The sequence below is a fragment of the Mytilus edulis genome, chromosome 5 (genome assembly GCF_963676685.1).
Source record: "Mytilus edulis chromosome 5, xbMytEdul2.2, whole genome shotgun sequence".
Classification (NCBI taxonomy): Eukaryota; Metazoa; Mollusca; class Bivalvia; order Mytilida; family Mytilidae; genus Mytilus; species Mytilus edulis.
In genome coordinates, this window is record NC_092348.1 from 37,223,475 (window position 1) to 37,295,563 (window position 72,089).

General features: G+C 31.4%; 2 protein-coding genes across 2 annotated transcripts; both read left to right on the forward strand.

Moving 5' to 3' along the window:
• The first annotated feature begins 4,719 nt into the window (after positions 1-4,719).
• On the forward strand, positions 4,720-54,921 carry LOC139523587 (enhancer of mRNA-decapping protein 4-like). Its single transcript, XM_071317716.1, has 28 exons — positions 4,720-5,062; positions 14,379-14,424; positions 15,622-15,720; positions 17,049-17,169; positions 17,357-17,462; positions 18,889-19,075; positions 19,736-19,901; positions 20,528-20,632; positions 22,411-22,520; positions 22,859-22,942; positions 27,872-27,967; positions 28,637-28,745; positions 29,591-29,762; positions 32,482-32,575; positions 32,848-32,942; positions 37,069-37,180; positions 38,600-39,274; positions 39,584-39,766; positions 40,711-40,761; positions 41,338-41,410; positions 42,764-43,013; positions 43,580-43,735; positions 44,764-44,879; positions 49,624-49,789; positions 50,446-50,632; positions 51,113-51,329; positions 52,225-52,388; positions 53,037-54,921. Exons 1-28 carry the CDS (start codon positions 4,963-4,965, stop codon positions 53,215-53,217), a joined length of 4,221 nt encoding a protein of 1,406 aa, XP_071173817.1. The 5' UTR covers positions 4,720-4,962; the 3' UTR covers positions 53,218-54,921.
• On the forward strand, positions 8,073-10,153 carry LOC139523588 (uncharacterized). Its single transcript, XM_071317717.1, has 2 exons — positions 8,073-8,321; positions 8,799-10,153. Exons 1-2 carry the CDS (start codon positions 8,208-8,210, stop codon positions 10,068-10,070), a joined length of 1,386 nt encoding a protein of 461 aa, XP_071173818.1. The 5' UTR covers positions 8,073-8,207; the 3' UTR covers positions 10,071-10,153.
• Positions 54,922-72,089: the final 17,168 nt, after the last annotated feature.

Here is a 72,089-nt window from a genome sequence, read left to right on the forward strand (position 1 = left end):
CACTGATTTAGGGTTCTTAGTGGAGAGTTTTCTCATTTTAAATCATACCACATCTTCTTATATTAGTGATCGACACATTGTTGTTCATAGTATTTGTGACATTTGTTGTTAATATAACACATTGTATTTATGTGAGATTAATTAAACACTTCTGCTATTAGAAACGTTTATAGTTTTTTTAATTGGAAAGATGCTTTTGTGCTTTTGTGTAAAATTGCTTGTTTTAAGATTGTAACATAGTGATGACTGCTGTACCCATATTCTGACTATTTTATTTATTATGTCTGTTTTGATCACGCATCGAGGTAAAAATAACGGAATTTTATGAGACTGTCGTACAAGTGAGAGGCTTAGCGCTATAAAACCAGGTTCAATCCACCGTTTTCTTGAAAATACCGGTACCAAGTCAGGAATATGACAGTTGTTGTCCATTCGTTTGATGTGTTTTGTCATTTGATTTTTGCCATGTGATTAGGGACTTTCCGATTTAACTTTTTTCAGAGTTGAGTATTTTTGTGATTTTCTTATTTTTTTCTTATAAAAACCCAAACTATGATGAACCTAGTATCAAGATTAAATAATGAAAATCTAAACCCACTTCTTAACGAAGCCTTTAAACTAACTAAAAATGTAGATATTAAAGGAACATACTCTTGGTTTACTTTTGGCAAAAATTTGTCACAAGAAATAAATATTGACATTAAACTTATTGAAGAAACTAAGACTTTACAACAGACTAAAAATTCAAAACCCCAATATTAAAAAAAGGTTACTATACTATTATCAAACTAAAATTGGTTATAAAATAAATGACTTGAATGATAATAGTAAAATATATCTATATAAATTTTTAATTTTGAAGTTACAAAACGATATTAACTTGTCTAAGGACATCAAGATAATGTTACAAGGGAAGGAATTAAAATACAATCCAAACCCCAAAAATTTAGGCCTTACTTTAGATGAAAAATGTAATTTCAATAAACACATAGACACTGTTGAGCAAAAAGCACAAAAAAATCCTTAGGGATAATCAGAAACATCAAGGGAATAGCAAAGGTATCTACAAAAATTTTAATACAAATGTATCAAAGTATAGTGCTGTGTGCAATGTTTTATGCTAGCAAATCAACAACAACACGCATATAAATAAATTAAATGCTATTCAAAGAAAAGGACTAGCCTTATGTCTCGACCAAACAACTACAGCTAATATAGAAACCTTAGAAGAAGTAGCAGGAATACTTCCACTGGACCTCAAAAGAGAACATGCCGGTATAAGACAAATTGCAAAAATAAAATATAAAGTCACTATCCCTATCCCTATTAAAGAAATTTTTGAAGATTGGAAAAATATAAATGAACCTGAAAAAATGATCTCACCAATTGGAAGAATGGTATTAGTCTGAAGACATGAAGAGGTCAACAGAGATTGATTCTGATTGTATAGAGTCTCAATTTGAATTCCGAGGGTAAGCAGCCTCAAAATCACCACCAGAGTATTGGAAAAATCTCGGAAGTTCAAAGTCTAGATTAGAGGAACAAGCATTTCAGGGAAAGACTATTAGTTTGGAAAAATACATCAACTAAAAAAATTCAACAATAGCTTTCACTGATGGCTCCTGCAAAGGAAACCCAGGTCCATGCGGGGCTGGGGCAGCTATTTCAATACCAAACAACACAGAACATGTGGAGTTAACATAGCCAGTTTCCAATAGAGGATCTATTTTATTAGGGGAATTAGTAGCTATCAAGCTGGTAATAGATTTTCTTATAAATCCAAACAACAAAAAAAAACACAGAATCCATCAAAATTTTCTCAGACAGCCAATCAGCAATTAGAATTCTAACTTTAAATTGGAAATTGAATAATTACGGCAAAACTATTCGTGATATTAAAATCGGTAAAATCGGTATTTTGGCACTAAAATCTGAAGGAATCATTGTTTCCATTAAATGGACCCCTGGCCACGCTGATATACAAGGTAAGGAACTAGCAGACCAACTAGCTAAAAAAGAAGCATAGGAGGCAGAAAAAATAGAAAGCATTCCAATATTTACAAAATAAGATATACAAAAAGGAGCAAAAGACAGTGTAACGTTAAAATGGCAAAACCGATCGGACACCAGTGATAAAGGAAGAAGATATTATTCCTTTCATCAAAATGTAAAAAATACACTTCCAAAAGACAAACCGTCAACTGAAATATATCGGATATCAACTAGTTTAAGAACAGGTTGTAGGTATCCCCATGGGCACTAATTGTGCCCCTTTAATGGCAGACTTGTTTTAGTACTGTTACGAATCACAGTTTATGACTAAACTCAGTAAAGACCCGTCGAAGTTGCATTTAATTGATAAATTCAACAACACTTACCGTTATCTTGATGATATTTTTTCGTTAAATAATCAAGAATTTTCTCAATATACTGCTGAAATTTACCCCAAGGAACTTACTTTAAATAGATCAAATTTATTCGGTCCTGGATATAGATATTTCGGTTTTAAACGGGAAACTCCACACTAAAATTTACGACAAAAGAGACGATTTTTCGTTCCCTATTGTTAATTTTCCAGTTTTAGATGGTGATGTTCCTTTGGCATCATCTTACGGTGTTTATATTTCACAACTTGTTCGCTATGCCCGTGTCTGTTGTGACGTTTTTGATTTTGACGATCGCAACCTATGTATTGCTGGTAAATTATTAAACCAGGGATATCGTTACCATAAATTACTTAAAACCTTTACTAATTTTTTCCATAGATATAAAGATTTGGTTTTGAAGTTTGGTTGTACCTGTAGAAAACTTATTTCAAACGGGATAGCACATCCTCATTTTTACGGAAATGTTGTTAACCGTGCCCGGAAATTTGGAAATAATCCATGTAAACTTGTCGCTCCTTTAAATAAACTTATTCTAAAAGGTTACCTATTCAACACTGTAGTAAGATCATTGAATATTGTTTTTATTGGTATAAATATTGATTTTGTTATCAGTAAATTAAAAGCTAACTAAATATTACCAGTATATTATATACATATACATATTCATGGATCTACAATATGTCGATACCTGTAACTTGGCATTGCACAGGGTCATGTTTTTCTCTGGCTGTTTATGACGTCTTTACACTAAATCCATTGGATGTTTGATGTGTACGGATTGATGGTTAAGTCTTAGATGCATGATTTTTTTTATTAGTTGTTAGAAGCTTTGAACTAGCTGTCAGATAACTGCGAGTACTCTCAGATCTGTTCATTGCGTCTTTTTGTGTCGGGATGTATAAGTACCCGGCCACTTCCACTTATATTTTTGTCCATCTGATGAGTTTAACCTTTTTCAACTGATTTTTATAGTTCGTTCTTATGTTGTACTGTTATACCACTGTCCCAGGTAAGGGGAGGGTTGGGATCCCACTAACATGTTTAACCCCGCCACATTATTTATGTATGTGCCTGTCCCAAGTCAGGAGCCTGTAATTCAGTGGTTGTCGTTTGTTTATGGGTTACATATTTGTTTTTCGTTCATTTTTTTTACATAAATAAGGCCGTTAGTTTTCTCGTTTGGATTGTTTTACATTGTCTTATCGGGGCCTATTATAGCTGATTATGCGGTATGGGTTTTGCTCATTGTTGAAGGCCGTGACCTATAGTTGTTTTAATGTCTGTGTCATTTTGGTCTTTTGTGGATAGTTGTCTCATTGGCAATCATATACCACATCTTCTTTTTAATATAGGATATTGTAATTTAAACTCATACAAATCAATGATATGCCCAGCAGTCATCGACAAATGCAGCTGTGGACAAATAGAAACAGTTGACCATTATCTTCTGTATTGTGAAAGTTATGAGGAGGCTAGAGAGAAACTCAGCTCTGCACTCTACTTCATAACATCAAAACTAACATTTGAATCAAAAGTATTATTAGCAACAACAGAAAATGAAAATTACAAACATCACATAGAAGATATTCAACATTTGTTAGGGGTCTTTATTAAAGATACTGGAAGGTTCACAAAATAGATAGTTAAGGTTTTATATAAGGGTTAATTATTTATTCATTTTTTTTTTAAATATTTTAAAATTTTTGTTATTTATTTATTTATTTTTCTCTGCAGTGCCACATCATAAATACAAATGTACTTATGAATTTTATACAACAGCGACATAAAATTACCAGAGTGATCGAAAATACAGAGAGATTATAGTGTCAAGTTGACACTTACTAAAGACTAAATTAAGACTTTAAATCTATAAATGACCAAATGCAATACTAACTTTCACACCCAAATAAAGAAACAAGAAACAAGAAATGTTAACCAAATTTAGAATAAGCGACCATTGTCTTTTGATAGAAACGATATTTAAAAAATACCAAGAAACGAAAGAAAATGTAAATGATATGTAATATCTTAGATGATGAATTCCATTTTCTCTTTAACTGTTCGCAAATAAAGAATGATACATCACACATCATTCTATAATATTCAAGAACATATATACACCATTTTCCACTAGAGCCATGTGATATTCAAAGTATTGACTACGTGCGGAAATAAGAAAATAGATAGATAGCGCTAGCACACCTATCTACTTTATAGGTGGCAACAGAGCTACCATAAATCAACACTTTAAACTAAAAAAATATTTTTTTTTAAGAATTAAAAAAAAATAAAACATATATAAAAATCAGATTTATTCATGGACGTAAACAATTTTAAAAAAGTAATTAAAATTGAAACAAAGTATAAAATTAATGAGATAGATATATTTTGTGTAATCACGCAGTAACGTGGTTAATGGAGGCCGCCATATTTTGGATGAAAACAAACTTGTTGAAAGTCGAACCCTGCTTTAATGTTTCGTCTGGTTTCGTCAATTATCGTGATTTATCAATAACAATTTGTACTGAAATTTAAAGGAACATTTACTTTGAAATTGAAACTGTCATTTAAAATCATGGACGATAAGGGTAGCCCGTCGTCATCTCTAAACTCAGCGAGCACCGGCGACACAGGTCATCTCTTGCATGAGCTTATGAACTTGCAGAAATCAAATGGTAAATTATTAAACACATGAAAAACACCGTGATGATTTAATATTAATGGAACGAACACAAATAAGAAAACACCATGAAACATGTCGAACCCTTGTAGCTAAAGAATAACAGTTTAGGCACTGGCTATAGTTTGGAAACAACAAATTATTATAATGTCTTTTTTTAATGAAAAATTATTGTTAGTTGCTGCATTAAATTATTATTGCTGTAGTCAAGGTCAGATAGGGTACTGATTTATAATTACGGATGTATCCTGGTCTCATCGGTTTTCTTGCTATCATAATCAAGAATTCATTGTGACGTCCCGTTTGTTTATATCCCATAGTACATCATTAAGAGAGAACCAAGTTATAGTGAACTACGTTTAATATACAGCATGGTTAATCTACATTTTTTACAAGAATAACATGTGTAACACAGTTGGGCGTGAGTGCCAGTGCACATGAGTTATTACACGTGCATTATCAAAGTACTGAAATACGGGAAGGTCTAAAAACAGGACAGGTAAAACCAGGACAGTTATTTTCGATACGTTTTTATCTGTAACTTTTGTTTTACTCAACATATTGTTAAAATTTAAATTTCATAATAAAGAACATGGTATTTACTTATATTATTTGCAAAAAATATAAAAATGAATAATAACTAAGTTAAAAAAAATCTGCCAGGACAGTTTAATTTTATGAAAAAAATGGCTGAAATTGCCGAGAAAAGTTTACTTATAATTGAAATATTTTTCCCAAAACAAAAATCTGGCATAATATTTTTGTACGATTATAAAGATTATGAAATATTCATTCTAAAAATCTATAATTTAATATTTTTTTCAGCTTTTAAAGGTAAAAAAATCTGCCAGGACAGTAGCCTTTCACGTTGGAAATTTTGTTGAAATTATTTCAAAATACAAATACAAAGTTAAATATCTTCTTCAAAATAAATGTCTGGTAAACAAATGTTAGTTCATTGAAAAGTTTAGAATATAAGCTTTATGAAAATATAAAATTATATGAACTTTTATGTCATTAACACCAAAAAAATCTGCCAGGACAGTAGCCTACTCCGCTAAATTTTAAGAAACAAATGGCTGAAATTGTCGAGAAGAGTTTACCTATAATTGTTATATTTTCTTCAGTACAACTGTCTGGCATAATATTTTTGTATGATTATAAAGATTATGGAATAATCTTTCTAAAAACCTATGAATTGATATTTTTTTCGTCTTTTAAAGGTAAAAAAAATCTGCCAGGACAGAAGAATTTTATGTTAGAAATTTTGTTGAATTTGTTCAAAATCAAAGTATAAAGTTTAATATCTTCTTCAAAATAAATTTCTGGTAAACAAATGTTAGTTCATTTAAAAGTTTAGAACATAAGCTTTGAGAAAATATAAAATGATAATTCATTAACGACAAAAAAATCTGCCAGGACAGTAGCCTACTCCGTTTGAATTATCAGCTGGACATTAGCTTAATATGCTACATGTTTTATAAATGGCAGAAATAAACATTATTTTTAATCATAAATAAAATAGTATATTTATTAACTTATCTGTCTTTTTTTTAAATGATAATTAGGACTAAATCATTAAAAATAAAACTATAAATTAAAAACAAATTTGCCAGGACAGTACTATTACATAGGAAGAAGTGAAGAATTCTCAAAGATTTTTTTTATTCTATTCAAAGTGTTCAGTTTGAAATTTATCCGTGATAGAGTCATTAAAGTGAATATTTCTAGAAAACATAATTATATTGGTGTGGTTATTAAAACACTATTTGTTGATTTAATTCGATTTCTATTCATTGTATCAAAGGCAGAATTATGTTTTGACAGTAATAAAAACTTCAAAGTCACTGATTGGTGTCAAATACTCAAAAGGTGTTTATTCACTAATAAGTAATGTGTTTAGAGCACAGGAAAGTGTCACTTTTTTTATCCTCTTACATAAAACTGGAGAGTTTCCAAATGTTGCATTTTTTAACTTCTTTTTGCAATTTACACCTTTACATGTTTTCTAATGAATCAAATTTGCCATGCACAGTCACAATTCAGTACATTCCACAACACTAGTTAACCTTTTTCAACAAAAAAAAAATCACGAGATAATCTATACTAGTTCTAGTTGTTCTACATGTACCCAACCTGAAAAACAAAATTATAGAGCATTTGCAATTGCGAATATCCCACAATCTATTGCATTAATTAAATTTTATCTTTAAATATAAAATCAATTAGTTTTCCTAAAATTCAAGCTAAATATCTTCATTACCACACACTCACTTTACGGTTGACATGACAGAATATACAAATACACAGATTCGATGACAGATCGTTAAGTTTAGCACGTGCCAACTAAATATTTAGCTATAGGACGACTCATGGGACACTTTTTATGAAATTCATCTATTATCAAATGAATATTTTTATCTTTTCCCAAAATTTAATGCTAAAACTTAACAACGAATTATAACAACAAAAAGTAATAATCTATCCAACTTTCGATTTTGATTTGAAACAAATTTGTCCACAAGTTGAGACATAATAAGTAACTGTCCTGGCAATTTTTTTTATTCACTTTTTTTTTTTAATTTTATGATTGGGTCTAGCTTTTACTTAATGGTAGTATCAAAATTGTACTTTAGACAATCGCAAAAAAAAACTATTCCAATATTATATTTAAAAAAAAATAATTGCGTTGTTAATTTCTGCAATTAATTCAGAAATTTAACGGGCATAGGACATTTGAGCGAAAAAGAAAAAAGCACATAGGGTCATTTGAGCGCCGACTTCATAGGACATTTGAGCGCCGGGATATTAACCTTACCTGAGTTTTCAGACAGGACATTTGAGCGAAATTTTCCCTGATAATTTTACACGAATTAAGATTTTTTTTTAAAAGTAAGAAAAAAAAGTAAGATTTAGTTATAAATATTTTTTATTTTATTTCACACCCGAGTAATTCGACCGGTTCTGGCTGGTTTATGTAAGTGAAATCCTAAGTTGATCTCTATTTACCAATCAATTCTACTATAATTCATTGGCTATGCAAATTTTCTTTGTTCTAAAATTCTTATATATATATCTATTAAGTGAAATGTCCCTTGGCACTTGAAATCTTAATACTAATAATACATGTACGTGTTAAAATGGATATTATTTTGACCGAGACTAATAAGGGAAAAAGAAGCCTTGTTTGTGACAGTTTCCGATATAGAGTGGACAAAACACTAAAAGGAGAAGAAATATCCTGGAGATGTACAGTAAGTACCTTTTTTTACAAATTTAATGTTAATGTAAACTACTTGTTCGTCTGTTACGCTTCAACTTCCATAACTTCTTTTAATTTTGATTTATATCTATATCATTATATGTCTATCTTATACCTCCTTTAGATTAATTTTTTAACACATTTGAATATAAGCTACCACATATAGGGTTAGGTATCAAGGCTCCATGTTGAAGGTCGTACTGTAACCTATATAACATTGTTAGGTTGATTTTCTAGGCACTTTACAATATTCATACAATACACTGTAAAAATTGTGCTTAGAGCCTAAACATGTTTAGGAAAATGTTTAGAAGCTAAACACATAAATGTCTGTGGTGTTCCCATTCTAAACATGTTATGAATTTCATTTCATTTCATTTCATACTACATCTTATTTTTATGTCTTGCAATAGCAAATGAAAAAGCATTTAAACACTTCAATTGTATTTGTCCTTTCAATATTTTTCAGGCAAAAGGTTGCAAAGCAAGACTGAGGACGGATTGTACCGGAACCGTTATAATTCAACAGAAAAATACTCATAACCATGATACCAGTGATCGTGACAATGAACGTCACTTGCTGCGGGTACGATCAAAAAAAAAAGCGGATGATGATATTGCTCAACGTCCTTCAAAAATTATCCGTACAGAGTTACAGAACATGGATGAAGCAAATCTAAAGTCTGAAGACATTGGCAGCGTTTCAAAGGCTATATATAGAAAGAGGCGTAAATCTCACCCTGCACTTCCTAAATCTAGAGAGGAAACACACCAATCATTAAAGAAGATTAATATTCAGTCAAATAAATTTGAAAATTTTGTGCAGTTTAATGATGAACAAACTGGTATAATTATTCTTACGTGTCCAACCAATCTTGAATGTTTATGCAGTGTGCCCGAAATTTTTATGGATGGTACTTACAAATATTGCCCAAAGTTCTTTAAACAGTTATATACTATTCATGGCTATAACAAAGGAAATTATGTCCCTCTTGTATTCTGCTTACTTCCTGGAAAGTCTGAAGAAATTTACGTGAATTGCTTTTCCTCAATTGTCAAGCTATGTTCCGATCAAGGTCACACACTTCAACCGAAAGCAGTACACGTCGATTTTGAAGAACGGGTAATGAAAGTTATGAAGGATTTTTTCCCGTCTATAGAGATCAAATGCTGTAGGTTTCACTTAGGCCAAGCCTGGTGGCGAAAAATCCAGAAAGTTGGACTTAGTCAACAATACAAAGAGCTTGATTCAGACATTAGTAAATGGCTTAAAGGGATTTTTGGGATAGCCTTTTTAGCTCCAGACGAAGTAGCCGACTGTTTCGTAGAAGATTTTATGGCCGTTGTACCTAACGACAAGCCTTGTATAGAATTTGCAGATTACCTGACTGATACTTATATAACAGATGAATCGTTATTTCCCCCTCATCTCTGGGCCGAAGTTCCATCCTCGTTAAAACGTACTAACAATGGGCCCGAATCATTTCATGCCCATTATAACGAGCAGTTCTATCACAGTCATCCATCAATTTATATTTTCCTTGACACTATTATCAAATTGCAATCTGTGACTTACATAAAAATTCGGAGTTTGAACATTGATGCACCGCAGAGCCGAACAGAAAAGGAGAAGGAACAGAATCTCCGGGATTTGCATTCGAAATACTGCCAGCAGGAAATTACGAGGGATTTTTATGTCAGAAGCCTGGGATATAAGTTCCAAGCCCGAACAGACTTGTAAATAATGCCGTTGCCGAGTTTTATGTTTTATGACAGTGCTTTGTTTTTAGTGCTTTGTTTACAATTAAAAGATGTTTTAATCTTTTTGTTGGTAAACTCCTGTTTAATGACTGTGCTTTGTTTTTAGTGCTTTGTTTTTTACAATTAAAATATGTTTTAATCTTTTTGTTGGTAAACTCCTCATTTAATGAACTATATTCGTGGTGTGATTGCCAATAAGACAATTCTCTATCCAAGACTTGTTTTCGCTCAAATGTCCTACGCTTATTCTTATTTTCGCTCAAATGTCCTAAAATTTAGGCGCTCAAATGTCCTATACTTTGGCACTCAAACGTCCTTTTTTTTTCGCTCAAATGTCCTGTCAATGCGCTCAAATGTCCATTGCCGAATTTAACGGAGTAGGCTACTGTCCTGGCAGATTTTTTTTGGCGTTAAGGAAATAAATGTCCATATTATTTTATATTTTCATAAAGCTTATATTTCAAACTTTTAAATGAACTAAAATTTGTTTACCGGACTTTTATTTTAAAGAAGATATTAAACTTTATACTTTGATTTTGAACAAATTTCAACAAAATTTCTAACGTAAAAGGCTTTTGTCCTGGCAGATTTTTTTACCTTTAAAAGACGAAAAAAATATTAAATCATAGGTTTTTAGAAAGATTATTCCATAGTCTTTATAATCATACAAAAATATTATGCCAGACAGTTGTACTGAAGAAAATATAACAATTATAGGTAAACTCTTCTCGACAATTTCAGCCATTTGTTTCTTAAAATTTAGCGGAGTAGGCTACTGTCCTGGCAGATTTTTTTGGTGTTAATGACATAAAAGTTCATATAATTTTATATTTTCATAAAGCTTATATTCTAAACTTTCCAATGAACTAACATTTGTTTACCAGACATTTTTTTTGAAGAAGATATTTAACTTTGTATTTGTATTTTGAAATAATTTCAACAAAATTTCCAACGTGAAAGGCTACTGTCCTGGCAGATTTTTTTACCTTTAAAAGCTGAAAAAAAATATTAAATTATAGATTTTTAGAATGAATATTTCATAATCTTTATAATCGTACAAAAATATTATGCCAGACAGTTGTTTTGGGAAAAATATTTCAATTATAAGTAAACTTTTCTCGGCAATTTCAGCCATTTTTTTCATAAAATTAAACTGTCCTGGCAGATTTTTTTTAACTTAATTATTATTCATTTTTATATTTTTTACAAATAATATAAGTAAATACCATGTTCTTTATTATACAATTTAAATTTTAACAATATGTTGAGTAAAACAAAAGTTGCAGATAAAAACGTATCGAAAATAACTGTCCTGGTTTTATCTGTCCTGTTAATAGACCTTCCCCTGAAATACTATATATGTTACACCATTCACATTGAAAAATTATACATAGTACAAATTTATATGACTTATGAAAACACATGATAAGACAATAACAATAATATCTGAGCGGGGTGTTACGTCAAAATGCCATATCCCTATTTAGAACTATATCTGTATAAGATGGCTGACACCAGAATCCCTATTTAGAACTATATCTGTATATGATGGCTGACCCCAGAATCTGTGCCTGGGACTTGAACAATTGCCTTTTGAAGTCGTACAACTATCTCTTTTCCATTTTGGGGTCAGACATGTCAGATATTTTGTATTATGACATCAAAATCATACAAGAATCTTTGTGATGTCCAGTAATGGCAGACAAATAACGATAAGGTGTATGCATTCTGATGTATGTATGCAATATATTAAAATACAACTTTAAAAAACCAGAGGTCTCGTTAAGACGTGTACATCATGTAGATGCGTCCTGGACACATGAAAATCGAGCTGGACACGTTATTTTTTAAACCTGTGGGTACCTGGGACCCTCCTCATTGTACCTTAAGTCCCACACACAGTTTTGCCAAGAAGATTCATGAAAATTGACATTGTTTGGGCTTAAATTGAAATATTGTTTGTTTGCCCTTTACCGACCGACCCTATAAATTCGCCCCGATCAAAAAAAAGTTATTTGTATTTACCAGCAAATTTTTTTTTTGTTGTTCCTACTGTAAAAACTTATATTGGTATTTCCTGCTCAAAACTTTTTAACCGGAATCCTCAGGTTTTAACTTCCCTGTATAAGGTTAAGTCCGTTTGGTATCACCTGAGCTTTTGGCATGAACACTTGTATTTAGATTCAAAGCATTTGATTGAAATCGATGTTGAATGATTTGAAATCATGATATGACGAACGTTGCCCTGTGTCCTTATACTTGAAGAGCAGGGTTCATTCAAAAAAGTTTGTCCAATATAAAATTATCAATGTGTGTACAAAATATTTTGTTAACGGACGTTGTATCCTATGTAGGGATGACCTTTGGTGATCTGTAGATCAGGATGATTATGTTAATGCTGCCTTCGACCAGCTTTGACATTTTATTTATATCTGACATGACCAAATTCTGGTAAAGTACAAAATGTAGCTAATAATCTGAGAACCATACAGTACTTTAAAGTGTTTTCTGTTTTTAAATGAACCAAATGACTGAGAAGAATAATTCATTTCTGACACTAACAAGGCTTAGGTTTCTTTCTTAGTGTTAAAATCACAAATTGGAATACGATCAACACTAAATACCCAATTAACAGTCAGGGGACTTACTGAAATAAGTGATTTTTAAATCACTTATTTGAGTAGCAAAATTGAAGTTTTGTCACAAATTGTGATTTTGTAGTTTTACCAAAATTTTAAACACATAGGTTTTAATAATATCTTTTCATTAATAAAATTGGAAAAAATGAACTTTTTGCTTCTTTTATGTATCAAGGTTTATGCCTTTGATGCTATCATTTATCTGCAAATTCTATTTTAGTTGAAAAAATGCTACAATAATGGCTTTACATAATAAACTCATACTTTCTTAACAGATTTTTCCCAGCAGTGGGAGTATTTTTCCTGTAAAGTTCAAGGTTTCATCTTTCAGATTATGTAATAAAATTCTACTGTTCGCGATAAAAATTTCACTGTTCGGGGTTGTTGAAATTAGTGGGGGTTATTAAAATAATGATACTTAAATAAGTGATTTTTGGGAAGGAAATTGAGGTATGATACTTAAAGTTTAAACAAGTGATTTTTATGTCATTAATGATTATCCTAGATTCAGTACATGGTCATCACCTGAAATGACCTGGTCATCCTAGACAACACAGATGTTGGTTCTAATAAGTTTAGAAACATAATTAGTCCCTGGATCATTAGTATTCTATATTTAAAGCTATAATAAAATTCAATCACTTCTTCTAGTGATTAATTTGTACTACTTAAATAGGTGATTATTAAAGAAAGGCAACTCTTACTTCCAATCTGTATGGAAATAATGTTACTTAAATCAGTGATTTAGAAAATCACTCATTTAAGTAAGTCCCCTGACTTATAAACAAACAGAAAGACAACAACAAATACATGAGATAAGTTTAGTTTTATAACTGAATTTGCGATCTATCTTAGTTACATTTAATCTAATCACCAACTTTTGAAACAAATATAATATTCCTCTTACAACCACAGGAAAAGAAGAAAATTCACAATTTAAGACAATAAAAATTGGCAGATAAAACAATATGTAGAGGGAAAAAAATGACAAGTTATGAAACACTTGTCTCTTGTAAAACTGTACATGTAATTGTATGTAGACCTCTAGGTGTGTCATTGGTATGCTATTTTATTGACAAATACCACAAATTTCCTTTTATTCTTATTGATTTTAGGACAGGAAAATGAATTACAGAATATCCTTGATTTTAGGACAGGAAAATGGATAACAGAATATCCTTGATTTTAGGACAGGAAAATGGACAACAGAATATCCTTGATTTTAGGACAGGAAAATGGATAACAGAATATCCTTGATTTTAGGACAGGAAAATGGATTACAGAATATCCTTGATTTTAGGACAGGAAAATGAATAACAGAATATCTTAACTGAAATTATTTTGTCTCCAAGGTGGCACATACCTTGTTCGTATTAGTATCTGTATAAATGCTGTATGCTTGGCTGAGAAGCAGTAAATTCCAATAAAGCCTCTAAAAGTCTTTGGTTAAATCAGGATTGGGATGGAATTGATGGTGTCCTACACTTAAGTAGCTTATTACCATGAAATCAATTTGACAAAGAGTTCTATTTTTAGTCATTGTTAGTATTGCAAATATAAGTGTTATTTTGGAGATTTTCCCTAGAAACTGTACTATAATGTACCTACTATTATGACTATCTTAATTACATTTATTTTATATATTTCAGCCATGTCCAGTGCAAGTATTTCATCAACATTGAATATGAGGGAAAGGTAAAGCTATATAAATATTCTTTTTCCGTATATTTTTATACATGGCATTATACATGTATTAAAGCATCTTTCATCAATATAATCTGTAGTCATTTGGGAATAATGGAAGCTTTTCAATTTACTGGGGTTAAAATCCTTTGTTCTTGCTATAATCGAATGCTTATGCTTAAAGATGTAAACAACAAATACTTTTTGTTGTTACATCTTTAAGCATAAGCATTCTTTAATGTCTTGAACACTGTTTTTAAAAGATGCTATTGATAAAGGATTGATTATGACTTCATGATGTTAAAATATAATGGTAAAGTTCTAGTGCTAGGCTCATAGCTTTTAATCAAAGATAATATTGTATTGCAATGATATTTAATTTGAAACCTTAAAATATATATGCCACATATGATGGAAGACAATACACATGTACAAGACTTTATTTAGTGTTATTGACCAAAGAAGTATTTTTAGTACTCTCTACTTTCCTGTCGACCATCCATGGTTCTCTGACCTCCTTCACCAATCAAAACTGGCTAGATTGATATATCCCATAGTGCTGAAAGTGATGTTAAACACCAATAATCAATCAATAGCCATGCCCATATCCTCAGACAATCAATAGCCATGCCCATATCCTCAGACAATCAACAGCCATGCCCATATCCTCAGACAATCAATAGCCATGTCCATATCCTTGACAATCAATAGCCATGCCCATATCCTCAGACAATCAATAGCCATGCCCATATCCTCAGACAATCAATAGCCATGCCCATATCCTCAGACAATCAAACATTCTTTGGTTCATCTATTATGTATCCTCATTTAAGGTGGTACCTAACACAACAGGGAGATAACTCTGTAAAGTCAGCTAAACGTTTTAATAGCGTTGTGTTGTTAAGGGAATATTAAGCTTCTCAATGATCAAAATTAGTGTTTGTCAAACTGCTATATAAACAGTGTATTTTTTCTGATAAAATGGTTGGTTCAAATTTTTTGAAATTTTTATATTTTTGTCAAAGTAAATACTTTGTCAAAATTTTATTAAAATTAAACGAGCCAAATTAATTTTAGGGGAGGTGTTGGGTACCATCTTAACGTTATAAGTTGTAATATCCTTTCACTAAACATTTGTTTTCAATTGAATGTTGCAATATTTATGATAATTTTATACATTTTATACATGTATCTATTTATTCATTACAGTGCTGATGTACCAGGACCAGGGGAGGCAACTGCTCCAACTATAAATGAACTTATGCAGACATTCTACAGTCAAAGCCAGCCTTCTCATAGACAGCTTATGTAAGGATATACCTTTGAATATTAATAAAAAGAATATTAGACAAATAATATAAGTCGACAGTTACATAATAAACAAGTATAGGCAAAAGTATAAACAAACAGAAGATACAAAAACTCAACCAAAGAGAGAGTGACAAAATCATGGAAAAATGGGGAAAACAATGAAAAAACAGCCTATAAAACACTACACATGCTCTATAAAAAAATACAACCAGCAACATAAATCCCACCAAAGATATGGGTGTTTTAGGGGCTCAGGAAGGTTAAGCAGATCCTGATATGAATTATAGTATCTCCAGATCTGGCATGAAGCTTCCACAAGTTTAAATTATGAACACTTCCTATTATTATCAGGTTCTTCAAAAGGAAAATAAAGTTTCCTCATCGGAGTGAAAATCACACAACTCATGCATGTTTTCCATGATAAAATTTCTAAATATGATCAGGTTAGACAGGTTACATTCTCATATTGTACTTGTCTTTATCTTGACCATGAAAATCAAATTTCTGTGTGGGTGAATTTTTTGTTTTCATTTATGCTTTTCTAGTATTTGCAGAAAGTAATTAAACAATTTCAAAAATTTTCAATTTTACAGAAGTGTCATCGTCATGACTATTAAACATCATAAAACTTATTGTATTTATTTTGGAGAATTTAGCTGCTTTAGATGTGTGTCCATATTTTACACATTTAAAAAATATTAAAGTCACAAGAAACCTCAAATTAAAAAAAATAATGCATATGTTTTTTATAACTCAATGGATAGTTTTCATTATAAAACTTATGTACATATACTTTTTTCTGAAGAAAATTCTTTAATTTGTTCATATTAAGAAGAAGTTTACTTTATTTGAATTGCTTCCTTCCAGGAAGCAATTCCCCTGACATATTTTCCCTATGCAAAGTGACCTCCGTGTGACCCATCTCGTGAAAATCCGGTGATCGCAATACGCATGGATGTCCTTAAAATAAACTCTTATCTGATTGTACATGTTAAACACATGCTCAATATCCATGCTTTTTGTTGAGTGTTGACAAACAGTTGACAATCGTTAAACTTCGGCTTCAAAACACAAACTTTAATTACCTGCCATATTTTCACAACAACACTGACTGATTGAAAAAAAAATTGACGATTACACAAAATTTATGCGAAAAAAATGATAAAATCGTGCACAGAAGACTTAGTTTATGATGTTTGTATGCATTGGTTCAAGAATTGGAATAACATTATTTTTCACCGGTCACTTGTTTATTATGACTTTAAGCATCAACAATCATGGTAAGAGGATTGCTTTTTACCCTTTCATCTATATTTCATTTTCAGAACTTTACAAGGATCAGATACAGTAAACAGTTTCAGTGTATATGGACAGGAAGTAGATGTAGTGGCTAGTAAGCCCATCAGTACTGGTATCTTGTCACAGCCAACAACAGGCAGTAATAAGGTAGTTTGAAATAACAAAAAGATAATAATTTCTAAACAAGTTTTTAACTTGAGTATGTATTTTTTTCAGATTTTGCCTATCACCAATCCAAAAAATATGTGGATCTTTGAGTCTTAGACACTTCCATCAGCTTTTTTATGGCTCTAAAAACCTGGCTTGATTTATTAATGTTTTTATCAATTTTCAGGTTAAAATTACACCAGTTGTGAAGTATGATTGGGAAGCATTATTCTATGTTGGGAACCTTGTCGCTATCCATCGTAATAATACATATGCTGCCTATACATTAAGAGGTAAGACTTATTATTAAAAAACACTTGAAGTGAGAATGAAAAATTAACAAGTGTGGACAGAAATATAAAAAGACTGCCTAGTAATAAAACTAACCAATAATATTAGATCTGGTTTTTATATAAAAAAGATGTGGTATGATTGCCAATGAGACAACTGTCCTAAAGAGACCAAAATGGCACAGACATTTACAACTATAGGTCACCATACGACCTTCAACAATGAGCAAAGCCCATACCGCATAGTCCGCTATAAAAGACCCCGATAAGACAATGTAAAACAATTCAAACGAGAAAACTAATGGCCTTATTTATATAAAAAAATGAACGAAAAACAAATATGTAACACATAAACAAACGACAACCACTGAATTACAGGCACATACATAAATAATGTGGCAGGGTTAAACATGTTAGCGGGATCCCAACCCTCCCCTAACCTGGGACAGTGGTATAACAGTACAACATAAGAACAAACTATAAAAATCAGTTGAAAAAGGCTTAACTCATCAGATGGACAAAAATACAAGTGGACGTGGGCGGGTACTTTTACATCCCGACACAAAAAGACACAAAGAACAGATCTGGGAGTACACGCAGTTATCTGACAGCTAGTTCAAAGCCACTAACAACTAATTAAAAAATCATGCATCTAAGACTAAACTATCAATCCGTACACATCCAACATCCAATGGATTTAGTGTAAAGACGTCATAAACAGCCAGAGAAAAACATGACCTTGTGCAGTGCCAAGTTACAGGTATCGACAGATTGTAGATCCATGAATATGTATATGTATATAACATACTAGTAATATTTAGTTAGCTTTTAATTTACTGATAACAAAATCAATATTTATACCAATCAAAACAATATTCAATGATCTTATAACAGTGTTGAATAGGTAACCTTTTAGAATAAGTTTATGTAAAGGAGCGACAAGTTTACATGGATCATTTCTGAATTTTCAGGCACGGTTAACAACATTTCTGTAAAAATGAGGATGTGCTATCCCGTTTGAAATAAGCTTTCTACAGGTACAACCAAACTTCAAAACCAAATCATTATATCTATGGAAAAATTTAGTAAAGGTTTTGAGTAATTTATGGTAACGATATCCCTGGTTTAATAACATAGATTGCGTTCGTTAAAATCAAAAACGTCTTGCATGCATTCTTCAAATTGTTACAAAGCTTAGAAATAGCTTTTAACAATAAGGTAAATTAAAGTCTTTAGCTAGAACCAATAATAACTTAGCAAAAAAATATTTCTGATTGTTCTGTATGCTGGACTTACAAATACAAAATGAAATTCTTTCTCAACACATTGCATGTTATAACATACAAATAAATGCAGTACTCTCAAAGGTTGGTATATCAGAGAAATGACCAACTTTAACATTAAGTTTTGATATACATATATATTTCAGGAAAATCAGGTGGAGTTGTCAGGATTATTAACAGAAAGACTGCAGAGAGAGCATTATTGAAAGACTTTGCTGGTCGTGTTATAGATATAGCCTTTGCTCATACTGATGATATTTTAATTGGTGCTGTTGATGAGATTGGTAACCTGATGGTGTACCATGTCAAAGAAACTGACGATAGGAAATTAATGTATCCTTTTATTAATTAGATAGTATAACAGTATTTTTTTGCAGAGAAATGTTTTTTTGTCTGCACTTGAGGAAAAGAATGAAAAGTAAGAATTGGAATTATTATAGATTATTGAAATTTGCCGTCTGCTTCAGTATAGTGAACCTATTGACAAAGTCTAAAGCAATCTTAGAAAGGCCAGTGATGTACTAACATGGTCAATAAAATTTGTAATGAGTATACACCAAAACATCTAATTTAGTTCTAATTTAATATGGGTTTTTAAAAAATGGTTCAAATGAAAACCTTTTATGATACACAATGTTAAAACACATATCAATTTTTAAAAGAAATTTATTTTATGGACACAGTAAGACCATGAACACATACAGAACACATATTGAATTAAATGCCTATTGCGTTAGGTAAAATGACTCTTTGATAAAAAGTATTGCATGCAGACAATATATAAAGCAATCAACAAATATTTTAGAATTAGAACGAGTGCAAAAAAAAAAATAAAGTTTTTTCATGTATTAAGGAAGTAGAGAAATGCTAATTTTGCATACAGATTTAATCATGTTAATGATTGGTTCCTGTATTTATGACAGTTTCAACTTTCCAATTCACAGTTATTAAATCGTCATATATGATAATATATCATTCCTTGACAATGCTAAGTGTATTGCTGTCTCTGCACATCCGACGACCAGATGGTGAACAGCCATCAGAATTCCACCGTGTTATTTGGTGTCCATTCATCCCCGATGATTGTGATGATAGCAGTATGACTGAATCTTCTACACAAGATGCTTCTAGAGTACTAGTCTTAACTCATAATGAAAAAGTAAGATTGTCAGTGTCATAAGTTTTAGGCTTAAAGTTTTTTTTGGATTTTAAGAATAAAGTAATTCATTAAAATGGTGTAGGTAGTTTGCTTTAATGGATCATTGTTAAATTTGGTCATAGAATTAGTAATTTATAAAATATAGTACAATTTGATAATATAAAGGTGAATTAAATGTATATATATGAACATGATTTGACAAAAAAAAATTGGAAAATTTACACAAATGAAAAGAAAGTACGTCATCAGATATTTTTGTTTTCTCTCTAAAAACGAGCTTTCTATTTTAAAAAGTTCTGTAAATATTCAATCTTCATGCTATAATATGGTGACATTTGTCTTCTGTATTTGTGTGTATGGAAAACTATTGCCAAAAAATAAATACATTTTGTTCTATATCTTATTACAATATTTTGCTTACATTTGTATAAACATATATTAAATATAAAGCTCTGATCAGTTTAGATAAAAGTATAAATATTTTACCTTTTGACACTACCTACTTTTCTTTACTTTGTAACTTATCTTAATTTTAGCTTCAATAATTACTTTTTTTCATTTCAAATCTTGGTGTCATATATCTTTCTTTCTTTAATCACATTTTCGTGAATGTATTGTTAATTTAGGCAGAAATATGGAATATAGAACTGGTCACCAAAGAACATGGTAATGGACCACTGGATGCAGAAGATGTGGATTTTGGTTTGATTAAAATTACCAGTCACACACAGGTAAAATCTGAAATATTAAATTTATAAGAAGGTGTGGTATGATCCCCAATTAGACAACTGTCCATAAGAGACTGGATGATGTAGATGTAAGTAACTATAGGTGTGGCCTTCAACATTGAACAAAACCCATACGACATAGCAACCTATGAAAAGTCCAGACATGACAACATGTAAAACAGGAAAACCAACAGCCTGAATTATGTTCAAAACAATAAACGAATATGATATACAGCAACAAATGACATCTGAATTACAGGTACCTGATCTTAGAAAAGCACATACAAAATGTATACAGGCTCCCCAATCTCTCCTAATATGAGAAAGTTGAGATGTAGCAAAGCAAAGAACAAACTATTGAAATCAGTTGAAAATGGCATAACTCATCAGATAGACACAAATTACACAAAAACACAGGACACCCAGTACAGATCTGAGAGAACCTACAGTTACTGAATACCAGTTTAAAGCCAATAACAACTAATTGAAAAATCATGTATCCATGACTTAAATTGTTTTTATGAACCTAGAATCTTCATCTAGTATATTGTTTTCATAAAGTCAAAACTTAAAAAAAAAACGGACCCTGAATAAACCGGATTCCTAATTGTTTTTATGAACCTAGAATCTTCATCTAGTATATTGTTTTCATAAAGTCAAAACTTAAAAAAAAATGGACCCTGAATAAACCGGATTCCTGTTCATTCCAGCCGAAAATTAAAATCCCATTTTTTCCCTTTCAAAGTCTTTGTTAAAATACCCTTTGTAAACTGGACCCTGTGTATTCTGAATTCCGGTCTCATAATGCAGTCCCAATATTCTTAATTAAATCAATTATTACCTGTCAAAACGGTTTGTCTAATTAATTTCAAATGATCAATATGCAATCAAAACATATTTGTTTATTAAATATGGCTTTTTAAAGTAATCGATTAGCCAGGTGTTTAACTGTGAACTTACAATTGACAGTAGTGAACTGTAATATTTATTATAACGAGTCAATTAAACGAAAAGACACGCCGAATATATCTCAGATTGAACTTATGTTGTAACTTGGATAAAAAAATTAATAAATCGCGGAATAAGATATTTACATCGTGTTTTTGAAATCCTAGGTACCCTGTTGTGAATTTCTTTGAAAATATTCTGGCTTTTTGGCTTTTTAATCGGCAATACAAATGTTTCAAATTAATGATCATGGAAGTAAAATTGAAAATCTCTTCTCACAATCCAAACCACGCGAGTATTATGATGCAAATGAAAACAATGAAAAACGAAGTGAAAGTGAAATTGACAAGTCGTAGACTGATGCTACCGAGGTCTATTTGATATACGAGGACATTCGTGGATATGTAAAACACAAGTCATATATTATTTTTTTTAATTCGAGGAACAACCAGTTTCTTAAATTTCTATAGCCAATGAAAATGAAGATTTAAAACATCGATCATACCTTATTTTGTTGTTGTGTTCTGTATTTAAATTTATCAGTTTATAATTTACAATCAGACAGAACTTTGACATGCAATATATCGGACGTCTAAATTCATTTACTTCCGTTCCAAACAGAAACCTGAATAAACCGGCTCACTGTCCAAACCGGCCCTTTTTTTATAGTCCCGTAGCCGGCCGGTTTATACAGGTTTTACTGTACTTACGAAATCACTTATATTTGTTGCAAATCTAATTTGTTCTTTTTATTTCCCTTGAAACTGAGTAAGCTGAATAATTTAAACTATATATTATATATTTGCAGTAACAGATTTAATTTCCCTTTTCAGCCTGTTATGGATGCTGCTTTCTCACCAGATGGCACTGCATTAGCTACAGCTAGTCTGGACGGTGAAGTCAAGTTCTTCCAAGTTAATATGAATGAAAGTACATCGCCAAGGTAAAAAAAAAAATATTATGTTGATGCCAGTTTCTTTAGTTGAATTTTGTGCACATATTGATTTTGTTTCATGAATTGATACACTACTTCCTTTCTTACCAATTATACAACTTGGTTTTTCTTCATTTAATATTGCCAGAAAGATTCAACAGAAAATTTTAATTGTTACAAATATTTTTCAATAATTAATTTTTGAAGCAAACCTGTCAAGCAACCACTTGAACATACATTTGTGTTTGTACATATAATGTTACTTTAACATTGCAGATATAAGATAATGTTACTTTAACGCTGCAGATATAAGTCAAAAGTAGATAACATTCTCAATTTTATTTTAGGTGTTTGCACCAATGGAAACCACACGATGGTAAAAAGTTGTCTTCCCTTTTCTTCCTGGATGATCATAAAAATTCTAGTCCTGAGTAAGTAATCACAGAGTGCTATTTGTTTTCTGAATTTTTGTTAGCAAAACTGTAACCTCAGTTTCTTAATTTATAAGCTCATTTTTTTTTTAAAAGAATATTTTTATAAATGAACAATGTTATGAATAAATTACATTGATTTAAGTGATGAATCACAGACTGCTGGACTAACAGTCTAAAAGTAGCAACATTGGCCTAGTGCTCGCAAAGAAAAATGAAACTTCATAAATTTGCTAAGTCAAAGTTATTATTGATTATAGTTTCAGCTTCTTAATGATATGTTTTATATTATTATAAAAAGTAATTGAAGTTACATATATATATATTAAACAATACACTTGTTTTGATATTGCTGTGTAAAATGAACTACTTTATTTTTGCCTAAAGTTAGACTTTGTTTTATTTTTATGCCCCACCTACAATAGTAGAGGGGCATTATGTTTTCTGGTCTGTGGGTCCGTTCGTTCGTCCGTTCGTTCGTTGGTCCGTTCATTCGTCCCGTTTCAGGTTAAAGTTTTGGGTCAAGGTAGTTTTTGATGAAGCTGAAGTCCAATCAACTTTAAACTTCGTACACTTGTTGCTTATGATATGATCTTTCTCATTTTAATGCCAAATTAGACTTTTGACCCCAATTTCACGGTCCACTGAACATAGAAAATAAAAGTGGGAGTTTCAGGTTAAAGTTTTTGGTCAAGGTAGTTTTTGATGAAGCTGAAGTCCAATCAACTTGAAACTTAGTACACTTGTTGCTTATGATATGATCTTTCTAATTTTAATGCCAAATTAGACTTTTGACCCCAATTTCATGGTCCACTGAACATAGAAAATGAAAGTGGGAGTTTTAGGTTAAAGTTTTTGGTCAAGGTAGTTTTTGATGAAATTGAAGTCCAATCAACATGAAACTTAGTACACATGTTCCCTATAGTATAATCTTTTTTAATTTTAATGCCAAATTAGATTTTTACCCAATTTCACAGTCCATAGAACATGGAAAATGATAGTGCGAGTGGGGCATCCGTGTACTTTGGACACATTCTTGTTTGAATATGATTTTTTATTTCAAATTTTAATAGCTAAGTTAACTAGTTTACAGTTATGTTCTTATCTAAAATGGTGTTTTTTAATGTTTCATAAATAACCAAGTCTATATTAATACTGTGGATTCAATAATTTTCATGGGTAGGGCCAAATTTTTATATTTGACAAAATATTTATGTTTAGTTTTGTATGAACAAATTCTACCACTGAAGAAAGGAAAAGAAAAAAAAATCCACATGAATAAATACTTCTGTATTCTAACATGTATAAAAATGCATTGGAAATTGAATAAAAGAATGATATATTTTTTTCACTCTTTAGAAATAAATGTTGGTAAGTGGTTCTGGGCAAAAAGAAAACAAAAATAAATCCTGTAAAAAGTGCACTCTAACAGATATGAAAGTGAAACTAGACTGCACACCTCAACACAAGAATTAAACTATATATTTGCTCATGTGTTGTAATAAGAACTGAATATGGGACATAATGAACAATCTTTATAGGACCATTTATTTGAAATATTAAAATGGAAAAAAATATATCTGAAATTGTCTTGAAATTGCTAAACGGACAGAGAGTACTTCAGTTGTATAGTATACTTGTTTTTGTTTTTTATTAAATATATATAGAATTCATTCATGATAGCTAAGACTAATTTATGCATTGATATCTAAACATGATTAAAAATGCAAATGCCCTAGATAAAATTTCCCAGCTCTTAGTTTTAGTCATAGTATGACTCATTAAGTCTACTTGAGTGATAGGGCAGTTGGGGGTTGTTAATTCCATCAGTTTAATATCTAAAATAGTCTGTTTTGAATCGGAATCCTTAATAAAACTTCTTAGTTTTAAATCTTCAATTTTGAATGATCATTTATCAAATCTGAATGCACATATTTTAACTGACTAGTAGTCTGAAACTACTCTTGACGTTTAACAGCCTCTTACAAGACTTGCTGGGTTCTCTAGACAGAGCCCAACTCATATAGAAAACATGGTGACTGCTGTACCCATATTTTGACTATTTTATTTATTATGTCTGTTTAGTTCATGCATCATTGTAAATATAACTGAATTTGATGAGACTGTCAACAAAGTGAAAGGTTTAGCTATAAAGTTACTTGAATCAGTGATTTAGAAAATCACTCATTTAAGTAAGTCCCCTGACTGATGAGGTGCTGACCCAGTGTTGTTACTTTGTAGCCAATCCATCATCCAAGATGGCCGCCAGCAGGGGACTTAGTTTAACATAGAACTCTATAGGAAATGCATACAAATGACTTCTTTTACAGAACCACTGAATGGAATTAAATTAAACATGGCATGAATGTTCCTTATGAGCTGTTTACAAAGTGTTGTTACTTTGTAGCTGATCCATCATTCAAGATGGCTTCCAGCAGGGGACTTAGTTTAACATAGGACCCTATGGGAAATGCATACAAATGACTTCTTTTAGAGAACCACTGAATGGAATGAAACAAAACACAGTACGAATGTTCCTCATGAGGTGCTGACCAAGTGTTGTTACTTTGTAGCCGATCCATCACCCAAGATGGCCGCCACACGGGACTAGTGTAACATAGGACCCTATGGGAAATACATACAAATGACTTCTTTTGAAGAACCACTGAATGGAATAAAGTCAAACATAGCATGAATGTTCCTTATGCCATGCTGACCAAGTGTTGTTACTTTGTAGCCAATCCATCATCCAAGGTAGCTTCCAGCAGGGGACTTGGTTTAACATAGGACCCAATGGGAAATACATACAAATGTCTTCTTTTAGAGAACCACTGAATTGAATGAAAGCAAACATAGCATAAATGTTCCTTTCTTAATGAGGTGCTGGCCAAGTGCTGTTACTGTGTAGCCAATCCATCATCCAAGATGGCTGCCAGTGGAGACTTAGTTTAACATAGGACCCAATGGGAAATACATACAAATGTCTTCTTTTGAAGAACCACTGAATGGAATAAAACCAAACATGCCATGAATGTTCCTTATGAGGTGTTGACCAAGTGTTGTTACTTTGTAGCCGATCCATCATGGCTGCCAGTGGGAGACTTAGTTTAACAAAGGACCCAATGGGAAATACATACAAATGTCTTCTTTTAGAGAACCACTGAATGGAATGAAGTCAAACATAGCATGAATGTTCCTTATGACATGCTGACCAAGTGCTGTTACTTTGTAGCCAATCCATCATCCAAGATGGCTGCCAGTGGAGACTTTGTATAACATAGGACCAAATGGGAAATACATACAAATGTCTTCTTTTAGAGAACCACTGAATGGAATAAAGTCAAACATAGCATGAATGTTCCTTATGACATGCTGACCAAGTGCTGTTACTTTGTAGCCGATCAATCATCCAAGATGGCTGCCAGCGGGGGACTTAGTTTAACATAGGACCCAATGGGAAATACATACAAACGTCTTCTTTTGAAGAACCACTGAATGGAATAAAGTCAAACATAGCATGAATGTTCCTTATGCCATGCTGACCAAGTGTTGTTACTTTGTAGCCAATCCATCATCCAAGGTAGCTTCCAGCAGGGGACTTGGTTTAACATAGGACCCAATGGGAAATACATACAAATGTCTTCTTTTAGAGAACCACTGAATTGAATGAAAGCAAACATAGCATAAATGTTCCTTTCTTAATGAGGTGCTGGCCAAGTGTTGTCACTTTGAAGCCAAATTTTATCTTTTTATATGATTTCAAAAACCCAAGTAGAATCAGGTGAGCTATACGGGCTCTTGAGAGCCGCTAGTTGATGTGTTTTGTCATTTGATTTTGACATGTGATTATGGACTTTCCAATTTGATTTTCCTCTGAGTTCAGTATTTTTGTGATTTTACTTTTAATTGTTGACCAGCATTTGGGTTGGCAAGTTTTAGTCTGGCACTTGTGATAGATATATTTTCATTTATATGAACTTAAATATCGATCTATTACTATTTTGAGACAGAAATTGCTTTCCCATGTCTGGATCAGCTATTTCTATATTTTCTTTGTGGGCTGCCCTCTGACTTGTCATCCTAAACAATCTTTTAAAAAAGGTTGTGAGGAAGTCAAAGCAGTCCGAGTATTTTAAACCAAAAGCTTAGTATGATTAACTGTCAAACTCTATAGCTAGATTTGAATCTTAACTTTTTAACAATGCACTTATAAACAAACATTTTGCACAAATCAAAGGTTATAGACTCTTTCTCCATTTTACCAAAATTTGAAGTAAAATTTTAAATTACTGGTTACAAAAAAAAATCTTCTAAATTTAATCTGAATTTTAATTAAAAGAGAATTTAAATGAAAATTTCTAAAAAAAAAATATTTTAGACTTCTTTTAGATCAAAGCAAAGAAGCTTGCTGACATGAAGTTTATTTGTTTATTTTATTCCATTAATATGACTGATCACTTCATATTTTGATGTCAGAGTGTATATGTCATAATAACAAAAATATAACTTCAATATGAATATTGTCCATTTGAAAGTGAACAATTCGGAAAAGAAAAATCAAATATTTTTATCCCTAAAGTATTTTTTTTAATAGGTTTATAAATAAGGCTGTTGAAAATCAGTTGACTGGAAATTTTAGATTGAATATACTTTTTTGTCTAAATTTGCAGTTTAAGAAAAACCCAATTGTATGCCTTATGGTGCATGTTGTTTACATGCTTAATCACGGCTATTCATATGTTTGTGATATTTTTAAGATGTGCTAATATTGTTAACTGCCAACCTTAATGCTGAAATAGTTTTAGCAATTTAGTGTTTTAATAGGATACTTGCAGAAATTGTATAACAAATATACAATATTATTGTAGGTAAATGTTTTAATTTCTATGAGATAAGTAACTTTAGTTTGTTTATTTTTTTATTGAACAGTGCCCAGTTTTGGAAGTTTGCTGTCACAGGAGCTGATAATAATCAAGAGATCAAAATATGGAGCTGTGAATCTTGGACTTGTTTACAAACATTAACGTAAGTAATATAGTAAATGACAAACTATTATTACAAAAGTTTAATTATAAATAAAACTTTGGAGTTACAAGAAACCCTAAAAATCTTCATCACTTTTCCTTTTACATCATAGTGCATTAGTATTTGGTGTTTGGATTGATTGAGATGAGTATATATATTCTCCTGACTTTATACAGGAACTTGGCCGTATTTATGTGCTCCAGGTTTAAGTTGTTGGATCATGTATAAATCCTAAAAAGTATACATGATAGGATGAAAAACGCTTCATTTGTGACTAGTAACATATACATGAACATAATGAACTGAAATACTTATTTGGCCTTGACTCTAGTTTTATAGTTCACTGTCCTTTAACAGTTCATATATTTTGCAGGAGACTAGATATATGTTTATGCAATTACTAGTAAAATTGTATTAATTCTGAAATCTTAAGTGGTAATAATTGAAAATTGAACTATAACGTGTATATACCAATGTAAACTTTGATAAAATTGAAACAAAAATTTATTATAAGATTCATTTTTTAAAAAGAAGGAGATGGGGTGTAAATGCCAATGCAATAGTTATTCATTAAAACATGCTGAATATTAGAATATTCAATACTTCTTCGAAGTTGTTGCTATTTATCATGTTTATTGCTTGCATATATATATATTTTCTATATTTCAGCTTTGTTTGTCCTCCTGGATTGCCATCAAATTTTCAGATAGATCCCTGTATGAAAGCAGCATTAGACCTTGGTGCCAAATACCTCATTCTGACTGACATTAAAAGAAAGGTAAGAAGGACACACACATTAAAAATTTCAAGACAGCTGTAAATTACAACAACAAATTAAAGGTGATATTATGACATCCTTGAATTCTTTTCTGGTAGTAGAACATGTTGAATATGCTAAAGGGATGCCTGTTTAGTTGCAAATATATATGATCACTTCTTTATAGCTGGTCATATCTAGAATTGCAAGTAAACATGGTAAAAGAACTCAAGTAATGACACTTTTGGGAGATCTCTAGGTGAACAGTTGTAATGCAGTTAGGAAGTCTAAATTGTCTGTTAACCCTCTCAATTCACCACACTTTTCAATTCTGATCAGGTGATGAATTGTTTATTTGTTATTGCACTGAAAATGCATAAAACATTTGCCACTTGACATTTTAAATAATAACACATATAATCAGCCTTTTGTCTATTTTTATGTATATATATATATATATGCCGACTCTCAATAAAATGTCCTTACTTACTTTGTCACATAGATATATTTTCATGTATTCCTAAATTTGCTCTGAATGACCCTAGATCTGTCTTAGAATAACCTTCTGGCATCATGCAACACTCACTTTATAATTATGAGGTCAACACTTTTAGATGGTGACTCAAAATATTGTGGAAAATTGTTTGACTTTAGGTAATGGTGGTCAAACTTGCACACAGGTGTAAGTATTTTTATTGAGGTTTACCACACTCACTCCAAAAATACCATATTGGGAATCAGCTTAATACTTTACAATATTAAAGTGTATTAAACCTGCAGTCTATATATGCCCATGATTAATAATAGAATTAATAAATGCACATACTAACTTCTTAATTTACATCATTGATGTTTCTTTTTTTCAGGTTCTTTATGTGTTACAGATTTTTCAAGACAATACAAATAACACTGCCCATTTTAGTTCAATCTCAGAATTTATCTTAGCCCAGCCATGCCTTAGCTTTGCTATTCTTGATGCCAGTAAAAAGAAGTTTAAAAAGACCGGAGAAGACTCTAACCTTGATGACATGACAACAGGTATGGTACATAAATAATAATGAAGGATTAAAATTTTTACATCGGTGAATATTGTCCTGATTAGTATGTTAATACCACATATTGTAGAAAAAAAGTTAAAAACAATACTTTATAAATTTTATGTGTTTGAAGCAAGGCTTCCAAAACTGTCAAATATTCCATATATTTGTATAATGTCAGGTAAAAGTCCAGCTTGGCAAAGCATGAAAGGGTCATCTACTTTTTCATTTCAAGGCTTTCTTGAGAAACAGTCATTTTAACATAATTCACTATCTTTTTAACCCAACCTTTTGCCTTTAACAGCCACACATTTCCGGTCATAAAAGTGACATGATCATTAATTATTATCAAACAACCACTACTTCAATACTTTCTAATTTTAATCAAGGCTAATTAGTTGTTGGACAGCTTAAATCTACCTGTTCAGGTGACAGGCATGACAGGTAAACTATTTTCAGTACCGGACATCGATAAATTGATCGCTTTATTCACAATTATTTTCTTACATTTCAGTGGTTTGTATCTAATTGATTTAGTCCAACAGATTAAAATTACAAGAAATTAGTTTATCATCATGATTTGATGAAAAATTTAAAAAGGTTTTAAATGAAAAATCGTCAGAACTATGTTGTATGAACTAGAACACGTATGCGCATGTGCGCAGGTGGGAAATTTAATTATGCATCCTACATTTCTTCAAAAATGCTAAAATTATAATTGATATCTGTTTCTGATGTTCATTTCAAGTATTTTGTTGAAGGAATAACCTGGAAAGAGCTTCTTCACTCAGTCGTGCTTTCCAAACGTACACAGATTTTACATATCAGTTTCTGGTCCATGTTTCACCATTGTCAAGTCAACACCCAGTATAAGAAAATATGATTTAAAAAAGAAAGTAAAGTTTTTGACGTCATTTTGCACAAATAAAGAGTTTAAGGCAGATATGAGCAAGCTGATTTGCACACTTAGAATGGTACACTGCCAATTTAAGAGTTTACGTCAGAACATCAAATTCATATCAACGTAAAGTTAAATATTTTTTTTTTTTACAGCTTTTACATTAATGCTAGCAAGACAAATCTTTGTTTGGCTTGCTTGCTTTGTTTGTATCAATGTTTGCTCAAGCATGGTAATTAAGATAGGCGGGGCTTCAGCTTGTATACATCATACTTAGATTTTATTGGACGTTATGTCTGAGGTTAAGGACACTTAATTTTAAAACATCACATGACAAATATTCTCGCATGTTTTCTCACCTGTAAAAATACAATAATTTGTCAATGAAAGAAAAACTTTTTTCTTGTATGAGGCTGAGAAACTGGCCTTCAACATTAATTGACCTAAAATTGTTTTTATAACATATCAATCTATTAGTTCAGTCAGTTATATTTCCATGTCTGTCCTTCGATTATGCAACTCAAGAAAATATTCCAAAAAATGGGAAACAATTGTATCGAAAAGAGAAAATCGAGTGCACCTTTTTTATGTTAGGGTGTGTTTGAGACGAATATTTTGTCTTGAAAATGTACAAAACAAGAGTATTTGATACATCATCTCGCTCCAGACTCTATCATTTTATATAGCAAAGCTACAGGTCGACTTTATAACATAAAAAAAATCACAGTACTAAAAGATGAAATATAGGGGTCAAGTGAAATACCTATCCAATGGATCACAAAATCAGAGTAGGTGTGTTCTAATAGCTATTTTACTAAAAGTGCTTAACGACAGTCTTTAAGTTGGATCTCTGAAAAAAAATTTGTTTTCCGTTTCTACGATTGTGAAAATGAACTGGCGTAATAGGAAGATAATTTCGACGAAGTAGAATCCTGTCTGTATTGTATATTTACAGGTAAGGAAACATGTGAGAATATGTGTCATGTGATGTTTTAAATTTAAGTGTCCTTAACCTCCAACATAATGTCCAATAAAATTTAAGTATGATGTATACTAGCTGAAGCCCCGCCTATCTTGATAACCATGCTTGAGCAAACATTGATACAAACAAAGTAAGCAAGCCAAACAAAGATTTGTCTTGCTAGCATTAATGTAAAAGCTGTAATTTAATGACTAATGCCATCTGATTACCATAATTGCCTTAAGGTATTAAAATCTGGATCAGATATGAAATGTCTTGCTGGCTCAAATATTTTTTGGAAGCCCTGGTCTGAAGCACCTTTCTGGATTTACCTTCATCAGAAATGCTCAAAGCCAAATACTAGAAAGCAAATGATGTATAAGAAACTAAACATTGGAAGAGTAATATATATTACCCAATGAAGACAAAAAATGTTTGCCAAATCCATGTAAGGTCACCCTAGCCTGAGGGAGTCAAAACCTGTGTTTCTTTAAAATTTATAAACAAATAGTGTTAGAAAGATTTGTTATAAATCTCCTAAGTTCTGACTTTTCCCCCGGTGATATGGTTAAGCATTTCGTGCAATGATGAAATATAAAGAAGAAGATGTGGTGTGATTGCCGATGAGACAACTGTTCACAAGAGATCATATGACACTGAAATTAACAGCTATAGGTCAACTTTCGGCTCTCAACAATCAGCAAAGTTTCAAAACAATGCATTAATTGAAAAAATAATTAGGATGTCATGTATGTGCTCAAAAAATCTAATTCTAAATCATACTCAAATTTAAATAAAGTATTTAAGAGAGAACATAAGAGTTATTTATGTGAGTTATTTTACCTTTATCAAATGTTTTAGGTGAACTAATCAAAGATGACCATGATGATAATGAACAGAAACCAGATGTTACTTCATCAGGTGTACAGATAAGGTTGTACACTGTACACCCAAAGTAAGTTGCTACATTATGTGTACGACAAAGTCTGTAACTCATACTTGAGTAAGCTGCATTGTTTGTTTTTAATTGAATTTAAAGAGTTGTACAAGTCATATATTTTTGTATGACCACCACAATTTAAAATATTTGTGGACGTGTAGAAAATCTCTCAATAAATTTGAATTGCACAAGGTTATTTTCAGAATTTTATCTTTTTAATATTATTTTGTCAAGCATGGTGTTATTATTTGCTATTTGGACAAAAACTTAAATGAGATTTTTTTCAGAGCTTTACAAGAACTACAGATCAGATTCCAGCCAGAATCTTCTGCCCCACCTCCACCAACGCCATCTATCAGTACAGTGTCACATGATGATACAGGTATTTACACTTTATAGATAGCGTCTTGATTAAAGCTTCCATGGCCTTCACGGCACATAACCATGTATTCTTTCACAGGAACTGCAACCAGAGTTTATGGTTCATTCATTTCACCTTGAATTAAAAAACACATAGTTAGATATTTAAAAAAAAAAAAAAAAAAAAAGAAGGAACATATGCTTCATTATTATTTGTGTCATAGAATGTGCTATATTTCATTCATATCAGTAGTGTAGACGGTCAACATTATTTATACAAAAAGGTAAAACAAAAATTGTATTGTGCAGTTTTAAATATAGCGTGAAAGAGGAACTTGTGAATTGTACACATGTTCCTTGATTATACAGAACAATAGGTTACAGATTTATGATTACAAAAACACAAAGCAGATTGAAAACTGCTGGACTCCTTATTTGGTTCATTTCATCAAATAGCATTTGTTCATGTGTCATTTTCATGCTCATTATTTTTTTATATCATAACATCTTCATTATCAGCAAGGTCATCACGTAGTCCTAAGAGAATGGGTAATTTTGTGTGTTTTGAAATGGTTTGGTGTTTATTGTAGGGGGTTCGGTAGATTTGGGTGTGGTAAAAACAATAAAATTTAATTTTACTTTGTGATGGGAAGTATCTCCAGATGAGAAAGCAAATACCAATCATCACTTGTCATTTCATCCTACTCAAATCATAATTTAATTTTTATATATGCATACTGCAGATGTTTGCTTCTTGTGTTTATAAATTTTTTGCATATGTATTTTGTTTTCCATTAATAATCATTGTGCCAAGCTTCATAGAAATAAGATGTGGTATGACTGCCAATGAGACAACTCTCCACAAGAGATCAAATGAAACAGATTTATTTTTAACATATAGGTCACCTTATGTCAAGATTTGTTTATTTTTCTCAATAATTGAAAAAATGTTCTCAATAATCAAAAATATTATTGCATTCTAAATACATGTACAGTCGATTCCACTTAATTGCATACCGCTTAATAGCATAATTCGGTTAATTGCATACTTTTCTCCTGCACAAAACCATTTCCCATTCATCTAATGTTAAATTGTACGGTTATATGCATAGCCCCACAAGTGGCATTTCGGTTAATTGCATAGAAAATAATCGCCAGCTAGATATGCTGAGTTGAAACTAACGAGATTTTTGACCGGAAACAGCAATTTGGTAAGTATATTTTTCTTGAATGCATCATAATTTTTTTATATTATTTCACATTTACTTCTGTGTTATTTAAATAAAGTTTTAAAACAGTTTCTTTCGTGTTTATATGATTATAAAAAAGACCTCGATGTGTACACAGGTAAAGTTTCCCATATTCTATTTTAAGCCTCGAGGTCATAAAAATGTCAATCAGCTGATTGTTGTAAAAACACTTGTTGTAACCATTCTATGATCTTCTATCTCAAAAGGTGTTAATTATTGATTGCATTTCAAACATTGTTCATAGATTACATTTTGGGTGTATTTTTAAAACAATAACGCCTGCTAATTATCGGTCATATCCGACCATGTGCAATCTCGTAATTTGGCTAGGGTGATCTACATTTATGTTAATATTACAGGGCATTTATATATGGTTGAAGAACTTCATACGTCAATCTTTCATTTTTAATATTTTTTGAAAAGAACAGTTACTTAAAATTATTATATTTTCTCACTTTCAACACTCGTGTCCAGCAAATAACCCATGCAGGGCCCCAATGTTAACTGCTTTGCATATACGAAACTAACGAGGTTAAAGTAACAGTGTTACATCACTGTGCAATCGGTAAATACTGCATATTAAAGGCAGTTCATTACACATTTATTGTAGCAAATGATTATAAACTGTGTAGCATTGTTCAACAGTTTGTTTTAATCAAAGCGTAACAATATAATTTATACATCCGGGTCATTGAAACAAATCTATTTTTAGAACAATTTTATTTTCGTATCTCAGGTAAAGGAAAAGTCGGTACATAAATAAACAAAAACTAAATGTGTTTATAAATTTTATTGAAAGAATAAACAATGAAATAAAATGCATGACTTTTATTAGAATAAATAATCATTCAATATGTTGTAAGTGGATTATGGACGTTCATCTTTCTTCATGATTTCCTTTACTGATCTGCACTATCTATGTTATTTGACTCCGTATTTTGGCATTTCGGATATAAGCATACTCCGCTTTATTGCATAATTTCGTCTGACAAATAGGCTATGCAAATAACCGGAATGTACTGTACTCTTCTGTTAAAATGTTTTTTGTAACATAATTACATCCAGCTTTATTAAATTGTTTTCTGTCCATACATTTCATTTAAAAAGATCTATAAACATTTTTTTTTCATGCAAAAATTGTGATATTTTTTCAAATAGATACCAAAAATCAATGAAAATAAACCAATAAATGATTTTTGAAAATGTTTTTTTACAAAGTCTGCCCTAATTATTTTAGAAAAAAGTATACTGTGTTGAACAATAATTTTAAATAAGTGATTCATCTGAACACATGAAATCCATGAAAATTGTTAACCACAAATACTTATGAATCCCTCCCTATCTTGCAAAAATATATTGATATATTTATAACTTGTTGTAGGTTTACATTATTTATAAAAGGTTAACTAAAACTGTGATGACAGATGACTTTGATAACCATGATAACTTTCGTTTTTAATTTGACAAGGAAACCCTATAGAATTATGGATACAAATGTTGCATACTATTATAAAAATGGAAGAAAAAAGAAACATTTTATCAGTCTGGATATAATTAAACTCTGCTAAAATGTTGGAAAATTGTTGTGGGATTCCTGCTGAGAATAGAAGTCTTGTCACAAGTTGAATCAGATTTTATTTTAATATGTCAAAACGGGTTAACCTTCATGAACTATAAACTAGTGTGTTTTGTGTGGGAAAATTAGAAAACAGAAAAAATCAAAACGATTAGAAAATGATAACGATATAAATAATTGAAAATAATATGTTTTCATAAAGTTATTTAGAATTTTACTACCAAACAGTATATCTAAGGATATGAAATTAAGTAGTTCTATCAAAGCTCCATACATACAAAGTTAACATTTTTGACTCACAAATTTTTATAATCCTTCTAAAAGAGTTAAATTTGATAGACAATTCTTATGAAAACTTGTTTGCCTCTTTGTTCACATTACAATGGCCTAAGAATTGGTAGTAAATTTCTGTACAATATGCAGTAAAAATTTTGAAATGTGTTGCTTGTTTACAAAGATATTTGAAATTTTCTGTTTTCTGAATTGAGAAATGGCACCATAATATAGTACTTGTTTCATCTAATCACAATACTAAAGCTGGGGTAAAGATAACATAACCAACCCATTCACAACATTACTTTTGTGTATCAATCAATTCAAACCATTACTTATGTATATACGTGTATTAATCAGTTCATGTCATTACTTGTATACATGTGCAAATTTGTGTAATCCTTACATTTAATTTAACGGCACCAATTTGACATACATTCTAAAGAATAATGAAGAACATCTTCATAGAATGAAATCTTTATCTAAACTACATATGAATATAATATCGTCGCTACTTAGCGACGTTTAAGATACAGTTACCTAATTACGGTAACGTCGTTTACCAATTATACGAAAATGTCTAAAATAAAAAAAAGTAAAGTGATTTACAACAGTGTTTTTACCATAAAAGTATAAAAATAAGAAGATGTTGTATAATTGCCAATGAGATAACTCTCCACCAGAGACCAATTGACATAGAAGTTAACAATTATAGGTCATCATATGGCTTTCAATAAAAAGAAAAACCTATACAGCATAGTGACTAGTCAGCAATAAAAGGTCTGGAAATGACGTATTTTAAACAATTCAAACAAGAAAACTAACAGCCTGATTTATGTAAGAAAAAAAAACAAAATAAAATTTTGATATACATCAACAAATGGCAACCACAAAATTCATTCACATGTCCTTCTGGTATCTTTCGCCTCTCTTTTACTACAAAATTGAGTCAACAACATTGAACAAGGATACTGTTAGTGAGCGTTTCAAAAATACCTTACAATACTTACATGAAATGTGTATAATGTTTAATTTTCTGAATTTTATAGGTATTCAAGATGCTTTATCAGATCTGAGTATGGATACTAATAATCACAATAATAGTCAAGATCTATCTCATCCATTACTGCTTACTCCTGATGCCTTTACCTCTAGTCCAAGGTAAGTGTAGATTCTAGTCCTCATTCTTGCTACTATCATTTTGTTAGATTGTTAGCTAGTCATTACTTTTAACTTTGAGTTTATTGTTTAAAAATATGTTTTAACTCCTTATTATTTATTGGTTGAAATAAAGTATTATGATATCTTTGAACCTGTTTAATGTCAAATACCTCAAAATGAAGTTTTCCCGGACCAAATGGTGAAGGGCTAACTATTTTTTGTCATCAAAATTAAGTAAAAATTTCCATATATGAAAACACATGACTAATACTACAGTACTCAGTGCTTATCAAACCTTTCAGTGAAATGTGTTCAAGGCACTAGATCTTTTTAGCAGTTGTGTTCTCTAGCTTTTAACTAGATTTGTAGAATACCAACACAAATATATTGAGGTCACTTAGAAATAACACACTAATCAAATCAAACACTTAATACATAGATATATATATATACTTGAATGTATAATTCAGGGTAAATTTGGAATTTTTAGACTATACATGTATATTATTGTCTGATATATTTTGTAACTCATTTTGCAGTAAATTCTCAAAAGATGGTACCCCATTATCAAAGTTTGACTTTGATGACATTATTCTAACAGCTGGCATGAACTTTGGAGTCTTGTAAATTATTTTTATTATTTCATTATTGTAAATGTAATACCATAATGTTGTTATAATAAATTTTAATGGAACATTGTACTTCTATTTGTTTAAATGTTATCAAGATGTTCCTTTATCTTTCAAAATTCTGATTCATATTGTGACATGAGTTTCTTAGCATGCATACAATGTTGTTAAAACAGAAAAGCGAAATACAAAAGCACTACCGCAAGGTCACCAATGCAATTGAATATTTATGATAATGTAGAATAAAACGTTCATGCTCATTTGCATTCAACTTTCTATAACCTACATAACAAACTACTAAGTAGCAAGTTTATAGAGTTTTTGATGAATCAATCGGTCATCTTTGTATCCTGAATATAAACCAAATACTTTTATATTGTAACCTACAAGTATCTCTGAAATATGGCCACATATAAGATGAGGATGATTCCTATTGATTGAAAACGAACCTTTAAATATGGATTATGTTGTACATTTAATATCATTATGTCATGATTATATGATTTGCCCTAATATATATAAATATCAGTTATTAAACTAGTATTTTTGCTGAATTGGATGACATTTCTTAAATCTGACTGTTGTCATTTCCCCGAACAGATAAGAAAGTTTAACTATTATTATTTAATGGGAAGAACACCTTGATATTAAAAAAACAGAGTTGTTGATATATGTTTGAAAGAAAATTAAAAGAAGTATTATAGTTTAATACAGAAAAAATATTTAAATGCAATTTACAGTGCTTCTGTTATTAATCAAATTGATTCTTAATACATTTTTTATACTCCAGAAAAGCACAAGCAGATACCACTGTGGAACAAACAAGAACCAGTATGGGATCCAGTACAAGTTCATTTACTCATGTTACTGGTTTACAAGAAGAACTTTATTCTCCTCGTAGTAGTCAAGGGAACCAGTCTGTAATTTCAGAAGGCAGTACCATCACTCAGACTCCTAACTCAAAAGAATATTCTCCACATATTGTCAATGGGGAGACAACTCCAGGCTCAGTTCCACTACCCCCAGTGTCATCTACAGAAGAAAACGAGCTAGAGACACCTAAGTCTAAAGCTCAATCAGGGGAAAACACTCCAATATCATTAGAAAGACTAAACAATGTTTGTATGGATGATTTCTTTGATACACAAGGTAGTCGTCAGACCAATGAAAGGACTCTGGACACTGCCAGCACGACTGGATTTGAGGTTGTTGAGGGAAGTCAGAAACCTAAAAGTCCTAAGGAATCATTTGATGAAAATGATGAAGAAGTTGCTGGAGTTTTAGGTGAAACGTATGATGAAGAAGAAAGCAAGGATGTGGAAGGAACTCAGCCGTTTGTGGAACAGTCTTCTGAAAAGAGTGACATGGATTCAACACAAGGAAGTGACAAAGTCATCAGGGCTTGGCCCCTCCCACCAGATGTCAGCAGTGAACAGGGGCAGGAAGAGGAAGAAAATGAACAATGGTATGTTTTAACAATTTTAAGGGTTGGCACAATGTCCTCAATACAGTAGAAACATCTGAATTTTAAAAGTGGGTTTCATTTGAGGAACGGACGTCAATTAGTGGCCGGACGTCGATTTGAGTCTAACATATATGTTAAGAAAATAGTTCAGTTTCATACATAATTTGTATATAAATCTTGTGTTATCAATTCATAATTGGTCTTTATTCAAATATATATTTGACTCTTTCCTTAACATATTGCACATAAAAAAACACATGTCCAGAACATTTTCATGATTTTAGTGTAAAATAAGAGGTTGTTTTTCAGTAATTATCAGGATCAAGATGAAGGTGATGAGGATGTTCAAGTAGAGGAAGAGGAGGTGGTATGTGAGGAAGAAGAGGAGGATGACACCAGTAGAGAGAAAGAGGAACCAGTACCAGAGGTCAGCAGTGAAGAAATAGAAGAACATATACTGGAGGAACAATCTGAAGAATCGGAACAAGAAGGGTAAAATTCTTATAAGGGAAATTGTGTTTAAGTAATATTTCTTCTGGGAAAAAAGGAACATATATATATAGTGAAATCCTCTGTGTTCACACCGCTGTTGATATATCACACATTATCTGATTTCATGAAATTAAAGTTTGCATGGAATTTCTTGGTTTTATGAGATAACCAAAGTGAAGCCAAAAGTCTTAGGTGAACAGATTCACCACAATGCACCATATATATCCTAATGTTATTTGTTTTAAACTGGTCAATTCTAATGTAACACACAAACTCTTGTTATAATATCGTAAAATTCAGCATATTTGTGATCAACAACATGTCATCTGTATCAACTAATGGACAATGTAACTTGATAGATCATAGATTTTCAACAGGGCTTGGGGGGAAATGAGCTAAGGAATTAATAATAATAAAGTAAGCAACTATATTTTAAAAGTGTTCAGCCTGATACTTTAGAAATAATTCTTTCATACAATGCTCTCTGCTTATTTTAACAAGGGTGGTCATTATATTTGTCAATATCTTAATACCGAGTGTTAGTGCCTAACCATGTAAAATTAGGAAAGAGCTTAGCATGATAGAATTATTTCAATTTTTTTTTAATTAGGAAAAGTTTGAAATTTTGAACATTATTGCATGCTTGTTACTTATAATAACATGCTAAAGAGGCAGCCATTTTGATTTGATGAATCGAAATTGTTATAATAAATCATCAGTTTACTGATCAAAATGAAGGGATACATGTAAAGTTACTTTTAGAATGATTTTATTTAATTTTCTAGCAAGCAAAATCAACACAAATGCCCATTTTAATCTCTAGCATTGTTCAAAATTTAACTGTAGTTGCACTTTCAATTGTGACAACATATTTTATTGGAATTAGACAGAGCCTATCAAAGAAAGTCATATTAGAATGATATTTAAACCATTGTTTTTTGTAGTCCTAAAGAAGCACCAGTGGCAGAGAAAGTCAAGCCTCAAATAATAATTAAGTAAGTATGATTACCAGTCTGCACAGTTAGCCACTAGTCCAAATGCCCCAGACTAGTAAAATTTCATTCGAACTTGTAAGTTTTGGCAAAACTTTGTTAAGACCAATAAGAAAAATGTCAGAATATTGGTCTTCACACTAGTAGTAGAAAACGTTTTTGGTGCAGACTGGATTACTACATAACATTCTTCCTTGTAAACAATTGCTGCAATATAGCCTTTTTGTGTGCATGCAGCATAAGGCAATAACCAATCAATCAATTCTTGTAAACAACTGCTATTTAAATGGAAGGGAAAAAATACATATATGTGCTGTTTGTATTGAAACTGATAGTAAAAACTCTTGACTAAACCAAGATTGCTAATCACAGTTTGAAAACATGCAAAATTCTGATGATAAATTTCAAAATATGGTACAGTGGTTATTATGTTTGATAATTTTAAGTTCCATTAAAGAGATCTAGAGTACACATATTTCTAATTACAAAATTTAATACATGAAATCTTATGTAATCTTTAAAAAAATTGTTTGAGAAAGTTAAACATTTCAAAAATGTCCTAGCTGTACTCTTTTACAGAGAAGTACCAGTTAGAATCCAGGAAGTCAGAGAGATTGTCAGAGAAACGGTTGATAGAAAGGCTTTGTCTCAGGTAAGATAAAAATTGTCAGAGAGACAAGGGATCATTGTATAAGATGTCAGGGAAATAGTACATAAACATTTTCTCAAGCTACTGTGGATTTGTTTATTTCTATGGGTACCAATTTTTGTGGTTTTAGGAAAAAACTTTCATGCACAAGGATATTTAATTTTGTTGTTTATGCAAAGTCTGGATACATTCCTTTTAAAAATTTGCAATTTGTTGAACATTTAAATTTGTGGTTGCCCTGAATCCACGAAATCCATGAAAAAGTGGTATCCAACGAATATTAATGAATCCACACTATATTATTCCCTGTTACCCTTATCAATCTGCCCTAACATCAGTTTCTGTTCTTAAGTTTGCCTCAACCAAATATTATGAAACCGATACACAATGCTTATTACCATAAAACATGTATCTATTTCGAATTTGGGTTTTGTCACTTTTACTGTTTCTGAGTTATGTCCCTTTATAAAGTTATATGCTATTGATGGCATCATCTGTGTCCCATGGACACATTGTTCATTTATTGGGAAAGGCATGTAGTCATTATCTGCATGGTGTATGAGAGCTTGTCAATCACAAATCATCCTTTTACTGCTCAAAAGGGAGCTTGTCAGAACAACAAAACGTAAACAAACATTGTTACAAAAAAGAAGACCTGCTTAATCTTAGGTAATCTCAAAGATAAAGCCCCCAATTAATAATTTAAAGAAAATTGGGAGACATCTGATCATTTAGATTTTAAACTAATATGGTAACTGAATTGTATTTTATGATTGCAGACATCAATTGGTAATTTGATGGTTGCAAATTGAGTGTACTGATGACTTTTCAACAGAGCTTTTAACATTTTTTTTTACCATGACACCAAATACTGATATCTGCAAATTTTCAAATACAATAATCTTATCTCAATTCTAAATTCCTAATGCAACTGAAAGAAAAAACAGTTAAACAGTACATTTTGAATTTTTTAAAAAAGATGTCTGCTTAAAGGCACAATACCAGACCACAAGCAATACAATTAGTGCTCTGAAGTTTGTGGTTAACAAACAAGAAATAAGAATTGCAAAATAATTGATAAGGTTTCTCCAGAACAAAAAATCATGAAAATCTTTGAAGTCCTTTTTTTCAACCCACATCACACAGAACATACATGTACTGTTGATTTGTCAAAACCATGAATTTAAATATCCACAAATATGCAAGTTTTCCTCATTCCACGAAAAATAAATTAATCCACAATAATATTGCAAAAGTATGGTCAATACATTATAAACATAAAATTCCTTCAAAGTACCCCAGACCCATTTTTTCCCAGTAAAGGTCTAACCATGTGTACTTTTAAATGTTTTACAGCTTCAAGACAACATACAGAACATCCTTAATGCCTTGGAATCTCAAAATGGTGTGATAGAGAGACTGCAGGAGCAATTGGCTGACCAGCAAGAGAAACAGAACGAATTACAGAGACAACAGATAGAAATAGAACAACTCCGACACATGTCACAACAACCTCAGCCAAACATTGAGGAACATTTAGGCAAATTAGAGGGCATTGTTACATCTCGTGTGGAGAGAATGTTCACTCAGCATGCTCAAAAAGAGAGTATCCTTTTCTATTTATGATACTTGTTAATTTTGGTGATAACATTGTTTATTTATGTATGAAATGGTGATGAAGTGGGCTAAAAAATTGTTAAAACTCTGTTTACCATTTCACCAGCATTCATTCCATTGCAATAATGTATTTTTTTTTTTATTTCTCCTTGATAGGCTCACCCAACATTTCCATGTAATGTATTATGCAATTTTTATTAACCAGTAGTTAATCAGTAAGTATTCATAGGCTACTTTATCCTTATAAGTTTTTCATTAATTAATATATATGCACTAAAATTTGTAATCTAAAGGCAACAGTACATAGGAAGATCCACATCTGATATTTTTCAATTTTGCAATTTACCACATACAGAGAGGGTAAAAAAAGAAGGATATTCTACTGCATATATCCCAGTGATGGTTGAATATTAACAGTATTCACTTGTTTAAGAAAATACATTAAAAATACACCAGCTATCAACCAATCAAATCCATCATTCTTATAGATATATATGACTACAAAAAAATCCTGTAAATGTTTTTATAAACATTAATTTCATTAACATAAACAAGATCAGAGAATAAATCACATCATGCAGCAGTCAGAGACGAGAGAAAAACAGCGACACGAACGATTACAGCACACACTGGTACAAACATTACAGAAGTCTGTAGCTAATAATGTGGAGGACCAGGTCAGGGATGAAATGAGAAATACAGTCTTACCAGGTTAGTTATACAACAGCAAAAGGGGGGTACCGGGAAAAGAATTTATTTGGGGATGGGGAGGGGTTTAGATTACTGTGGATTTGTTATTAATTTGAAGGATACCAGTTTTCATGGGTATTAGGAATCCAAGGATTTTAATGTTCAACAAAGAACAATTTCGTTAAAAAGGCTAGTCTGCAGCCTTTTGCAAAACTGCGAAATACAATATATATGTATGGAAATACAAGTTTTCCTAAATCTATGGAATTTGGTACACATGAAAAAAAAATTGAAAAAACAACCATTAAAATTTTTAACACTTTTACCTGGGTGGTGAAATGTGTGCTTAATATCTGCTTAAAATTTGTCATTTTTTTCTACGTCAAAATGTGCATTTCTTAGTCAAGATCCAATTGGACCTGTTACCATGCCAATTGCAACCAGGACATATAAATTTTTATGGCAACATATTTCTTGAATGGTTATCAATAGCTACCAAAAAAAAAAAATTTCAAGAAAATCTGGGACTATGCATGCCACAACTTAGTTGGTGGTTATAGAGAATTGCTATTAACAAAATAAATTCAGAACTGATTCAATTTTCACCAAGTTCCAGTTTTTTAAGCAAAAACAAACTTATATGTTGTTCCCAAGGCCCTGTTTTTAATTTATATCTATATAAATGATTCTGTAAGCCTTCATGTCTAGGGTCATTGATTTACAAAATTACAAAATTACACAAAATTCTTCCTTATCCAACATTATTCACAAAATACAAAAACCGGCTAAAAGCAGAACACAGAAATTACATGCAGATGAAAGTGAAAAAAATCATTAAAAAGGACATCAACAAGATCTCTGCACATCTAAATAACACAGACATAAGAAAATTGTTTGGAAATCAGGAAAATGACAGAGATGTTAAAAATATCTGGAATATATACATTTGGGTGAAATCTGAAAAGTTATATTTATGTTAAAGAAGGTGTTGTCTTATTAATATTGTAAGGAAATGGTTAAATGTGGTAATGATTATTCTTACTTTTCAGCTGTAACAAGATCTTTAGAACCTGTTAAAGAACAGCTGCATCAAGAATTGGCACAGAAATTAACAGCCACTGATTCATTACTGAAAGATAACATCGGTAAAATGATTAGATCTAAGGTATGTTGAAAGATTGTTAAATATGTACACTTCTCTGTTAATCTATAAAAAAACAGTTTTAATGAGTAAACACCTCAAATTTTTTTATGCCCCATTTATGGGCATTATGTTTTTCAGTCTGTGAGTCTGTCTGCAAGTCCATCAGTTTGTTTGTTCGTTCATCCATTTGTCCAGCTTCAGGTGAAAGATTTTGGTCAAGGTAGTTAACAATTTATTGGCATTATGTATTTTGTTCTGTGCGATCATTCGTTGGTCTGTTGGTCAGTCTGTCCCGCTTCAAGTTAAAGTTTTTGGTCAAGGTAGTTAACAATTTATTGGCATTATGTATTTTGTTCTGTGCGATCATTCGTTGGTCTGTTGGTCAGTCTGTCCCGCTTCAAGTTAAAGTTTTTGGTCAAGGTAGTTAACCATTTATGGTCATGATATTTTTTGTCTGTTTGTTTGTCTGTCTGTCCTGCTTCAGGTTAAAAAATAATATCACTCAAGGTAGTTTTTGATGAAGTTGAAGTCCAATCTACTTAAACCTTTATAGTACCAAGCTTCCCTATGATATGATCTTTCTAATTTGAATGCCAATTAAGAGTTTTGACCTCAATTTCAAGGTCCACTAAACATAGAAAATGATAGTGAGTGGGGCATCCATATACTATGGACACATTCTTGTTTTATATATTTTCTAGCAACTGATCAGTTCATTTTAGATTTAGTGTAACCATGGTAACATTAAACATAACATGAAATTACTTGCACAGGCAGAATTTTGGTGAATGTGAGATGGGCATAAGTCCAAGTGTACATACAATTTTAATATTTATATGTGAATAGTGCTTGCAAAAATACTAAAATAAACTATGAAATAAAATGGGATTTACTGCTTTAGTTTTTGAGATACAACAGATGCAGAAATACCAAATTGATATTTAATCTGTTTGGTTAAAGACAAACTGACAACACCATGACAAAACAACCAGGCAGAGGAAAACAAGCCGTTGATTTTTTTTAGCATGATGCACAGGGATGATTCCACTATATAGTTTAGGGCCGCTTAACGGCCCTTAAATCGGCCAGCGGCCCCAAAAAAATGTTTGTCAATATAAATTCCCAATTCAGGAAATTAAAACAAAAATCGGTATTTCCGGAAAAGTTTCCGTCACCGATTATGGCAACTATAATTTTTCATAGTTTGTCGTCAAAACATAGTAAAATCCGGATAAAAATGCTGACTATGATCGCATTTTATTAACAACGATTTAATTATGTCAACATGAGGTAAACAATTTTAGCGGCCGGATTCAATTGAAGTTAAAATGTTATGAGAGTATGTGGTCTCGTAAAAGTAGATCGCTCAGCAGGTTGATCAGAAATATGCTTTTTGTCAATATGGGTGTCAAAACAGACCTCGGCAAAGAGCAAATTTTATATTACATTGATGAATGAATTTGAATGGTAAAAGCAGATTGCCTAGCAGAGCCGGTTATGTTCCGCAAAAGACAAAAGTTTGAGCGTTTTTGAAAATAATGTTGATGATAGACCATTCATGAAATGAGACCCCCCCCCCCTCCCCCCTGAAATACGATGTCATCATTAGGCCAGGGTTTTTTAATTTGTTGGTTTACGGATTTTACCAATGAAAAAGTCGGGTCGGTCGGTCGGCAAAAAAAAGAAAAAAAATATGCTATTTTGTCATCATTTCTTAGATTTTAGTTCGATGAAATCAGCTGTCATAAACATCGCATGACATTCTAATAATTTCCCGTAAACAAAAAGTGGACGGGGACTGCTTGGATATCGTCATTTCACAAACATGAAAAACAGATTCGCGTAGCTCTTAATCAATTCCCGATAACTTGGTGGGCTTGATGAATTACGATCTTCAAGCACGAAAACTGATAAAGAAGAAAAAATGTAAAAACGTCGTACGAAAATAAGTTTCAACACACATGTCAACAAACGTAATGGACTCGTCCACTGGAAAAACGAGAATATCGGATTAATCTGTTGTCATGCATTCCCGTTTTTTTTTTTTTTGACCAAATGGACGATATTTTTTTATGATCTATGAAGCAAAAAATTTCAAATGATTTGTTAATATTTAGTACTTTAACTTGACGTCTTCTACCTGTCCACATTTGGACAAGTCTATTTCTATCAGATGATGCATCTTACGGACTGATGACAAATACGGTAAACGAATTGATTTTGTAATTGGTTTTAAACACAGGTTTCGTTTCGCAAAATTATTTGCGCAAACCACATTTCAAGGTCAGTTATAATTGATTTGTCTATTTTTAGAAACGTAAAATGGAAGTTTTATTTTTTTCACTACAGAAAGTGTTATCAATTTTAATAGTGATTAATGCATTTCATTTCATAAAAAAAACGAGTATTTTAATTATTTTTTAGGGATAATGCATTTGTTACGGTCGGCGGGAATAAAAAGGCATGAAAAGTGAATTTTATTTTTATTCTGGAAATCGGCAAAATCGGATCGGCGGATCCGTAACCCAACAAATTAAAAAATTCTGGCCTTATGGAACTGTTTCAAAAGACATGAAAATGATGAAATAATTTTAAAGTTCACTGGTTCAATTGCTTTAAATAACTTATCAATTAAGCATATATATATATATATATATATACTTTTGTAATTGCTTTTCTTAATTCAACAATTGGCCAGTTCTATTTGAAATACATTTAAATTTTTTTCACTGGTTAATATGGCAAGCCGTTTTACTATTTAATCTAACTTCAAGATATCTCATAAACTTTATAAGATATCTTATATAGTAGTTCATCAGATATTTGATATATACTGAGCCAAAAAAGTTTAGCAACAAAAATGTGAAATTTTAATTTATAACAAAATCATAACAACATATAATTTTAATAATAACAAAATGGAATTATGACATGTCAGAAGCAACACAAATGTTTATCACTCACATTCATTAGGATTTTCTTTGTATGGAGCGCGGGAGGGTCAAAATGCGGAAATGAGGATCTCACAAACATGTTTAACCCCGCCGCATTTTTGCGCCTGTCCCAAGTCAGGAGCCTCTGGCCTTTGTTAGTCTTGTATTATTTTAATTTTAGTTTCTTGTGTACAATTTGGAAATTAGTATGGCGTTCATTATCACTGGACTAGTATATATTTGTTTAGGGGCCAGCTGAAGGACGCCTCCGGGTGCGGGAATTTCTCGCTACATTGAAGACCTGTTGGTGACCCTCTGCTGTTGTTTTTTATTTGGGCGGGTTGTTGTCTCTTTGACACATTCCCCATTTCCATTCTCAAATTTATAGTGTTATTCAAAATCAATTTCTCAGCCATGTCCTTAGTGCACCAATGAAGGATTGGCAGGCACACCAGCAGCTGCCCTTAGTCAATGCTTTACTCTTGTGACCGGAAAAAACTTGTCACGTGTTGACGTAAAGCGAAGGCAGCGCTCCTCCCTGGACGATATGTTTTTTGGGTCTAAGAGATATCATCCTATCCTGTGCATTTGCAATTTGTCGATATCTGTTTGTTAGTCTCTAAACTGTTGCCTTATGCACATTAAATTGTGCCACGATGTCAGCAACACTCAATCCGGCATCAACCATTCAAAGAGCTTTCTGACGGTCATTTTCGGGGAGGCCTGGTTGACACTCCATGCATTTTTTTCAAAGGTGTGTGTGTTTTTCTTACCAATGGTGGGTTTCTGAACGTTAGTCAAAAAGAAATTTTTAATATCGTTTTAAAAGTACAGGTACAGAATGTAAAACACCAATTACACTTGAAAAGCTTAAATGGAGCGAAATCAATCACCAGGATTTTAAATTACAGGTAAAACTAAGGATTATATCAATGATGCTTAATTATTTTTTTTCCAGAAACAACCAAAAAAAATGAAGAAAAAAAAAATATTGCTAAACTTTTTTGGCTCAGTATAGTTTGAAAGATATCTTATAAAGTTTATAAGATATCTTATATAGTTCACGAGATATCTGAAATAATTTATGAGATGTCTTATACATGCAGTTTATAAGATATCTCATATAATTTTCTTAATATGATATCCAATGAACTATATAAGATATCTTATACAAAACATATTTATAAGATATTTCATATACTATAAGATATCTTAAATAATTCTTATATATTATACGAGATATCGTATATATTATGAGATAATTTGAAATTTGAATAAATAGCTAAACGGCCTGCCATAGGTTGATGTTAGCTGGTACTTGTTGTATATATGTTTTTTGTAATAGGCCTCGTTTACCAAAGTTAAGATGATAGTGCATCATATGCAATGATATTCATGTATTACAACTTCCCTGGTCTGAATCCAATAATTTCTCCAATCAGTGTACAGAAGAAATTAACTTAATATTCATTTTCCGTTTTTACAGGAAAATGATATATTATTTCGTCTTATATTGTATGCATAAAAAATTCCCAATTTGATATTCAAGGGACCCATTTGTAAACACCTGGAATCATCCCTGATGCAGAAAAAACACAAAGAAAATATAATATATAAGATTTCTTATATGTTCTCTCCTGTCATTAACCAAGGCTTATATAAATAGAGTTACCCATATCTATCCTATCATACCATCATTGTTGTCCTACTAAAATATTGTAAAATAATTAGATCACAGTGATTTAATATGTAACATAAAACACACAGTGTTTTGCTTCAAATGATATGATTGACCATGGAAAGGATTTCATTTTAGCTTTTATAATTTTCAGCAAACAACAGAAGCCATAGGACTAGCTGCAGGCAATGCTTTACAGACTCCAATACAGGCAGCATATAGAGAAGCATTCCAGAATATTGTTATACCTAACTTTGATAGGGCCACACAAAATATGTTCCAACAAGTCAACGAAGCATTCACCAAGGGAACAAAAGAATGTAAGTGAAGTTTTAGTATAATCTTGCTTTAGTTCAGTGCAGGCACATGCGGGTAAATTTATATGGGTGGTTGAATATAGAATGGGTATTGATATAATAAGATAAAATTTCTGTACTTGGTTGTTGTAATAGCACCTTTATCTTTTATTGAGAAAAGAATTTGTTCAAAAATTTATCGTCTTGAAATTTTTTATATACTTCTACATCTTAACTAATTTTTAATATCAAGGTTAACGTACAATATTTTTTTTCGCGATTTGTGAATTTACTTGAGAATTCAAACATTATCCAGTTAGGCCATTGAAAAAAAAAGGATTTTAACAGAGATATGACTGAAAAAACCTTGACTTATTTAGGTTGCTGATGCATGAGGGTTATACTATTAATGAAGAATATTTATTATATGCACATAATAAACAAACAATTTATATTATAAACCCTCACTAAGAATGGGGTATGAATTGCATGCACCTTGTCTGCCTGTTTGTCTATCAAATATTTGTGTCACACTTTTCTCAGTGAAATATGCTTACTCTGAAGGAAATCTTATTTTTCATAGATTTCTCCTTAATTGTAACCTGTGCCGTCTTTTATTTCATTTCATTGTAGTTTTATTTATCATCTTAAGGTTGTTTATAAAAGCATTTGTATTTTAGATATCAGAACGTTGGAAACTCATTTGGACGTAATTAAACAGAAACATACTGAGGCACGAGATCCTATTGTAGCTCAGATGAGGAAATTAGCTGATTCCTTCCAGACTTCTGCTGAATCAATGAAAGCACAAGTCACAGCAAGTATCCAGTCTCAAGTACAAAGTGAAATGCAGAATTCTTTCCTCAGGTATGTTAGATGTAAATGAATTTGCTTTAAAGGTTAACATCAGGTAAAATAGAAAATAGGGTCTTTAAAGTTGATTAAGCAATAAAATGAATTCAGTATCCAAAGATGACAACAAAAACAGAAGAAATTTTACTAGCCTGGGCGGTTGGGACTGTTACCTAGTATAAATAGTATGTGTCTGTTATAATTGTTTTTCATCTCCATAAGGCAAATTTGGATAAAAATTTGTAGAAATGGTGTGTGGAAGTGTTCTTCAAATGATCCCTATTCGATTCTGATTGTCCTACTTTTTTCTGCAATAACAAGGTGAAACATATTTTAATTTAAAAATAAGGGATTGATGTTAACAAATTTTATTCATGTCTCCATAATAGCTTTTAGGTGGTTACTCTTTTGAAAGCACCTTCCCTTGTTAGATTTTGAAATGGAACAGCTATAATTTTATCATAACATACTAAAATACTAGATACTTTTCATTAGTCTGCAGGAAACTTTGATCCGAGCTGTAAGGCAAGCTGTTAAAGATGAAGTAAATACTGCTGTCCAAGAACAAGGTGCTACTATTAGTAGTAATGTACTTGATGCCATGAGATCAGGGGCAGCAACTCCTATCCCTACCAGTCCTGATCCACAACAAGCCAGAACACATATCATGCAGTTACTCAGACAGGGACAACTAAATGCTGCATTCCAACAGGTATAGGGAAAACATTTGTTACTCTTTGTATAGTATTATTCACTCACAATATATGCAAGTTGGTTAAAACTCAGTTTGATATTTGCATGAAATAATGATCCATTGTGGTTTCCTGTTGCACAATATTTCACTGCCTTAGGTATCTATGATATACAATTGTAGCCTTTGTATGAGGTTAGTACGAGATTATATTCACCTAAGAGAAACATATGGACTGAGGAGAAAGTTCAAGGTCAATACGCTTCTTTAAGTTGATATAACATTGTATTGACCTCAATCAAAGGCTACAATTATTATATTATAAATCAAAAACTTGTATGAACAATGTTAAACATGGAATTTCTAGAATGGCCAGATAAGGAACGTATTTTCTCTCTATGTTTCTTCAATTAACTAATTAAATTTTGTGTTTTACATTATTTTTCATTTTGTCATTCTTAAGGCAAATATCAGAAGTTGATATTTGTCTTTAGTAAAAGGTTTATAGCTTTCTTTGAAATCATCAAAAAAGTTGCATTAAATAATGTAATTTCTGAACATTTAATTAAAATTTTCAGACTAGTTGCATCTCTTTGTCACTTTTAAAGCTTGAATAGTTTTAATTTTGGTTTCCATTTATAGTGAAATGTAACCTTTGATACTGGGAGGATTATTTTGCTTAATCTTATATATGGGAAGATATTTTATTAAAATCATCACTGCTTTTTAACTTTGAAACCCCTCGGAGTTGGAAAATTTAAAGTGGCGTAAATATTTACAACTAAAAGAGTTCATAAATTTCTGATCTCTGAAATTGAATTGTACAATTTATAATTTATTTCTTACCTTATAATTTAAAAAAAAAATAACCATTATTTCATTTTAAACATAAAACTGTGTACTCTTTATTTTGTAGGCTTTGTCAGCTGCTAATCTAGAACTTGTAGTATTTGTATGCGAGACAGTGAATCCTGCTCAGATATTCAACCAAACGCCATGTCCCCTAGAACAGCCAGTATTGTTATCCCTCATTCAACAGCTGTCTGCTGATATAGGTCAAAATACAGAACTTAAACACAAGTAAGTATCAATTTGATTTATTTATTATATTAACGATTTAATTTATAGCAGCATTTAAAATTCCAGCAGTGGGTATTTTCATTAGTATTCATATGATTTACACTTAAAATTATTAAAATGTACAAGGGTATTTTGTATTCCATGAAAAAAAAATCCCAAATTCTACTGATTCTGTAAATTCATGGGAGGCCCTTCTTTTTGACACCAACCACCCATAATATAAAATCAAAGTGTTCACTCGATTTATATTTCTTGCAAAATTTTTAGAAAAAGGAACCTCCCATAAAAAAAATTGTGTTACCCATCCCCCACAAGGATCTACTATGGAGTTCCATTTTAATTTTGATTTCAACAATTCTTTGTAAAATTTAAGAATAAATAAGTCAACACTCATGATGATTTGGTTGTATTTTAGTAATTGTGGCTTAAGGATATACATAGGTCAGGTTCACAAATTATTGTCAGATGTTCATACTCCTTTGTTTTTACCTACAAAACAGGATAAAATATGTTGCCCAATAAAACCCACTTTTCTTTTCATAGAAGACTTCAATAACTCCAAAAAATTTCATTACAGAAATTTAAGCCAATTCCAATTTTTTGTTCTTACCAGAATAATGCATATTCTTATATTTTATTTTATTACAGATATTTAGAAGAAGCTGTGATGAATTTAGATTTGACAAATAAGATCACACAGGAGCACATGAGAGGTGTATTGTACAGTCTGATTCAGAAACTAAAGAACTATATCAGTCAGCATCCAAACGATAAAACATGTAGACATCTTAAAATGTTACAGATGGCATCAGAATCTTTGCTTAAGTAGATGGAATCAAACTGAAATAATGGATTTTAACATTCAATTGTGTCAAGACTCAAAGTTAATGTTGATGGTATATTGTTGTTATATTTCTTTTTTTAAAGAAAAAATATTTTAAAATATCATGTGTCATGATGGTAAATGATTCAGATTCTCTAAAAGTGGTAAAGGATTTAATTTTTTTCTAATTTAAAACGTTTCATCTCTAATAACTGATGTATATTCACATTATTATACAATACACATTTCAGATATGTTTTTCTTTCACCGTCAAACCTCCATTTGGTTGTATTTATGTTGATATTTTTTTTATCTCCCAAAAACTTGAGACACATTAGGAATAGAGAAATTTGATCATGCATATATCTAAGCACATTTACTGTAGTATACAAAACTATGAATTTAATCTTAATCAACAATGACTTCTCTCATTATAAATTGATAAGGAAGCTGAAAAATGCAAATTAAAGAAAAAGATTCTATCCCTTCATCCTGAACAGATTTAAATTTGTTTTGGTAAAAAAGTGATTTTTAGGAAGAATCTAATTTGTGATATTAAAGTAGAATTTTTATCAAATTCAAATTCAAAGACCTTGCAAATTGTTGTCATTTGTTTTTGTGCAACTTCCAATCCAATTTATTCTTTTTACAATATTTTGCAGAAAAAAATGGTACAAAAAATATATTAATTTTTAAGAAGGGGAACCAACTTGGATATTGTCTTACAGTATATTTTTGAAAATTAAAGGCCAAAGTTGAATATTCCAATTTGGCTACCCAAAAATGACTAGACAAAATAATCTGGTAAAAGTTGTTTTGATGTAAAATTTAGGATAGTCATACACCTAGCTAATCATTAGTGTATTCATGAAAAATTGGTATAGAGACAAATTTAATTTAGAAAAATACATGTCTATAATATCAGGTTTTCATTGACATGATAGTAGTTGACAAAAACTTTCAGAAAAGGTTAGAAAAGTCATCATGGTAGAAATTTGTGTGTAAAAGTTATGGTTCTATGTTGTTATGTTTTATTAATATTGTATATTTTTGTATCCATATTTTTATGCTGCCAAAATGTACCAGCATGCAAGTGCCATGTAGCATTTAGTATTCATTCATGAAGGATGTGGAGCTCTTTAGTTTCTTAGTGTCAAATAATCAGAATTTATTTAAGGCAATTTTTAAATTTTTTTTTCAAATCTTTAACACAAAAAACCCATAAATTTGTGTTTACATTTAGCTTTCTACAGCTGTTATCACTTACATTGTGTATTCAAATAAATCTATGTTTCTACTCTTAGATATTAAGGTACACTAATGATAAAATTAAAACTATAACAGATTTAGTGTGAAGAAAGAAAAAAGGAAGGCATTATTTGTTTTTTTTTCTAGTTATAGCATTTTTCATTCATTTGTTAACCTTAATTTTGATCATTTCTATGTCAGGAAATATTTTGTCTGATTTTTGCTAAATTGAAAATTAAGGAAAGAAAATCCTCATGCAAATTTTCCAGCTTACAGTAGACAAACGTCACAAGGGTATTATTTTAATGAACTAAGGAGAAGAATCTTTTATAGAGTAGATGTAGTATCATTGTCATTTGTAGTTAATCATTTTTATAATATTTTGTTTTAGTTTTGTCAGCTTGGCATTACTGTGATACAGACAGACAAGAAGTCTGTTATAATAAAATAATAAAAAACTCCTTTTTGTCTTGTTAATTATATATGGCAGTTCCAGGATACAGTTTTTAGTTGAGTATGTCGAAGAAAGATTTGCAAATAAGTTTTCTTTATGAACAAAATTGTCAATTGACTCATTAAGGAGTTATTGCCCCTTAAAGACCATTTTTCACAATTGTTCATTTAGCTTGCTTATTTTAAAAATATGCTCCTTAGAAACTTCTGAATCAATTTCAGCAAAACTCAGGCTGAATGAGTTTCAGAGTGTCTAGTATAAATTTTGTATTTTGTTTCCTTCATCATGAAACATAGCCACAATGGCTTAAATTGAACATAGGGGTAAATTTAATTTTTTGCTTCTTTATTTTTAAATTGTATTATTAAGCCACTCATTAATATATATGCAAAAGGAAAATTTTAATATGACAACCTATTATTGTCAACCAGTATAATCACAGTATATCTACTTTTAGTGCAAGTGCATAAATACACAAAACTGGCTGTTCTGGGTTACCATCAATTTATTTTATACTACCAGATATTCTCAATTTCGAGAACAAAACCCCCAGTTTACATAGGCCAAGATTCAGATACAATATATTTATCTCTATTCTACTACAAAATAAACAAATCAGTCCATTTCAATTTAGTTTTCATGCTTAAATTTCATAAAATGAAAATTCTGCAAAATGATGTTATTCTGTTGGCATGGCAACGAAAAACAAGATGACATCACAAGTATGTTTTCATAAACAAAAAATCATATGTAAATACCGGGTGTTTTAAAGCTTCTTGTAAGGCTCAAAACGAATAAAATTACATTAGAAGAAAATATATAAGTGATAAATGGGATTAAAAAAAAATAATCATTAAATTATATAATATTACTAATATAACAAAATTGGGTAAAACGAAACAGCCAAAACAGTATCCTATTTATAAAGCTTTAGAATCCAAATAATTATTGATGGCAGATTTAAGCAAAAAAGTACAGGTGAGTAATTCACCCTCTTGAGAGCCTCTTGTTAATATTGATAGCATTACTTGTATGCAGCCTTTCTGAAAATCCCAACATAATAATTTATTTTGGCTTAATTTTCTCAAACTCCTATACTGTTATATGAAAAACACAGAAAATATTATAAACAAAATTTTTTTTTTTATATCAGATAATTAAAAGTATGTGGCATGTCACTAAAAGTCTCGGTGATCATATCCATCAACTTTTATAGACAACCATTGTCAAATGTGACTTCTCAACTGTATATCAAAGATCAAGTCATTCTGTTCTGACAGAAACGTACACAATTATTATATTTTCATAATTTTTCTTCATCCTAAGCACCTTTTATTAACAATCATCCATGCATTTCACAGAGACAGTTTCTGTGCTCTTATCTTCAATACTTTTAGCGTTTTAAATTTATACAAGAATGGCCAATATTTACCTTGTTTGTTTCTAAAATGTTTCCATATTGCTCTGGGTAAAACATTTGTCATAATGGCAACCCATGGTGTAATCAAACTATGTTTGATTAGCCCTTTGAACTATTTCTTTAACAATCTTAAAAATATAAATGCAGGCACAAATTTCTGAATTTGCAGTGTTCAAAAGTTAATTTGTCTTCATAGCTATTGTAGTACAATGTTTAAGCTATATGGCAACTATTATTGGTGTATGCAATAATTGTAAGGTATACAAGTCTGTCCAGCAATGTTCATCTGACAATTGACTGCATTTTCTTGTGGTTACTGGAAGGTCATGGTTCTCATATGCTACAAGCAATATGTTATGTCAGCTATATTTGGTGTATGGATTGATTTTAAAGTATACATTTCAAAACTTTATTTATATGGATAATTTACAATGTTATGTTAATGTGATACTTGTAGTAAAACTTTTATCATAAAGACTTTTCATGATCTCTGGATTCATGACCAGACGAGACATTTCAGCATTTGCACACTTGTTTTATTTAAACATGCTTATAAAGAAGTGGATATTAAAAGACAGATTCAGGCGGAATGTGAGGATGTTGATCATTAAGATCTTTTTCGTTTGGAATAGTTATTAAATGTACCAGGATTATATTTATTTGCAACTATTTATTGTTGCTTGTCATCTTATTATCATCAGCACACATTTACAACACTTGATACCTTGGTTAAATACTGGTTTAAATTAAATGAAATATACATGTTCATCTAAACATGCTGGGACTAGTATAATGGTCTCAGACACATGCACTGAATCCTATGTTTCTATTTATTTAACTAATTGATGAATTTTTTTAATAACACATCTACAACCTCCTTCCAAAACCATAAAACAATGTTTCTGAATATATTAATATAAGTAATGAAAGAACATTAAAAAATGTATGGATAAACCAATAGAACCAAGCTGTATACTTATGTCCCTTCTATTTCTCTGCTTATTCATTACAACATTGTACAGCCGATTTGTTGACTCCATGTATAATTACTGCTAGCTGTTTATATTTGAGGAAATCTTATGTCGATCTTGGAATATCAAAAGACAGGTGAAAGATAAAAAGAAACCGTAAACAGCAACAATGGTTAGCAATGCAAGTTTTACATTTATGCCATATGAATGAAACCGTCAGTTGATTCCTCAAAAACAATTTGCCATTGCCCTGAAACGATTATTTATTAATTATATATTTTACCATTATTGCTTCAATGAATTTGAAAAATGTCACAGATACACAGAAAATGTTTGTAGCAAAAAGTATCAGTGACTTTAGATTTCTTTAAAATTCAAATATGAATTAAACCACCAAGTGGTTCCTTAAAATCATATGAGATATTGCCCATAAATGATAGATAGAAGTTGTAAATGACAAAACTAATCCGCAATGTAAGTCAATCTTGTTAAATGCCGACTCATCGGATTGAAATCGTCAATTGCAGTCTTTTTGAATTAAATGACATTATCTTTATCACTTATACTAGCATTTTGCCAATATATGAAACTAGGTTAAAAGGTCCTCAGTTGTAAATTAGTATATCATTGAAGAAAGAATATTTCAACTAATAGGAATTAATCAAAGTTAATTGTCTTTATCAAATTATTTCTGAAGTTCAATAATGTCATTATGGATGTCGAGTTAAAGGTATTGCTATATCAAGATGTTATAGCTGCACGTTTACATAGATTAAATGTATTGATATTAAAAATTGCAATATATATTTGTACTACTTAAAAAAGTTGGTTATGTTATGTAACTTTAAAATGGATTGTTTATGCCAGTTTCTGAAAGTGTTTTATATGATCCTGGTGATTGGTATGTACAGCCAGAGACATATAATACAATACCTCTGGTACAACAAACTACATAAAATTTTACTTTTGCAAGAATTATTTTATATTTCCTATCCTCACTTAAGTCATTTCATTCTTTTCAGTTACACAAAAATGTATCCCATGGACGATTAACTTAATAAAGAGTTTTAGGTTACTTTAATTTTCTTTACCAATTGTTTAAAAAAATCTTTTTGATGATTTTGAAACAAATGCTCTATTGAAGGACTAGGTATCTTCGCATTCATATATATAATATATATAGCCCAGGTGGTCGTGTGGTCTAGCGGGACGGCTACAGTGCAGGCGATTTGGTGTCACGATGTCTCAGTAGCATGGGTTCGAATCCCGGCGAGGGAAGAACCAAAAATATATATAAGTCTATAAAAAGGCCCAACCAGCAAATTTACTATGTACCGTATCGTCTAGAATAGACAATACTATGCAGATAAGGAAAAAATTATATCAGTCTAAAAATTTGCACAACGGTACTGATATAAGATGTTATAAACGAAAATGTTGTTATTAAATCGTGTTGACAAATATTTCGGCTCAACAAATGGCCTTCATCAGTGTCAAAAGTTTTAACAATACTGATACATAATGTATAAGGTGTAAAAATCGATCAGTAATAATACAGGTAAGTTTTGGTCGATTGATTTTAATCCAAAATCCTGAATATCATAATATAAATAAAACATTATAATTCAATATACGGGACTGTGTATAAACTATGTTCCCACTCCTGTAAATACTCCTGATTACCCAGTATGGGGTGTTCCTTAGATAGGAAGCTTATACACAAGAAAGAAAGGAAGAAAGTATATTAACAATAAAAATGAGTGAAAAACAAAACTGTTAGTATTTCTTATTGATGCCGTTTGGATGATGTACATTAAGTTCCTTTATCCAATTATCCAAAAGCTTTCCCGAACCTGTCGCTGGGCATCACTCCAGTGAATGTTCTGATCAATCACAAGAATTTTCATGCGGTTAAAGTCATCAAGTTTGTGACCCGACTGTCTGAAAAGCTGAGAAACTGGGAGAAGTGGCTTTCGTTTGTGGAAAGGCTGCTTTGACTCACCAACATATTGGAGGCCACAAACCGAACATTCTAGTATGTAAATAACATTCATACTTTTGCAGGTAACATTGCAAAATATCTTATAGTTATTTTCTGTTGCATTACTGTGAAATATTGGTTTTTGTCGAGCCTGCAACTTTTGTTGCAGAAAGCTCGACATAGGGATAGTGATCCGGCGGCGGCGACTACGGCGGCGGCGTTAGCTCACTTCTTAAAAGCTTTATATTTTAGAAGGTGGAAGACCTGGATGCTTCATACTTTGTATATAGATGCTTCATGTTACGAAGTTTCCGTCAGTCACATGTCCAATGTCCTTGACCTCATTTTCATGGTTCAGTGACCACTTGAAAAAAAAAGTTCAAATTTTTTGTAATGTAGAATTCTCTCTTATTATAAGTAATAGGATAACTATATTTGATATGTGCGTACCTTGCAAGGTCCTCGTGTCTGTCAGACAGTTTTCACTTGACCTCGACCTCATTTCATGGATCAGTGAACAAGGTTAAGTTTTGGTGGTCAAGTCCATATCTCAGATACTATAAGCAATAGGGCTAGTATATTCGGTTTAAGGAAGGACTGTAAGGTGTACATGTCCAACTGGCAGGTGTCATCTGACCTTGACCTCATTTTCATGGTTCAGTGGTTATAGTTAAATTTTTGTGTTTTGGTCTGTTTTTCTCATACCATATGCAATAGGTCTACTATATTTGTTGTATGGAATGATTGTTAAGTGTACATGTCTAGCGGGCAGATGTCATGTGACCTTGACCTCATTTTCATGGTTCAGTGGTCAAAGTTAAGTTTTTGAGATTTGGTCTTTTTATCTAATGCTATATGCCATAGGTCAACTATATTTGTTGTATGGAAATATTTTATGATTTTTATGTCAGTCGAGCAGGTTTTATTTAACCGTGACCTCATTTTCACGGTTCATTGCACAGTGTTAAGTTTTTGTGTTTTGGTTTATTTTTCTTAAACTATAAGTAATGTGTCAACTATATATGTTGTATAGAAGCATTGTTAGCTGTGCCTGTCTGCCTGGCATGGTTCATCTGACCTGGACCTCTTTTTCAAGGTTCATTGGTCTTTGTTTAGTTATCTTGGTTAATGTTAAGTTTATGTGACAGTTGTAATAAAGCTTAGCTTTATACTTAGGACTATCAACATAATATCAATGATTAGTATAGAAGGCGAGACATTTCAGCATGTGCACTCTTGTTTTTCTAGTTATAGCACTTTTCATTCATTTGTTAACCTTATTTTTGATCGTTTCTATGTCAGGAATTGTTTTGTCTGATTTTTGCTTAATTGAAAATTAAGGAAAGAAAATCCTCATGAAAATTTTCCAGCTCACATTAGACAAACTTTACAAGGGTATTATTTTTATGAACTAAGGAGAAGAATCTTTTATAGAGTAGGTGTAGTATCATTGTCATTTGTAGTTAATCATTTTTATAATATTTTGTTTTAGTTTTGTCAGCTTGGCATTACTGTGATACAGACAGACAAGAAGTCTGTTATGATAAAATATTATAAAACTCCTTATTGTCTTGTTGATTACAGTATTAATACAACTTATAAGATTGTCAAGTATTTGTGGTTGGTGTTTTCGGTTGCTTTGTTCAACATTTTTCTAATTCCCTGTTATCTTTTTAAGCTCACCTGACTCTAAGTGCTGCGTCCTTAGAGCAGAGTGAGCGATTGGCATCACTTGACTTACATAGTCATTATTGTTTGTCATATTCCTAAATCAACTCTGGAACCACTGATCCAATAACAACATAACTTTGTTTAAATGATCCTTGGGGTATGTAGTATAAAGTTAGTACATATTTTGTTTTTGCCAAGCAACTAAAATGGCTTCCATGACTAAAAATACAACATAAGGGCAAATTAAGGAAATTTTCTAATTTCTTAATAACACAATTGACAGAGAAATCAGAAAATCACAATAAGCTTATCAATAAATTTAATACGGTCCTTTTTCAACTGTGTCTTTAAAGGCCCAAGATTTAAAGCAAAAGCTTACACCATAAATGTCTTCTTCAGTTGAGTTCTCCCATTTCCTTGAATGTTTCATCTGAAGCATATATCTGTCGGCTTTGGTCCAACAGAATTGTCCTACTGGTAGGGGAATTACAGCTAGCAGAGTATTTAGAGATCTTCAGATGCTGGCCTAGTTGAATAATTGTTTCAATCCAAACATTTGACACGGTCTTGTTCCTTTTGCTTCTAAGGGGCTGCATGTTTGTTCCTTGATACTTCATGATCAATTTCAGAATTTAACTCTTGCTGAAGCTGGCTACCTTTAAACTTCAACTAATTGGACTGTTCTGATATAAGCTGTCTAAACAATTTATTCGACGCATCTTCTATAAGTTCTTTCTTTAGACTTCCAATTTTGCTGTCAAAATACTGATTAAAATGGTTCAAAATTATGTCTACAATTTGTTATAATAATAACAATAATTAAACAATGAACGGTGTTAAAAACAGTTTTCAAGGCAACTCTCAAACTTTAGATATTCGACCGTATCAGTTTGAGCCGTTACTTGTTGAAAACAATCAAGAAGAAGAAATAAATTCGTCATCCGACATCGACGATCTTTCAAGCAATGCTGATATAATATATCAATACTATATCAATAATTAATTTCACCAAAAATAAAGATATATTTCTTAAAAATGTTTGAGTTTAACAGGTAATTGAATTACATTAATAAGTACATAAATAAGACAAAAAGACAGGTCATAAAGAATGTAGGACAGAAAGTCACAGCCAAAAAGTCACGGACAAAAAGTCACAATCTACTTACGAAATTATTTTTCTTAAAACAAGAAAAAAATAATTTAAAACAAAAGCAATTTTGTTCTGTTCTTGATATATTATATACGGCACGGGACGTTTGTGCTTTTTCATAGGACATTTGTACTTTTTATTTTGAACACTTGCGCTTCAAATCATAGGTCATTTGCGCTTTTTAAAAAAGAACATTTCCGCTTTTTACATAGGACATTTGCGCTTTTGCAATATTTAATTTTTATAACTACCCTCCCCTTTTATCTGGGCTAGGGACCGGCAGGTTTGACCTTGAAGAGTTAAAGTCATATTGTTCTTTATAATAAAAAGTTAAAAAAAAAATAGTTTCATAGCACATTTCAAAGCACATTGATACATGTATATGTTTTAAAGTTTATATAAAGCTAAAAGTAAGCATTCTAAAGACATAAAAACACGTCAGGTCTTCACATGTCAGTTTAGCTTGATAACTGAAGCCTAAGGAGTGAACAAATTTAGCTATTGTTATCTGTTAGGACTGTTATTTCGGCCTCATTTCAAATAAATTATCAAGTTTCTCTTTCTCAATTTTTTACTGGGGTGCTGTTCATCAATATAACCGATCTTAATGTAACTCATTGACTGATTGTCAAAAAGGTAAAAATATAGAAGGATGAGTCGAATACAACTGTTCAATATAGTGGGAATTGAAGATTTCTGGACCATTTGTTGTACTAATAACAAATATAAGTTAAATTTATTAATGTGATGATTACTTCTGATAAAAATTCCAGGTAGACGACTATAGGTAAAAAGCGCAATTGTCCACTCAAATTAATACAGGTGAATCAAAATTAAAAGCGCAAATGTCCATAGTATTTAAAGCGCAAAGGTCCTATCGTTTTACAGGTAAAAAGCGCCAACGTCCTGTGCCCACTATGGTGTCATCCTGGTTTGCCCACTTTTAATTACATGCATAATTATGTAAACATAGGGGGAATTGTTGTTTTAACAATTATAGTTTATTTCTGAATAATAGTCATAATTTTTACCTTTTATTTTACCTGTAAATTTTAATAAATGATACAATATTCTGCTATTATATCAATGAAAATGTGCAAACATATTTTTTATTTTAATATTTTTGAGCAGGAAAATGTCTAGAAGTTGACTATATACCTCTCATTTAACCTGTATTTATCTTAATTAAACATACTATATTCTGCTATTAACTCAAGAAAAATATGCAAATATAATTGTTGTTACATTCTTAAAAAAATAAAGAATCAAAGATTAATATATATATTTTTAATTTAAATAAATACACTGTTCTAAAATTAATATAAAAAATATCCAATTCGTCGTAACAAATAGAATATAAATGCAACTGCAGCTTAACAAATACACAATTTGAGTAGCATTTTTTTATTTGTTTAAAAAAAAATCAGCAGCTAAGAAAGGATACATAATGATTGATCAATAACTTCAGTAACAACTTCATTCAGAAAAAAATATCATGAGACAGCAACCAACAACACAGCACAGATAGAGTTCCAAACTTTATTAAGTGTATTTGTCGATAAGCACAGAAATGTTGACTACAGTCGTATTACAAAGAAAATGAAGACATCACTTGATTTAAAAGACGAGCCGCAGTATTATCTCTTGTTCGACCCCAACTAGTTGAGGATGTTTTGCATAAAAGTTCAGAAAACATTGGTGAAGCTGACAACATGCTTGCTACAACATTATTTACTGATTATGTCACAGAATTCTGGGTTGAAGTATATCGCTTTCTATGGAACATCAAAATTATGATGAGACTCCAACATGCCAATCCAATGACACAAGTAAATCATACTTATAAAGTCTTCCCCATAATACAATATAAAATTACAATAATAGTATGACATAATGGACATGCATATAAGGCAAACAGTTTATAGAATAATACTAGCTTTCATACGTAAAAAAGAGAAAAAGAAAGTTTGAAAAGTCATATGATTCTGTGACGGTGACGTGTGTACTGATGATGACGATGGTGTTCCGTGCCAGTAACAATAACGCTCTATCGAGGCATAAGAAATCTGTTTGACCATTTTATGAAATTTTGAACATGTTTGAAAATTCGAATATTTTATTCATTCGAAAGTTTCAAGTGTCCGCAAATTTATAGTTTTGTATCTAAAACTATGGCAAGCCGTCCACGTCAAAACTATGTTTAAACCATTTTTCGAAAAATTTACACACTGAGAATTACAACAAAGCACACTGAGATTTAAAAACATCAAAACGCACATTGAGAATTGAGAATTACACACTGAGAATTGAAAATTACACACTGAGAATTAAAAATTAACACTGAGATTTCATAAAGACGCACTGAGATTTCAAAAATGAAAAACGCACACTGAGAATTGAAAATTACACACTGAGAATTGAAAATTACACACTGAGAATTGAAAATTACACACTGAGAATTGAAAATTACACACTGAGAATAAATAAACCGAAAACACACACTGAGAATTAGAAATTACTCACTGAGAATTTAAAATTACACACTGAGAATTTAAAATTACACACTGAGAATTTAAAATTACACACTGAGATTTGTGCGCACTTTTTATGCGCACATAACTTATTAGCATACTTAATCTGAATCTATTACAAGCTTAAAACAACAAGGGGACAAAACTCGTTAGTCCTTCGATTTGGTTTCAAATTATTAATAAAAAAAACTTTAGAAATACAAGAACAAGAAAAATACCCACTTACTCTTATTACAAAATATAACCAAATGGTGAAAAACTTTATTAAAATTATAAGAAAACATTGAAACAATCTGCAAAAGAATGCAGTGAAATTTTTACTCAAGTGTCTATTATAGCATATAAACGTAACAAAAATATAAAAGATTAACTAGCGAAATCAGGGAAACAGTTGGAAGACTTTGAAAAGGGACACATGTTTAATTACTGGTAGTAATGATCTGAATTATAGGCAACAAACTTATGAATATGAGCGATGTTAAGTCTTGAAATTTATTACGAATGTTGGTTGAAGGAATCGCATTTCATTATAATGACAAGAGTTCTTGAGATCAAGATATAAATCTATTGAATTATTCATCTCATGAATATTCATTAGTAATTTGCATATTAATCTCAGTGCGTATTTTTGAAATCTCAGTGTGTAATTAACAATTCTCAGTGTGTGTTTTTCAATTTATTTCATCTCAGTGTGTCTTTTTAAAATCTCAGTGTGTAATTTTGAATTCTCAGTGTGTGTTTTTTATTTTTTTAAATCTCAGTGTGTAATTTCGATTTCTCAGTGTGTTATTTTAGGTTTTTAATTCTCAGTGTGTATTTTTTTCGAAAAAAGGGTTTAAACATAGTTTTGACGAGAACGGCTTGCCATATAAAACAAAGTTTTCGGATAGCCAGTTAAGATTATTGAATAAGGATTTTCTACATGATGTGCATTTTGGACAAACAAAGAACATGAAGAAGTAATAGTAGACATCCTCAATATCTGACCCACAATGACAAGAAGGGTCGTTTATAATATTAGCTCTAAATAGATCATTGTTTAAAAAATGAAGGGGAACATCTCAATTGCGTAAAGATGATATTCAATTTCCTTGGGCCGTACAGATGAAACTTTTCAATTTTACATAACGGCCTATCGTTTTTTAATTCTTTCTGTTATGCATTACTACTCTCTGTTTTCTGTCGTGTAGATAGTCCTGAAACCAATTCAATAAGTTTCCGTCAATACCATAAGCTTTCATTTTACATATAAGGCCCTTATGCCAAACTTTGTCGAGGTTGAAGAGAAATCACGAAATACAAAACAAGTTATAGACTGAGGAAACACACGGAAAAAATATCACAAAAAATAAGCCAGTAGTGAGTACTCGTAGAATTTTTTCAATGGGATTATTATGGAGGAGAAAAAGACATATGAATATATTTGACTGTTTTAAAACTTCTTTAAATCTAACTTTTAATATGAAGCCATTTATAGGTACCAAGCCACTTTGACATGTTGTTTTTATAACAATTATTTGATCATTATTGATATCTATTGAATAAATTTTAGTACTTGTGTCTATATAAAAAAGAAGCTGTGGTATGATTGCCAATGAGACAACCGCCCACAAGAGACCAAAATGACACAGAAATTAACAACTACAGGTCACCGTACAGCCTTCAACAATGAGCAAAAGCCCATCCCACATAGTCGACTAATCCATTTTGCTTTAATTCAGCAAATAAAATATGTTTTAGCTAACTCAGTCTATACTTTAACAACTGGCATCTGTTGTAAATGAATAAGTGGACAATCGAAATAAAGAAGTTAAAATTCCAGCAATGGACACATCATGTAAGCAAAAATTTGACCATCGCCGGTACAACGCAAGTTTACCAATGTACACAACAAAATTCATGCCTTGGGTCTTTCCCCAATTGTAGTTCGCATAAACCATCAACCGCGCCAGTTCTGTTGAAGGTGTCTTTCCCTTGGCCCTACATCAGACAGCTCAAATTATTCAACAACAATCTTCATTTAAGAACATACTATAAACCTCTAGTACTAATCAAGGATACCAGCAAAAGGCTTATGTGTCTACTCACGCACACTTACCATCTACTATGAGTCAATAATATTTGGTTCAGAGCAGCACACCATTACCGAAACAATTGGCTGCAAGTGGATTCTATCAAGTTTCTCCAATGCTTAATGCAGTGCCTATACTTACGGTATCATCCCCGTCGAGTCAATGGCAAATCCTACATTTATGACTCCAATCATGACAACCTCGTCAGCTCCTGGAGCTCTAACAGGCTTCCCATAACAGCAAGCTGACTCCACTGACCGATCCAGAAAAGGGCAGAGGAAACCAAAGGAGTGTGGCAACACCTCTTCATCAGACACCTCATTGGAGAGAGATTCAGAATATACCCGATGGCAAGAAAATCTTGGTGCAAGGGAACGGAGCCGAAGCCCACAGCTCCCAAAAATGCAATCAAAGAGCAGATTTCGGGATACGATTGCCATTGTTTTCTTTGACACATGTATATATGTAGCTGGGTGATATTATTTTCAAAACTAATTCAACTGCACATGTAAAATGTAATTTACGTAATCTGAATAGTTACAAAATAGCCAATCCCGGTTAAAAGTGTATGAACAATGTAATTAGGCCTATTGTGTTTTATTTTTGTACTATCAATTCTAAGTTTACTTTCCACAGCAGTCACTGAGACTCAGATTGGAAGTATTTGATTGTAAGTATTTCACTTCGTATCTTATCACCTATCTTCCTACGTTAATTCTAGGAGAAACCCCATTCCTAACTCTTTAAATATTTAATTTCCTTTGGGTCAGTGATCATGTCTCCTTTCCGTACACATTCCTCGGTTTAAATTGCGATCGTTTTTAATATAATACGACGTTTATCGACAGAACGAGTTAATTTTTCTCAACGTGTTGTTTTGATTCAGAATTCACGGAAGTGACTTCCGGAAGGGAGACAACTCGAAACGATAATATGGAAGACTCCATTTCGCCTGAAAGGGTGTTGAAAGTAAACCTTTACGATGTGGACTACATTTATTTAAAATTTAAATGATACATATGATTTAAAATTATGCAACAACAATACCCCCAAAAGCAGACATACATAGAAAGGACACCATAAGTTATAACTTAATTAATTGAATAGGAAATCCAGAGCAACCATTTAGTACCCCTTGAAGTCAAGAAAACTATACGCATGCGCATAATTACCTAAACAAACCCTGTAGTAAGAACGTATATATTAAACCTAAATGGTTCTCTATTTTTTTTTTATGGAAGTACAATATCAAATATCAGTTTAATAACGGTGACATATATTAAGTAAAACTCCACTTCAGTTCTTATATGACAGAAATAGATTTATCGGAATTCAGAGAACTCTCGCATTTTTATCACAACTGGGGAATTTCCTCAATAAATATTTCTCCAGATCTATTTCATTGCTTACATGCATGTAGTTGCTTAGATTCAATATACTTCACTTTCAACATTTATTGTGGTTTTTAAAAAATGCAGAGTGACCATGCACCTTATACTTTCAGGCTAAACACATAATTATCAAAATATTTGTTACAAAATTAAATGTACAATGTATGTATGTACATAATGTACAGTTGGAATATATTTGCTCATTGTTAAAGGTCATACAGTGTATATGCACATGTAAATTTGTGTGTCATTATGGTCTCTCCTGGAGATTTGTCTCATTGCAAATTATGATTATTTAAAAAGCTTCAGCAAGACTTCGGCTTCAAATATTTGCATTTAACTATCTCAAGTGAAGAGTACATGAAGTATTGGAACACATTTTTACAGTGGTGGAACCTCTAGTATATGCCTCCCCCCCCCCCCCCCCCCCAAGAAAGAAAAATCAAGTTGCTTAGATGTTTCTTATAGAAATATGAATAGACAGAAAAAATATTAGTCACTTCACATAATTTAATTCTAAATTCCATTTGAAAATAAAATTGCTTAAAATTATTCCCCTAAAGACAACTTTTTTTCTCAAACAGTACATTTTTCACGCCTAAAATGACTATATGTGTACATTTGAGGGTATATTTATGTACATGTATCATCACTGATAAAATTGGGTCTTATTTTAAAGCAGGGTTTGACTCTTGAAAATGGGTCTGTAAATTGAAGTTTCAGTCAAATTCATGGTTTATTTTAAATTTCCCAATTTGATGAAAATGATGCATATTTTCTCAATAAAAAAGGGTAGAGGTAGTTTTGAAAATAGCCAACAATATAATATCACTGACTAACAGTTGAGTAAAAAAATAAAGGATCTACCAAGTTTCATCATCCAGAGTTATTTTTTTACAACTTTGTCCGTGTATTGCATATGTTATTGTTTATATGCTACATGTACATGTGTATGCTCTCCTGGGATCACAATTTGGTGAATAAAAATATTCTATTCTATTCATACCAAAGCAGAGTTCAAGTACCACACAAAATCTTGTTACACACTTATTTGAATGTGTGCAACTATTCCCAATGAAATATCCAAGATAAACTTTTCATAAGAGGGGACCAGCTCCTGTCATACTTCAGTGATTCCCTAGTATATATTCAACCAAACAAAACCCAATAATGGGATAAACGGGAAACCTATGTCCAACCCCATGCGACAAGTCATCTCACGAGACATACTCAGACGTGTATTGTTTTGAAAATATATAAATGCATGTATCAAATAAATTCATAATATTAATGGAACTTGAATGTAGCCCTCTCTGCAGCAGGCTAGAAAGTTTTAATATCAGGGAAAAAATTCTCGCTATAAAGCAAGTCGTGTGTCTTATACCTAGTGATGTAAATTTACAAAACTATTATGCTAGTACCGTATATACAATAATTTCTGCCTACACTACGAAACAAGAGATATTATACTTATGTTATCTTGAAAGGCTTTTCTTTTTTTTCCGTGACAAAAAAAATAATATAACCTTTTAGGGTTTTAAGACATTAGATAAAGATTACTTTCTTCACGTTAAAACTTTATAACTATTTGAACTACTCCATGGACCAGAAAACAATGCAGCATTTCACCTCCCTAATGTATGTTCAATGAGCTATATAGCGAAATCAGCATTTTTGCCAAGCTTGCGTTAATTGTCATAAGGGGAGTCTGTAAATGTACCTTAAAAAAATAACAAAGACTTGATATTATTGCAAAAATAGCACGAACGAACTCTCTTTTTAACACTAAATCTTGTCTTGGCAAACACCACAAAAAGGGCACAAAATTTCTAAATGGATATGCCGTTATATATAGAATAACCATACATTGTATCGAAATATCAATGTTATTTGTACAAGGTTTAGAAACAGGTAGAAAGCGAGGCTGTGCCGAGGATTTCTACCTGTTTCGAGCCAAGTACAAATAACAAATTGATATTTCCAGACAATGTATGGTTATTCTTTATATACTGCAACTCTTAAAATGTTCTAAATGAAGTATTTTGGGTAAAAAACATCATTTCTTAATTTGAAGCGGACGACGTTAAATTTCCGCGAGCCTGTATGTTTTATTGACGTCATAAATAAAACTCTACAGAAAACCCATTGTCAACGTCATAAACAAGGTGATATACGGTCATGGACTGTATATGACATATGAATATAGTCATTGCAATTTGACTGCTCAAATAGCACAGCTGCAGTATATATCATGGTTATGAATTGTTTCATGATCGAGTAACTTGAACATACATCGTCAAATTACTTGCGAAAAGAGACAAAAGACCTTCGTGTTTTACCAGCTTGCAAAATAAACTGCAATTTCTGCAGAACTCGAGTCTCAAATTTAAACATTTCTAGACAATTTAAAAAAAAATCATAAAGACCATAACGACCAAAGAAGGAACTCGCATCTAGTTCATGTCTTCCTACATGAACCTCCTTAAACCATTTTTAAGATGTTATTTTTCTTTGTGAGCATTCACTCTTCTAGCTTCAATCTCAATTTATGTAGACATGCCACGAGGTCTGTAAAAACTACCTCGTGGTTCAAGCAAAATTGGCTTTCAGACACCAAAATCTTCGAAATTATAGATGTTTGCACAGTGAATCTTGATACAATTGTAGAAAATATTCACACAAACTATAATTAACTACTCTCTTACCAATGAACACAAAAATCAGTGCTTAATTCAAGTAATTGTGTCCAAATTCTTCGTCCGTTAGTTTCACTGCAGGTGCTCGTCTTCTCATGATTGCAAGCTTCTGATTGACCCAGCTAATTTTTGATTGGTTATTTTCTACCGAAAGGCGTGGCCAATTCCCCGATACAAAAACTGCTAAATCTGATAAACTTTAAGTATATTTGAAAAATTGAGATCAAATATCTGTTTAATATTAAAAAAGACATCATACTGAACTACTTTTAACATCAACAGTGTATTTGTTATTAAGTTATTAACACATCTAATCTTCATACGCTCGGTCTGCCATTGTTGACGTCATGAATATTAATAAGGTAACAGGAGTTGTCTCCTCTTAGAAAAACTACGGGAAAAAATAGAGAAAACAGCATTAACCAACCTGCGGACGTGTTTCTAAATTTATAAAAAACACTAAATATAAATACTGCTTGATTCTGATTTTCTGTGTTGTTAAAAACACGCATATAAGTCAAGGGAAATATCAAACATGAAGATTATGAAAAGAACATTATAGGAAAGTTGTTTAAGTTCAATCCCTTTGTTTGTTTTTACCTTTTAAACCAAGACAATCATAAGAATCTGAGATGGTCCTTAATGTTTAGAATAAAACGGTTGACGTGAGGGCATTGTCCTGAGCCACTTGTATAAGTCAACAGATTGCTTGAAATCAATCGTATCTCAAAAACTCAATTGAAGGGGGTCCATGACTTGGGAGGCGTTCATTGGCCAATTTGAACGAACTGCCGGTAGATGACAATGGGCAAACAGGAAAAATGTGTGTAGGCCCCAGATTGCCAGACCGATGTTGGCTTTGAGTACGCTCGCAAGGTAAACACAGATGATGATTCCTGTAAAAAATGGAGATTTGGAGAACGTATCGCTACGTGGTTTAGGTTAACAGCTTGTTATTGGGAAGATATTATAAAGAATGACTTTCGACATTAATAGAGTGAACACACAAATACAATGGAATGTGTACAAAGAGCCAATAACCGACGATGTTATACTTAGGCTAGATATTTTGGACACATTAACTCCTATATGCACGTGTAGTAAATAAATAAAAAAAAAAAAAACTGTTATGAAACAGACACACATCTATCTATGATACTAGATACGAAATAAATACCCAAGGTCGGCCTCTGATGAGGGTTTACCTGGGAATACTCCCGAAAGAACCCGAAACATTGCATATTAAATTCTTAAGAATTAAGCAATAAAAAGTACGTAGTGTCAGGTCAGAAA

Excerpts from the sequence above, each read along its gene's own strand:
- LOC139523587 (XM_071317716.1), top strand. The coding sequence starts at position 4,963 with ATGGACGATAAGGGTAGCCCGTCGTCATCTCTAAACTCAGCGAGCACC. Across the intron at positions 39,767-40,710 it reads GAAGAATCGGAACAAGAAGG|TCCTAAAGAAGCACCAGTGG; the intron begins GTAAAATTCTTA and ends TGTTTTTTGTAG. Across the intron at positions 52,389-53,036 it reads AATACAGAACTTAAACACAA|ATATTTAGAAGAAGCTGTGA; the intron begins GTAAGTATCAAT and ends ATTTTATTACAG.
- LOC139523588 (XM_071317717.1), top strand. The coding sequence starts at position 8,208 with ATGGATATTATTTTGACCGAGACTAATAAGGGAAAAAGAAGCCTTGTT. Across the intron at positions 8,322-8,798 it reads AAATATCCTGGAGATGTACA|GCAAAAGGTTGCAAAGCAAG; the intron begins GTAAGTACCTTT and ends AATATTTTTCAG.